This window comes from Brienomyrus brachyistius, chromosome 18 (assembly GCF_023856365.1).
Source record: "Brienomyrus brachyistius isolate T26 chromosome 18, BBRACH_0.4, whole genome shotgun sequence".
In the NCBI taxonomy this organism is placed as follows: Eukaryota; Metazoa; Chordata; class Actinopteri; order Osteoglossiformes; family Mormyridae; genus Brienomyrus; species Brienomyrus brachyistius.
The window spans coordinates 13,606,681-13,671,785 of NC_064550.1; the positions used below are offsets into that span (position 1 = coordinate 13,606,681).

A 65,105-nucleotide genomic window follows, 5' to 3' on the forward strand; every position below is an offset into this window, starting at 1 on the left:
ATCCTGCATCAGCAGATCCAGATTCCATTTCCGCTGATGGGCAGACCGACCTGCTGAGGTGAGGTCTGGGGTCTAGGACACCCCCCGCCCCAAAGAGCCAATTTGAATCCCCATAGAGATATGGGGTGGCTGGGGAGCAGAAACTAAATATGATGCCCCCCCTCCCCACCCACACCCCTCATGGGAGCGTTATGTCTGCAGTACATTTATACCCCAGAAAAAAACTAGCCTGGAAGTATAATCATCAGCTCACAGCTTCTTGAAGGAACAATCTGATTCTGTGCTTGTGACATCACCTATCTAACGAGGATCCCACCATCCTGAAAAGGTCAAGCAAATGTTTTTATTCATGTCAAAAGACTGGGAACGTGGATCATATTCCCCTGAAGCACTGAGCACAGGGGTGAGTTGGGACTTTAGTCTGGTCCACTCTAGTTACTTAACATACATAAGTACCTAACACAGAGACAGTTATCCAATGGACATTCACCCAGCTCAACACACACCAAAATATCTATAGGACATAAAATACTTTTTATGTTGAAGAGCTGAACTCACTGTGTTTCTCTGATAACCACATAATGGGGATATTAACACATTTAACACAATGGGGCTATTGAGCGGACCCTGGTGATATTACTCTTAGAAGACTCTGAGAAGATCCTTAGGGCTTTTGAGATGGTCATGAGTCCCTTTCAGATGGTCCCTTAGGGCTTTTGAGATGGTTATGAGCCTATCTGAGATGGCCATGAGCCTGTTTGAGATGGTAATAAGCCTGTCTAAGATAGTCATGAGCCTGTTTGAGATGGTCATGAGCCTATCTGAGATGGTCATGAGCCTGTCTGAGATCAGATGAATCTAAATTCCTATGGACGATCATTACTTCTGGCTTACAACTGAGAAATCTTGTTTTGTGGAACACCCTTGTTGAGGTGCTTAGCGACATAGATTACACAGAGTATCAATCAGGGCCAGCTGGCTCTTACATTCCTTTCACAACCCTGTTCTCTCATTTGCCATTCCTTAGCACATCGGTTGCTGACGTCTGGTCCGATTCTTTATATACTGATCTAAATCACCTGGGGCCAGATACCCGGAATCTTAATTACATCCTCATGGTTAATGTCTCTAATCCTCCACTGAGGGGCAGCTTCAATGTCTCTTCTACTAAGTAATCATAGATTTGCAAACTTTAAAACCAAAACGGTAATAATGTTGTTCTGCCACCCAGCGGTCAGATAACATCCATCATTTTCCTCTGAAAAACATTTTACAAGATCCAACACAAATATGTACACAAGACAGGACCTGAACAATGTCCTTTTGAAGACCCAAACATAAAATTGAAGTCAAGGAGAGTAAGGAAACAAAGACAAATTAATAAATACATAAAACCAATCGTCAGCTTGTGAATTTTTACCCTATAATGTCTTTTTCAGTTCCGTGTTCCTTCAAGCCATGAGAATGACAAAAGGGGCCAAACATCCGCATTATCAAAGTTATTACGGTTGAAATGAAGAAATAGGTGAAGCATAAAAGTCATATAGTTCAGGAACAGAGAGGCTGGGGGATTATGGGGTAACACAGGAGGTGGTGTATTCAGCTAGATTACGCCCATAAGCATGTCAGGATGGTACAATTGATAGGGCTCAGTTCAGGAATGGAAAATGAAGATGGTGATCTCCTGGGGCGAGGGGGGGGGGCTGGTGGTGTACTATGTACTAACCATCTTTTATGCCTGGCTAATAGAACTCCTGCTTTTATTTCCACGAGGCACTGCATGTTGATACTGTGTGCTGCCTCGCCCCTGTTTAACCCCCCATGATAACCACTCTTCGGTGTTTGCCATTAATACCCAGCGTTTTCTTTTTCTTTTTTTTTTTGGCGGGTGGGGTCGGCAACAGCCATAAAGCAGCAGACAGATCCAACAACAAATACAGAAAAAAAAAATTCACGGGTGTCACAGGAAGGTAATGATAAGATGAATCGCCTGAAGGGTACCCAACACCAGTACCCAACACCAGTACCGGGGAGCACTGGGTCTGATCTTATCTCCAAACCTAAGACGTAGGTTTACACGAACAAACAACATTCCGTCGCGCGACAACGATCGCAGCTTTGAAATTCAGATGCACCGATTTAGTGAGATCTCATAAGTTAAAGCACGATCACCTTAGAGTTTCTTAACCCCCACTCTAGATGTTGCATATTTGTATTCACATATAAATATTTAGCATTTATTTTATAGGGACCGCTGCTAGGATATGTTTGACTGGCAATTCGACTGGCGAATTTTAGACCAATATTAAAGTTGTACGCTTCGTTTGCAAAGATCGTTATGCATGCTATATGTTCTCGATCCGCACTTAGATGTTCGGATTTATCGCAGGATGTACTTGGTATAATGAGAATTTTGTTCACATGAACACAGTATGAGAGGACGCAGCAGACTCAGACAATAACGACCGGAACCGGACGGGAAGAGGAACTGTATTGGAGACAAAAAAATATTAATGAATAACACAGGAACTGTATCACAAAGAAGCAGGTGGCAGTGAAAGTGGAGGCGATTAGCAGTGAGTGCAAACGATCAGCGGATAAAACTACAGCGTCCTTGTATCTATAATGAACAGAAACAGGACAGAAAAAAATGTGTGTGTGTGTGTGTGTGTGTGGGGGGGGGGGGGGGGGGGGTTCGAGTACCGATGTTTCAGTGCCGTCCACCAGGAGGGAACAGGGTGAAAGGGGGGCTGTTAAAATCCTTGGGGATGTTTCTGGAGCAGGGCGTGGTGTAAATATCCTGAGGTAAAGACAGAAGTAACCACCTTGAGAAGTCTACACCGAAGGAACGGAAGTGACGAATGAGCTTTTAAACGCTCATAAATCTCTATTTGATAAGTGATTGGAAGACGTTTAGTCCGATACGCCTAAATGAAGTACAAGGCAACGATCCGATACCCGCTACAATAAACACAAAACTGCTCGGATGCACTTTACAGTCTGACCTCATTCACATGTACTTTCACCATGTTCCAGTAAAAGTTGTACTAATCTTTCTATAGTGTATTTTTTCTATACGTATCGTAATATTCACCCACCTATTTACTAAAATGTCCGTTATATCTGTTTTAAAATATTTGCTACCATGTATTGTCTCCTTTTGTCGTCTAGTGCGGTTGTGTACTGTACAGGCTTATTTTGCAATTTCCTCCGAGATAGTTTTGATTCTCTTCGTAATGCAACAATGAACCCATGATTATTCCGTGAACCAGAATAATAGCTCTGAGGTCATGAGTATTAATTTAATTTCTACTTGGGAGCTGTGTGCTCGGGTCACTGGTGCCTGTCATCGGAAGGTTGCCAGTTCTAATCCCAGGGCTGGCAGAGTGCTTTCACTACTGAGCAAGACCCTTAACCCCACAGTTATTCCAGGGACTGTCCGACAAAAAAAAAAAAAAAAAAAAAAAAAGCTGTTCCTCGAGATTAAGCATCTGCCAAGTATCGGAATAACCCGAACCTGACAATTATTTTATTTCACATAATAGTATTTGCAGGTATGGCAGTTTGCAGGTTTGCAGCTGAAGATGCCAGGTCATATACTCAAGTTCACCATGCAGTGCATGTTTCATCTCCGGGACATCAGACTCTATAACTCACACCCAGAAACTTTTAAATGCCGTGGGACATTCCAGTTTGACTCAACAGTAGTGCATTCACGTGTATGACTGTTCACGACAGCTGGGAAATAGGCAAAAAGGATGGCAACTCGCACAAGGGCACTTGGAAATACTGATTTTATTGTTCGTAAGAAACAGACTTCGGGGGGGGGGGGGGGGGAGAGAGAGAAAGAATTAGTCCTGCAAGGAGAGAACGGCTAAGAGGAAAACATGGTCCACAGTGTACAGAAACCAGAGCAGAGTGAAGAAAAGGCCACAGGGGGATTAGGAGATAGCACCATCGCGAGGGTCTGCTCCAAACGGGAGCTCAGCTCATCATTATGAACTGTCAGCAATGTTTCTCTCTCCTCAAAAGCACCGCAGTCTTTTTTCTTTGGGGGGGGGGGGGGGGGGGGGGGGGGGGGGAGGACACAAACATGAACTGCAAAGATCCATACACCCTTCCCCAAGACACAATTAGGCAGTGATCACACTGGCAGGAAAGAGAACCAGCTAAAAGAAGCTGAAATATACAAGACACATCACATGTTTGAAGACGAGAAAAACAGCATACAGGAAACGCTCTCCTACCAGGACAGAGGAGGTATAAACAAATAGGAAGTGACCAGGCCAGGAAGTTTTGGGGGGGGGGGGGGGGTCTGGTAATAAATACAATAAAACGTTACCAATTAGGATGGGGGGGCGGGGGAAACCCCATGTAGTATAGACCTCACAAATTCATGAAACACACCCAACGAAAAGTATCATAGCGTTAGAACACTTAAGACAGGGTTAAGGACTTTTTCCAGCATGCTGTAATCGGCAGGGACAAAGCATTCCAAGAATATTTATTATTCTGCCAAAGAAAAATAAAATACCACCATCAAGCATTGACTTCAGAGAGAATTACAACTGGGCTTCTGTCTTTATAAACCAACAGCGGTATCTGTGCCTGCCATTTTCAAAAATTAATCTTCATGACTGTCTTGGGCCGACCGTGCAGGTGACAGGATTTGCACAGGTCTGAAGCATTAGTGAAAACTGGAAGATAGAGTAATGGTTTGTGTCATGCCTGGTTCTCTAAACATATTTATTTCAGAGCAGCGCAGATTTGCTCAGTCACAACACTATTTTAAGCATACTACCAAAGAACAAACCAGTCCAGCCACATTTTATAGGTTATGGAATTTTACAAGGATTAGGCTCAATTTAAAAAAAAAAAAGGTAATGAATTAACATAAAATAATCTAATCCCTGGAATGAAAATTATCCCCCCCAACTAAGAGGAACTTTAATTTGCTGCTGGATACAGATCTGCCATCTTAAAACCATCCACAAGCCAACAGAAAACAAGCTCCAAAAGACTGAGCTGAACAGGGAATGACGCTTAAATGTGTCTAATATACCAGGAACGTCTTAAAAGCAGCCAGAATGATCTCCACTTGTGTGTATCAAAGGGAGCTGCTCCGAGAATGGGACCGCTCAAAACCCCAGACTAGGAGGTTAGGACGACAGGTTTGAGACGTCAGAAACAAAGGCATTCGGTGTACACAAATTCAGACAACCAATGGAAATGGATCTGACTAGAGGTTCAGACAAAGGTATTAAATTCTGGCTATTTAGAATGAACGTTAGACAGACAAAGTAGTAAAAATGACTTCCAAATTGCAATTAACGTGCCTTTTTTCCTGGGGAAAAAAAACACTTCAAAAGGACTGTTTACGCCTAAACACTACACAGTCCTGATGAGGAAGAGGAGAAATGTGGTAAACTGAGGAAGAGGCCTATTCTGTCTCCACAGTATGTCTATAAACAGTCAAATACTAAATTCCAATAGTAAAAATGACCATAAGCAGTTAATTACAATCTTTAAAAAAAAAACACACACAACATTGGGGGCATTTATAAATCCACAACAACCAGGTTTTTCATCCAATACAAAAAAAAAAGTGAAACTGTGACATTTAAAAAAAATTTTATAATAAAACAAAAAGTGTACAGGTGCCAATAATCTCACTCTGCTTCGGAGGGGAGAGGAGACCAGGGGGAAGGCGAACACCTCTGATGGGTCGCTACGGCAACTCACCCCACCCAACTCCCTCCCTCCCAACCAATCAGAGCGCAGCATGACAGGTCCCCAAGAAGGGGGTACATTTTTTTGCAGCCAGATACATCTGAAATAATTAAAGTTCATTCAGAACCAAATACTTAACATGATCTGGTGGGGGGAGGGGGTGTGGGTGTGTTTTGGTGTGGCGGGGTGAAGACGATGACAAGGTGCAAGGTCATTAGAACTCCTCTTGGTCCTCTGACTCAGCATCCGGTATGACAAACCCCTCCTGAGGGAACAGGGCGGCTCAGATGAGGCGTCATACAAGACATACAGGCATCGCCTTCAAAATAAGAGTCTGCTCCACTAGCCATCATTTACTTCAAAATTATTTCTATTTATTACTGATATCCATGTACACTGTCCATTTTGTATTTACATTGACCTATTGCTGCATTTATGCTTTTTTCTGTGCCACTACTATCGCTGTACTTTCACGCAGATTAGAAATGCACAGTATTTCCTATGAAAATACACCGAATGGTGAATTTTAAATGAAAATCTTGACATAATTCCTCACCTTTTCCCTCCATCAAGTTCCCTGTGAGACTCTAAATGGTTTGATCTTATGTCGTGAAATTCTGGGACTCGGTGCAACGTCACAACAGAAAATCGTGTGCTGCTTACAGCCAGGAAGGAATGCGATTGATCTCTATTAAAAATTTCCCAATTTTAATACAGATATAAATGGGAATGTGTCGTCCTAAATCTCATTTTGGAAATATTTCTGATGTACTATAAACGTTCAAAACATCACCCAGCCCAAGCCAATGGACAAAGAAATGTCTCCCATTGGGATCAATAAAGTTCTCTTATCTATGCATCAGAACCCAAAGACAGCACTGGAAATGGCTTCCACAGTGATGTTTAGGAACAGCAACTGCTGTGTCTGGATGAAACTGAACCATGTAGAGCGGAGCATTTATCCGCTGTTATACTTACATCTGTGGCATAAAGAATGTCCACGATCCTCTGCAGGGTTGGGTCACACTCGCCCTCCTTCTCCTGGCATATCAATTCAATATTCCTTAGCTTGCCAAAGTAAAAGTCTCTCTCCTTCTCCATGTCCTGAATGGTGGACTTGAGAATATTTATCTGGAGGACAGAATACCTTGTTAAAGGGACATGCCGCTTCTCTGACACTTTCCAATATTATAGTGGCGTTAAAGGGGCGGCCTGGGCAGGACCATACCTCCTGGATGAGCTCGGCCCTTTCATCATCGCCGCCTCCCATCCCTGGCCTCCGTGCCGAAGTGGGGGCCATCTTGGGAGTGGTCTTGGGAACAGCCGCCGATCGCTGGGGAGCTGGACAGCAGCCAGAGGGGTTGGGGGGAGGGGGACACAGGGCAAGTAAGACAATGTGGGCCAGGACTGCAGAACAAAGTGGGGGGGGGAGGGGCACCTAACCGCAGCTCCTCAGAGAGCATGAGGTCCTGCCTTCCACCAGATTCGTCCTTCATTAAACCCCTGAAGCTCTGTGCTGCTACCCAAGGTAACTGCCACAGCGGGCATTTTTTTACAGAGCTATCTTGGTCAACTAGCGTAGTGTTTCTCAACTCGGGCCTCTGGCATCCCCAGACGGCTCACATTTTTGCTCCCTGCCAGACAGTCCAAGTTTTTTGGCTCTGGGAGTCTGAGAAACACTGAAGTAGCATTCTGGGACCTGAACAGCAGGGGGCGCTACCACTCACCTCAAAACAGGCACCATTTCTAGGCAGGGTCTAAGCACTAGTACAAGGAAAAGTGTGCTGTCCCCTTTAGACACAGTTCCTCTGGGAACCACCACTGCCCAACGTGTCTTCAAAACAAATAAAAATACCACCCCTATAAGTGGGACATGCCAACTCCCCCCACACAAACTAACAAGTGTGAGAGCCCAAAAACGCCATGGATAAAAATGGGAAACCCACAGTGACCCCAGTGCAGGGAAACTCCCCAGCGAGGAGCTACGGACTGACTGTACCAATCATTGCAGCGGGCTTGGGCACCTTTCGAGGAGAGAGTCGGACCTCTGCAATACATTAAGAGGTAGCAGTAAGTCCATCACTCAGCTTTTGGAAACGGCTCAGGATGCCAGCTGGGAACCGGCTGTCATTCGCTCAAAGTTTAGTTTACTCAGCGAATCGGGTTACAAAAAAGCAGACAAGTGACAAGGGCTCCTCTACTAGGCTGATCTGTCTTTATGATGCATGAATGTTCTTATGTTACCCTTCTGGTCCTTCAACAGTCTTATTGGGCTCTCGCTTTGTCTGAAGCTGTTTTTTAGCTCCTGCTCCTATACTGCTCACACACACACCTGGGCACTCACTGGAATCTCAGCTTAGCTCACGGGTGTCAAACTCCAGTCCTCGGGGGCCGGAGCCCTGCACATTTTTGGGTGTCCCCTCATTTAACACACCTGATTCAACTCCTTGTGCTAATTACCACACAGCTCTTGAGCTGAATCATTTATGATGGAACAGGGAAAAAAACTAAGCTACGCAGGACTCCGGTCCTTCAGGACTGGGGTTCGACATCCCAGGTTTAGCTGAACTCATGACTAGCGGACTCATGAAAAGTTGTTCATTTATAATGTGCTATTTGTCAGACTTGTACATCACTTTGGACAAAAGGCCTCTGCTAAAAATATGCAAAATGGGAACTAGGGACCCTGAAACACATTTTCTAGCAGGACGCGCAGCAATAACAGTGACCTTTGTCCACCAAGTAACTCAGAAAGCAAGCAGACTGGTTTGAGACAGACACGTGACACAGGCTCATTTTAAAAACCGGCGCCGAACCGAACTCCTGTTCAAACATTGACCGCATGCAGCTTGGCTTTTTTCTGACGCTGCATGCCCGAACAGGCACGTACCCGAGGAAAACCACACAGCGGTGCCGAAGTCGGGCAGGGCACTAACCGGTGTTGAGCACCTTCTTCGGCTTGTTCAGGGCAGGCACTGCGGAGTTGGGCACGGGCACTGTCTCTTGACCCTGGCGAGCTTCTACTGGGTCATACTCCTTCCCGTCATAGTTGGCATCGAAAAATTTCTTGAACCACTGGACAAACTCAAAGTTATCCTGGAATTTCCCCTTCACCAACTTGTCAACGGGGATAATCTGGAGAGAGAGAGAAAGTATGGAAGGTAATAATGACCAGAGTTCCCATTTGTCATGTGACCTACCTCTAAATATTAATAAAAAAATATAAAAATAAAGATGAAGTATTCAGGAGGCAGATCAAAAACAGCATGTCAAAGAAACTAAACAACACGGCAACAGGCTGTAAAGCAAAGTGAGATTCATATATGGATGGACAATCAGAAAAACGACGTGATCAGCAGCAAATGCGGATGACAGGCTGCTCCACGTGTCGTGACTGAAATTAAACACCCCCAAAACCGAAGACACCCCTAAGCATGAGGAACAAACCACCTGCATATTTCAAAGACACCACCCCCGCCGATAATGAGACAATATTCCACACAGATAACGGCCGCTTCATAAAAAGTTTGGGATCAAAAGTCCAACAGCAATAACCAGGTAACTGGGGAAAAGAAGCCTATGTAAAGCCGGACTCACAAAAAGCCACAGTCTGCGTGCGCAAGAGGATATAAAAATCGATGATTACTGACCTTATCTACACCCATCTTCTTGAACCCGGCTTGCAATATTTTAAAGTTGTGGATAAACTCGTGTTCCAGTTTGGCCTGAAATTTGACTTTTTTCAAAGGCACACAGCCGGGAAACAGCATATCCATAAACTGGCAGTATGCAGCACCTAAACAAACAAGCAGGCAGACAGACATCCACAACCGTTAGCAGGTTCTCTGGTGGGAAACGGGACATGTTGATGAATAGTCTGTCTATTTAGCAGGCTTTGCTATCCAAATTAAAATTAAGACAGAATTTTTTTGGGAGCAACTGGAGGTTGAGGCCCTTGCTCTGGGGCCCAACAGTAAAACAACTCTGCCAGTTCTTGCATTTTAACCAGTGATCTTCTGATCACAGGCACAGTGGCCCAATTTGCCAAACCACAGACATGACTAGCAGTTAGAAACTGTGTCTAGTATACCACAGGCATAATTTACATCTATGCGGAGGGTTCGAGTTACACAGAGGAACTCGCTTTAAGACTCCCCACCTGAACACAGCAGCTCGATCTTGGTGAGGTTCAGCTGTAAGGACTCATTGATCCACGCCAGCATGTCATGGCGACTCAAGTTGTCACTGGTGACCGAAGTGGAATAGACATTCACAGCCATCCTGCATCAGCTGCAACAAAGGGTGAGGGACGGTGGTTACGCTGGCGGCGTTCTACGGGACTTCAGCCTTGGATACAGCACAGAGAATCCAGCACATCTGTAGAGGAAAACAGAAATTCAGGTGGGATCCAACAACACCTGCTGAACTATGGGAAATACAGGCATTTAATAACGTGTCAAACAATAGTTAATGTATATCACGAATGCATACCACAATGAACTCATCTGAACTAGATAACTAATAAGCAGCCAAAAAGTGATTGTTCATAGAATACAGGAGGGGTTTTAGTCCTTGACCAGAATTAACCGGGCAGACGGAAACACCGTCGCAATGACAGCTGCGTCACCCACCCCGGAAGTGACGCCCCCCCCCCGGCCCTGTGCGACCCGTGTGTCGCGCCCTGCTGTGAAACCACGTATAACACCGGGCATCCCCCCTTCCTCCCTCCGTATCGGCCGCTGACAGTTCCCTTAGCCAGGCCACCCGGAGATCCCGGACACGGGACTGACGCCCGGATACAGCGCGAGGCGGGGGCGCGCTGACCGGCTAACAAAAAGGCACCGAGGGCTGGGCAGGCGGGAAATAACACAGCCTCCCCACTAAGACACGCATTATGCGGTGGCCCCAGCAGGCTGCCCGTCACACCCCAGGCCCGGCCGAGGGACCACAGGCGAGTAGGAAACACCGGCGCAGGCGGAACGGCCTGCAGTGACAGTGGAGTTTTTAATGACAAAAAAAACTAACGGAAGGAAGAGTAGAGAACGAAAAAATATAATTAAAATGAGCACATGATGAGAAATACCGTATACAAGGTATTGTATAGACAGGAAAATCCCGAGTAGCCCGGTTCTCGCCTCGGCCGCTTAGCACCGGCTTCCCCACCGAAGCGAAGAAGGCTCCCCGAAACAGGGAGGGGTGTCTGGGGCTATCTGACTGAAGTCCACTATACGGCCACCGCGGCGTTAAAGCCGCAGACGTCGTCCCGATCCCACGCAGCAAAGGGCCGCCAGCCAACGTCTCCGCGACACCGCGGTCGCTGTGAACTGGTCGGCTTTAGCACTTCCATATTGGCCGTCTGCCCCCCACCCCCCTCCGGCTAGCCGCGGCGGTTAGCTCCGGCAACCAGCTTTCGCACCCAGTACTCCCCTGCGTCCGCCATTCAATCACTCTATCTCTCCCTTCCGCTTATGTTCCCACCCCCAACAGAAAACTAAGAACGGAAACAAAAAAGCTGCCCGCCTTACCCGCTAACTGAGCCGAGTAGCTGCGGACGTTGACTATACGTGAGGCGCGGTTTAAAACGTCCTTCTGCAGAGAGGCTGAACAGTCTGCCGCCGGTGAGCTCCCTTGCTGCGTGCTGCGTCGCTCCGGGCGTTCGCCTACGTCAGTGCGTAACGGCACGGCGCCGTGTGCGGTGCGCCCTTCCGAACTACCACTGACGTCAGCACGTAACGGCGCCGTGGGGCGAGGCGTTAGTTTAACCACTCGGCGGCTGGACAATAGCGTCTATCATTTACAACCATTATTAAATAAAACAAAGCAGTACTATGGTGACGTTATTTCTTTCTTTCTCGGTCTTTCTTTTCTCTTTTTCTTTCTTGCACGACTAAAATAACGCTGTAATTCTTTCATCTTAAATCAAATCTAACTTCTGTAGTTAATTTTCTTAAATTGTCATTTCTTTTGCACACTGTAGTGCAATATATAATATCGTGCAGTTACACGTTTTTGAGGTTGCATTGCATGTTCTCCTGGTTTTGCGCAGTCCAAAAACACACAATTCAGGTGCATTGTGTCCATAGTGTGCGTGCATGTTTGTGTGTCCCCTGCAATGACTTGGCATATTCCATCCTGCCCTGCATTTCCTAGGATATGTTTCAATCTGTGACCCCGATAAGCAGTTATGGAAATTAGAGGAATATGATATGTTTGCATTTTAATTGCTTTGGTGGCATTTTTCTCCGCAGTGACTGTTTCTGGAGAGATTTAGGTTAGTTTAAGTTCCCGATACTCCTGGTTATAAGCTCTTGCCCCTAACCACTATCCTGCCTGCTACCTACATACATGCACAACTATGTATTCAAGAATGCATTCTTAATTTCTTATCTGTAATTTTCCCCTAAGAAGTGTCGTCATTAACACGCATAGTCATACCAATATGTAATTACTTGAAGACAATCTGTTCCAGGCACATGCCCACACACACCCCAGAAATGTGTTTTTACGAATGTCTGCCAAATCAGCACTAGTGCCAGGGAACGGATCCGTAACATTGTGAGTTGCACAAACCTCATTTTCCATGGGTTTCGGCAAAGACGGATTTTGTCATTATGACCATCCCAGATGGTCTAGTTTATACGCCAAAGGAGCTGTATTTAAACAGCCCAGATAAACAAAGGTGTGTAAGAGGGCAAGAACTTCAATGAATTAACCTTCCAATATGATACCTTTAAAAATAAGCGGCTTATCTTACTGTGAATACCATTACGTGCATTTCGGAGCGAGGACAGAATGCGGCACTGAAGCTGCACAGGTTTGTGTGATCTGCTCTGCTCTCCCTACACAGTCACCCAAACATTAAACCCAGGTGAGATGACGGGACTTTAGCATCACAGAAATGAGTGTGTAAACAAGCGGGAGGTGGTGTCCTGGTGCAGTCATGACGACCTCCGTTGCCCACAGAGATGATTTTATACATTAGGTGGCTTTCTCAGCCCTAACCACACACACCCCCCACCACCACGTCCCATTACCACCTACTAATACAGCAGCTAATACTGTCAAGTCCTTTACGTTCCTGGGAACATCAGGCTCCCAATACCTTCGGTGGGAGAACTATACTGACCAGATTATTAAGAAAGCACCGCAAACGATGTACCTCCTGTGGCCACAGCAGAGGTCCGTCCTCCCTCAGACCATGATGCTCCAGGTTTACAGTCCCATTGCACTCTTATTGGCATTCTGCTCTCTGGTTGTTATATGTCACTGTAGACTGAGACGTGTTTCTTGTGAATGTGAACTTGCATGGCCAGTGAACATCATTATGATTTTGAAATACATGAAAAAAATGCAAATTTTTCAGTGTAGGTACCACAATGTCACCTAATATTCGGGCAGCAATTTCATCTTGATTTTTTACTTAAACTTGCCAAGACTTATGAAAAACCTTGGCAATTATTGCTAATGGATATATTGTACAATGTTTTTACAAAACGGTGCGGATGGCACAGACTTGTGCCACCAGGTCGCCATGGCAACAGTGCTGTCACTGTTCCCTGTGAATCACATGACGCCTTAGCTCGCTAACTCTAATGCTGCATTCCTTTTGAAGTGGGAAGTTGGAACTTCTGAGTTCCTAGTCAGAAATTTCAACTGGAACACCCTCTGGAGTCTGATTTTAGACTTGGACAGTAGGAGGAACTTCTACAACTCCAGCCTCCTAATTCAAGATGGCTGCGTCCTTCATCCGTGGTGAAAAGCTGCAGTAAATAGCTGTGCATACTGCACTTCTGTCTTGTTTGTGGCTCATTCAGTCGGTCGTACACACAGTACTGCCCAGCCTATATCCCTGGCGCATGTTGCTACAGTATTTTTATGGGCAAAATACTGCGTATTGCATTGTTATCAACTAGCATTGCTAACAGTAGCTAACGGTGAATCTGGCAAAAACTGACGCTGCTAAAGGCTAACCTGGCTAGTTGTATCGGAATGCCATTAACTCGGGTGTGATGTCATTCCCAGCTCCGACCTCTGAGGTAAATGGAGCTCAGAAATACTGCCGATCCTGTCCAAACTGTGGCCCAGATGTTAAGCACCCAATTAGCATCTTGTAAAAAAGCAGTCAGTTTGAAATGCAGGATACAGTACAAGTGTTTCTGAGGTTAAGTCATGTGCAGTTCTGTGCACACAAAAGGCAGAAATACATTACAAAATTAGTTTAACTTCAACTTGGTTCTGAACTTGTGTGTGTTTGGTGGGGGGGGGGGTGCATTGTGTCAGGAGGCTGTTTTTGTTAATTTTTCCTGCCAGCTTGTTGTTCTGCTTTTCTGTTTGAACACGTGTTGCGTTTGTTTTTCTTTTCATGAACCATGAACCATGTTTGTGTCATCCTCTAACACCTGCAGCATGACTCGTTTTCCTTCTCTGGTCCATGCTGGATCGCCCTTTCATATTTTTGAGGATTTCCCAGCCTCTGAGCAAAGCACTTGGCCCAGATATGTGGCTGTAGAAACATATTTCTAAGGTTTAAAATTCTCTTTGGGGAAACATTTTTCACAAGATAATTGTAGTAATTGTACTGTGTGAAAGTTTGGGCTACAAAAATACACGTTCTATTGATTTTTGTAAGCAAAACAAAACTAACACATGCTCTGCACTGAAACACATAATATATTCCTGCTAATTTTAACACATAGTCTTTTTTTATTCTCAGAATTTTAACAAAAACTAAAAACACTAAATGTGGCATGTGCAACGGTTTGGGCGCCCGGTCAGTCAGCACTCAGTATCACCTCCTTTGGCAGGAATCAAATCACAGCCTCCAATCATCATCAATTCTTGAAAGCAGCTAATAGTCTTTCAATTCCTTCTTTCTTCCTTGCGAACATTTCAAGTTCAAAACCATTCTTAGGTCGTCTTGTATTTGCTGCGTGTTCGAGATCTGCCCACAAATTGTCAATAACATTCGCGTGCAGGGACTGCGGGGGCTATACCCTAGTTCATTTTGCCGTATTTTTTGAATCAGTGTCTTGTTGGTATCTCCAGCCTTATTTCAGCTTCAGGTTCTACACAGGCTAATGGACATCAAGTCTGTTGATACTTTGCAAAATCCATTCTGCAGAATCCATTTCCTGGAGTTTAATAGGTAAAAAGGTGTTTTTATTTTTGAAATGCTTTTTTCTCCAGACATACCTTCAGTGACTGAAGCCCGGTGGTCATCAACCCTGATCTTGATCTGTGTCAGGTACGTTAAATCAGGGCTGCCACTTAGCTCTGCAGGGTGGAAGAGCTCCAGGAGCAGGGCAGGTGACCATTGCTATAGCCAAAGTGTTCAGTTTTAGCTTCATCAGGCCACAGCACTTGGTTCCAAAAAGTACTAGGTTCAGACAGCAGACCGATGCAGCACTACTCCCAGCTAAATTTTCCAGAATGTTCTTTGCAGTGATATGGGGCTTTTGCTTGGGCTTCCTGACCGGTCTCAGAGCTGATCTGACAGAGCATTTCTTGGTCTTCCAGATTTTGCCGTAGTCTTTAACAGTTCCTCTCGATTTCCATTTCTTAAGATATTTCGGACGAAGGAAATTGCAAACTGGAAAATGATTTTCACCAGGGGTGGTTGTGAAAACGAAATTTATGGATAAGCGCCATTTCAAAACCACGCGCAAGATATAAAAAATACACAAAAATACATTAATACTCTATAAATTAAGTATGCAAGTGGCAGTGTTAGCTAGTTGTCAGTCAGAAAATAGTTTGCTAGTTGTGTTCAAAATACGTGACAGGGAGATGCAAAGGGCTGTGTTCTGTTGGTGTTTGCAGCTAGCTTGCAAAGAGGACGGTGTAATTTGTACGGGCAAAACTACAAATTGAGCTGGTCTGGCATCGACCTTGCTGTTACGTTAGCTAGCTAACGTTTGTCTATAACGCGGCTTCACATCATGTCTGTGCTGTCACATTGAGTGCATAGACACCCAAGCAGACATGTGTGCGATATATTTTGACAGTTTTAGGCTAAAGCAGCATATATCAGTGAGACCACAACACAGAAACAATTCGGCTGCCTTCCTATACTTGCAGTAGCACATTCACTTGGCTAGCGATTGTAAAGAGCTAAAGATAGCTCTGGCCGTTGTCGGTTCCAGTCTCTTGGTTGACAGCACAGGGCCCTTCAGCAAGGTCCTTAACCTCAGCTGCTCCTGGGCCACCAGGCTGAGCCTGTGCTCTGACCCCAAGCTCTACTCTCACCTGTTCATGGCTGTGTGTGTCAGTCATAGGAGAACAAGCAAAGACTGAAATTGCACTGCATTCGCTCCCTGTACAATGGCAATAATGGCATTCTCAGCAGTGTAAGCAAATATCAGCAGTGAAAGCAAATATAAGCAGTGAAAGCAAATATAAGCAGTGAAAGCAAACATCAGCAGTGAAAGCAAATATGCAATCATGTAATAAAATTAAAACGGGATATTTATTTATGATAAAACAAAGTGCAACATTACCATAAATAAAAATGTGGTCATCTATTGATCTACATTTACATTTCTTAGAAACAGCACGCAAATTAAACTAAATTAAGCAAGCTGTTCTGTAATCTCCTGACGCATGAAAAACACACGTCCATTTAAAGTTCTGCTCCGCTTATCGATGAGGCAATAAAATCAAATCAAAAATGAGCTTGTATGAAATGCGCATTCACCCGTTCTGTGCGAACGACAGAGACAGAGGCTGCCTTTGCTGTCTCCTTCCCCTCCCCCATAGCAGTCTGACTCTGTTGCCAAGCAACGTATCCAAATGGGGGGGGGGGTGAGGGGGTAGCTATTCACAGATGAAGTAGTGTTTGAGGAGTAGAGATAAATGCCTGATCCCAGCCTTAACAGGCAGACCTGGACAGGGGAAATTGCGCAGTTACACAGACCCAGTTTGCTTTATCGTTCCTGTTATTACGGTTCCTCTTCGTTCCCTCTGAGCATAACTAGCAAAGCGGTTTGTGGCTTATGGTCTCGAACGAAGCATGTATATGATAGATGTACACTGCAATCTTATCACTGTGATTTGTCAGTATGCATGTTTAACACAAGGCAGTCACTCCAGCCTATCAGAATGCATGCATGCTAGACGGCCATCAGTCTGGCCTATCAGAATGCACGCTTAGAGGAAGGCTACCACTCCAGCCTATCAGAATCCACACGAACTGGAGGACCATCACTCCGGCCTACCAAAATGCATGTTCACTGCAAAGCCATCACTCCAGCTGAAATCAATTTAAAATCTATTTTTAAAATTATTAATTACATATATGATATACATTTCTATATAACTACAGCATAAATAACCAAAACATTATTACAGGTGGGAATAGTAAAACTAGCACATTAATAGAATTTTAAGATACATTACAAGTATAGCCTTGCAGCAGGTGCTGAAAACATCCCAGTCCATCAGTGGCTACTCACTGTCAGCTCTGTGGAAGGTCCAGCCCAGCCCAGCCCGGCCATCCGCAAACAGTACCAGAGCACTCGGCCCAGAGGCTCCAGGAAGTGTGCCACTTTCTGTAGCTTAATAAGTAGAGTGTTGTGCTACCACTGGTTATGAGTTCAGATTGTAATTTGTGATTTACTTTGGATAAATATCAGTTACTGGACAAAAATCCCCTCTCTGGAGTACAAAATGGATAGCTATGAGCTACTGAACACAGAACTTCACCTGGCTGTCTTTGTCATTGTATAGAACTACATTTCCCAGTCAGACCTCTAATTCTAGTGCAGCCAAAACAACTCCCTCAATTTTTCTTCTGTGCACTCATATTCTTAATACTGCTGTGCATATTATATGAAATAATGTGATATGAAGCAATATATTTTTCATAACTATTTTACGGATTTTGTTTATTGTTCACAATGCTAGTTGTTTTTCTGTAATCCAATTCAATTACAAAAGGTGAAATGACAGACTTCCATCCATCCATTTTCCAAACCGCTTATCCTACTGGGTTGTGGTGGGTCCGGAGCCTATCCCGGAAGCAATGGGCACGAGGCAGGGAACAACCCAGGATGGGGGGCCAGCCCATCGCAGGGCACACTCACACATCAGTCATGCACACATGCACTCCTATGGGCAATTTAGTAACTCCAATTAGCCTCAGCATATTTTTGGACTGTGGGGGGAAACCAGAGTACCCGGAGGAAACCCCACGACGACATGGGGAGAACATGCAAACTCCACACACATGTGACCCAGGCGGAGACTCGAACCCGGGTCCCAGAGGTGTGAGGCAACAGTGCTAACCACTGCACCACCATGCCGCCCCATGACAGACTTTAACACAGTAAAAATTTTCTATAAAAACATTACAAGATGGGGGCAGCCTACATTGAAACACAATGCAAAGGGGTCAGCATACAGTGAAACTCACTACAAAGGGGTTAGCGTAGAGTCAAACACAGCGCAAAGGGGTCAGCGTACAGTGAAACACAATGCAAAGGAGGCAGCGTACAGTGGAACACAATGTGAAGGAGTTTTGACACATAAGGTAGTTTAGCCACAAACCTTTTTTTTAAGCTGTGCACTGTAGTGCATCGTTTTGTCACACTTTAATTTTGAGACAGTGCTGAAAAATGCCAAAGCCGCACTTTTCAAATGAAAGCCTGTGCTGCCATCTACAGGTTTAATGCGGACATTGATCATTTTTGTCACACTCCAGGCCTCTGTAGGCCTCTAGAAGAAACATTTGTGTTGCCTCTATATAATACTTTAATATAATATACTTTAATAATGAATGCACTGTAATTTAGGGCTTTAGCAAAAGGTCCATTACATTTTGTAAATGCCATCGTGGGCAGCATTCAGCAAAACATGGAATCTCGTTCTATCTGCACGTGGAGTTTTCATGTTCAGCTTGTAGAGCTTCCATGTTCTGTGACAACCTGTGTGTTTGCATGCATGTGTGTGTGTGTGTGTGTGTAGATTTAACCTGGACCGGTAATCCGGGCATAAGCAGAGCATAGCACAGGAAGTAGAACCAAATGCTTTAGGGTTGTGGGTGTTTCTCCTGCTGCTGACTTTAAACTGTCTCTTGGGTTCATCACGGGTGACCAAACTGCAGGGAAGCAAACAGCATGTCCAGCGGAGTGCAGAGGGAGACACAGCGCTGAATAAGAGTCATCCCACAACACCCCATCATCAGTCGTTTGGCGGCCTGGCTGCCGCTGTTTGGCGGCCTGGCTGCCGCTGTTTGGCGGCCTGGCTCCCGCTGTTTGGCGGCCTGGCTGCCGCTGTTTGGCGGCCTCGCTGCCGCTGTTTGCCGGCCTGGCTGCCGCTGTTTGGCGGCCTCGCTGCCGCTGTTTGCCGGCCTGGCTGCCGCTGTTTGGCGGCCTCGCTGCCGCTGTTTGGCGGCCTCGCTGCCGCTGTTTGCCGGCCTCGCTGCCGCTGTTTGGCGGCCTGGCTCCCGCTGTTTGGCGGCCTCGCTGCCGCTGTTTGCCGGCCTGGCTGCCGCTGTTTGGCGGCCTCGCTGCCGCTGTTTGCCGGCCTGGCTGCCGCTGTTTGGCGGTCTCGCTGCCGCTGTTTGGCGGCCTGGCTGCCGCTGTTTGGCGGCCTCGCTGCCGCTGTTTGCCGGCCTGGCTCCCGCTGTTTGGCGGCCTGGCTGCCGCTGTTTGACGGCCTCGCTGCCGCTGTTTGCCGGCCTGGCTGCCGCTGTTTGCCGGCCTCGCTGCCGCTGTTTGGCGGCCTGGCTGCCGCTGTTTGGCGGCCTGGCTGCCGCTGTTTGGCGGCCTCGCTGCCGCTGTTTGCCGGCCTGGCTGCCGCTGTTTGGCGGCCTCGCTGCCGCTGTTTGCCGGCCTGGCTGCCGCTGTTTGGCGGCCTCGCTGCCGCTGTTTGGCGGTCTCGCTGCCGCTGTTTGGCGGTCTCGCTGCCGCTGTTTGCCGGCCTGGCTGCCGCTGTTTGCCGGCCTGGCTGCCGCTGTTTGGCGGTCTCGCTGCCGCTGTTTGCCGGCCTGGCTGCCGCTGTTTGGCGGTCTCGCTGCCGCTGTTTGGCGGCCTGGCTGCCGCTGTTTGGCGGCCTCGCTGCCGCTGTTTGCCGGCCTGGCTCCCGCTGTTTGGCGGCCTGGCTGCCGCTGTTTGACGGCCTCGCTGCCGCTGTTTGCCGGCCTGGCTGCCGCTGTTTGCCGGCCTCGCTGCCGCTGTTTGGCGGCCTGGCTCCCGCTGTTTGGCGGCCTGGCTGCCGCTGTTTGGCGGTCTCGCTGCCGCTGTTTGCCGGCCTGGCTGCCGCTGTTTGGCGGCCTGGCTGCCGCTGTTTGCCGGTCTCGCTGCCGCTGTTTGCCGGCCTGGCTGCCGCTGTTTGGCGGCCTGGCTGCCGCTGTTTGCCGGCCTGGCTCCCGCTGTTTGGCGGTCTCGCTGCCGCTGTTTGCCGGCCTGGCTCCCGCTGTTTGGCGGCCTGGCTGCCGCTGTTTGGCGGTCTCGCTGCCGCTGTTTGGCGGTCTCGCTGCCGCTGTTTGCCGGCCTGGCTGCCGCTGTTTGCCGGCCTGGCTGCCGCTGTTTGGCAGTCTCGCTGCCGCTGTTTGCCGGCCTGGCTGCCGCTGTTTGCCGGCTTCGCTGCCGCTGTTTGGCGGCCTGGCTGCCGCTGTTTGGCGGTCTCGCTGCCGCTGTTTGGCGGTCTCGCTGCCGCTGTTTGCCGGCCTGGCTGCCGCTGTTTGGCGGTCTCGCTGCCGCTGTTTGGCGGCCTCGCTCCCGCTGTTTGGCGGCCTCGTTGCCGCTGTTTGGTGGTCTGGCTGTTGTATGACCCCCAGCTAAACTGACTAAATGTGTATAGTGCCGGAAATAACCCCCATTAGAGGATGTTGTTTGTTTCTTATCACCGGCAGAATCTCCAAACCGTATTTATATATCTCCTGTAGTCCACCCCCCCCATATCAGGTCTTCTGAGCCTGATTTTGTCTAGGTGGGGGAACCAGTTAGTTCAGCTGAATGAAGAATATAATAAGTAATATGCCTTGAGGAATTGCACTGTTCCCTCACACTTCCATGGCTGAAGGTTTGAATCCACTTCCCCAGAGTTTACATGTTCACTTTTCTGCAGACTAAATACACACAATTAGGTTAATCAGCATCTCTAAATTGCCCATGGTGTGTGTGTGTGTGTGTGTGTGTGTGCCCTGTGATCCTGCCCAGAGTATCTCCAGCTCTGTGCTACCTGGGTTTGGTTTCAGAACAGTCATTAAAGTTATATTTATATTCAATACACTAAACATTGCTGTTTACTGAGTCATTATAGAGGGAAAAGCATAATTTCTGTTACTGAAAAACTTTGCTCTAACAGTGCTCTCCAGATCAATCCAGGCTGAGATTTAACAAGCTGTAAAGAGACTGTCCTCTACCAAACTGTTATAGTATAAAAATATGTCCTTTGCTCAAATTTCTGTGAAAACAACAACCCCGCCCATACTTTATGTTTGTTATGAAATTCCTGAAATACTTTATTAACATCCGACTCCATTGCGTAAACTGAAAGGCGCCTGGACTTGTCAGGTCATACGAGTCGGGAGCAAAGACTCTACAGACAACAGAAAAATGGAGTCATATGATCTTTATTGAGGATGTGCATCGTGAGAAGAGTCAAGTCACTTCTTCTCCAAAGAGATAACAGAATAAAACCACACTGTCAAATTATCAGCACAGGAGCCATTAATCCCGGGTGAATTAATCCCGGGTAAATTCACCTGCTAATTTTACCCGTGATTCATTCTTAGAATAAGAACTGTTATATATGCATGTTTGGTCCATGGTTATACAAAAACATTCTAAGAAAACGAAATAGTACGACAAAACTGGAAAATATATATATGCATGTGTATGCACTATACATACAGCTATATGTAGCTTTCACGATTGGTCCTAGAGTCCTGAAATAGTTACAAAATATAACGTGTAACACGGTGGCGACATATAAAACCAGACATTGTTAAAGTCTACAGTGAAAGTGAGAATAAGAGAAGTTTCAATAATAATCCTCAATCTACAAACACTAAAATCAACTTACATGCCTATATTCCAAAATGGTTTTTGCAGGAACTGAGAGAGTACGAAAACGTAGCACCTAGCAGTGTAAATAACACCAAAGAAACAGTGGATTCCTTATTCCTCAGAGGCAGGTTTTACTCACGTGGCAAACGTCTTGGAAGCGGAACGATTTTAACAGACACACATTGCTGTCACAGACATCCTTCTTTCTGATACGACCATCGCTGGGACATTTGCGTTTTTTCTTATTAATATTTCAAAAAGTTATAAGTATTCTCCTGCATAGAGATCTGAGACGCATGAACAAACGAATGTTACAGTGTATAAAAAGGTTTAAAAAACATACAGTACTTCGTTGCAGCTTAAAAATATAGGCTAAGAGCTTAAAAAAAAAGTACAATTTTACATTCAGTTCAGAGGTGGCATTTTCAGGTCCAGAAAGTAAAAATCCAGACCATGATTTACTTTCAACCAACCAGTTGAGCATAAAGAGTCACAGTCACAGAGTGCTCATCTAGTTGGTTGAAAGTAAATCATGGTCTGGATTTTTACTTTCTGGACCTGAAATTGCCACCTCTGATTCCATTTGTATAGAAAATATAAAAACAGTTCATAATATGTTAATAAGTTGATGTATTTTAATATGCCCAAATATTCCTTGATACTGTAAACATGTTTTTTAGACAAACAACAAATATGTGATTCTAAAAATACATTAACTAGTGATCTTTTTTCATTATAAAACTGATGTAAGCACAAACGTGGGCTTTTATTGGCCAGTAAACAATACAGCTCATTAACTTCCGTATGTTTTCATCTTTAAATCATTTGTTCACACGAATCACTCCAACCATAAGTTCAAATGTTATGGCCAAAAGTAATGTGGTGTTTTTACTTTGCGCACTTCAAAAAAGTTTTCTGAACAAAAAAAGAAACAATGAAAACTGGGAGTTTAAAACATCATTTCTGGAATAACATTAATAAACTATAAGTTTTGTGTTATGCTTAAATAAATCTATGAATTATACTGTTTTCTTTGTTATTAAAACAATCAATGCAAAATTTTTATGACAAATTCACCTTTTAGTCAAGTATTTTTATACCATCTCCGGAACATCTGTTAAACCATTTATAACTTTTGCATCATGTATTTTAAGGAAATTATTTTTTCTTTTATATTAGAACCACAAATATGAAATTTTGACCAGAAATTCACCTTTTTAAAAAAAGTATTTTAAATATTAAAAAACTGTTGCAGGGTGTGATGCTGAGGTACTTGTCAGAGCATGGAGTCCAGCCCATACAGGTAAAGTGTGTGTACAGTAAACAACAGTTGGGAACAACTCTGCATCCTGGCGTTCCAAGCGGAACGTCGAGATCATAAACGACTGGCGGAATATGACCCTGTAACTGGCTGCAGGAGGACAGCACCGGCGTGGTACGGATCGCTTTCGCAGAAGGAGGCTGCCTTGCTCCGGGTGGGGGCTCAGCCCCTATTCGCAGGCAAAGTAGTCCTTGAGAGGGGCGAACAGGTGCCTGATGACCGGGACGCTCCAGGAGCGGCCCAGCAGTTTCTGCCTGGCCCCGCGGCCCATGTTGGACACGTCAGTGTAGTGCACAGGAAACCCGAATATTCTGCAGGGGGAGCACATGAGCGTCTCAGTTACGAGGGGGCGGAGGGGGGTGGGGATGTGGAGGAGGAGAAGAAGGTCATGGGAGATGTAGCATCTTGACATTCGCTGTCAGTCCTGGACTCTGACGATAACTCATTCAGTTGTGGAGAAATTAATATCCCTACATTAATTAATTTGTTTTAAATTAATTTAAAATTTGTTCATTAACTAGTGGTCCTGCACTCTGGGGTTTCCCCAAACAGTTCCCCTAGTATTTCCTGTGCCACTTTCCCAGTCACTGCTTCAAACTCCTCCCCTTATCTCTCTTTTTACCACCATTCCGTCTAATCAGGAAGTCCCTGTGAAACCGAGGCCTGTCCACTGCCCAATCCCTAGCCTAACCCCCCCCCCCCCCCCCCCAACAGTCTCTGTAACGAGGCGGTCACCTTTCCAACTCCGTGCACCACAAGATGTCCTCCTTCCCGTTCATGATGACGGGGAAATGTTGGTCTTTTCCCTGCTTAATGGAGTTGGAGCGGGTGGTGATGGTTCGCACCTTTCCAAACTGCAAAGAATTATGTGAAGATGGTATGTCATGTGACCCCGACACACCCTGGCAGAAAGTCATATCACTGAGGCAACGGCTAATTTGCACGGACCTTTGCCACGCGACCGTGTTCCAGACAGTCCTGAAGTTCCAGTTTGTCCATCCCTGATGCACAAAGTGGTCTGGAAAGAAGAAGGGGATCCAAGATTGGCCACATGGCGACATTGCAAAACAACCAACGTTTAAGGACAAGTGCAAATGGAGAACCTCTGGAGAACCCTCCTCTGTACCTCTGACTCTTGAGCTCCACGCACCTGTTCATCCCTGGAAGATTCCCCCAGAAGTAGCGGGCGCGGTGGGCTGCGGACACCTCGATGGCGTCGATCATCACTGGATTGCACTGGAAAATGACACGTCATGGTGGTCTGCCAATCAACATCAGGATCGCAATCCTTTGTCGTTGCATGATTAAGCATGCAATGAAAAAGTGTTTGAGCTCACTCCTAAATGCAGCGTCAGTGAACAACCACAAATACACAGACCGAAGGACGGTTACAGAAATGGCAAGTAACACAAGAATAGGAGCTACGTCCTCCTCACATTGTTAGCGCCTCCAAGCCCCCAGAGTCCACCTACCCCCAACAGTCCCGCCCCGCCCGTAATGGCCGGCTGACGGCTCTGACCTCAAGGAAGCGTGAGATGTCCCTCTTGTCGTTCACCCCCATGGCCACCACATTCTCGAACATCCAGAAGAAGGGCCGATCCTCTCCCTCCTTCGGCTTGGCCTCGCTCAGCAGCCGGTAGAATTCGAAGAAGAGCCGTCCGGTGCCTTCTGCCGGGGAACCAGGAAGCACACGCATGGAGGGAGGGTCTGCAGGAATGCGGCTGCTCCGTCCAACAGCCTATCATTCCTCCACGCATTTCCACCCAGACCCACCCACCCCTCATCACATCATCAACAGGCAAGTCATTTATATGACTGACTCTGTTTACATTCCCAATGGACTGTTGAATAATAATATATGATTAATATACATATAGAATTTTTTTGAGTCTATATGATAAAACGTTTAAGAAGTGCAGACGGCACCCCCTTACCATACAGGCCCTTCCTGGCAGGGTTGACGATGGAGAGATCGTTACAGGGGCTGCCGCCGATTACCAGGTCAAAGGGTCCCCACTCTGCGATCTGCATGGGACAGTAGTGTGGACACACGCCAGTTACCGGCTGGGTCATGAACATCACCCACAAGAACGCCCGACACCCCCCAAAGCCCTAACCCTAACCTCAGAAAGTCAATTGACACAACAAAGAAGCTCAACGTCTCACTTAATGTTTGCCGGATCTGGTAACAACATTTCCGACATCAAAAAACGCAGCCAATTTCACTACAAAAAAAAAAAAAAAACGTACGTGCTTTTTGAACAGTCGTGGCAAATATATATGTATAAAAAATATATAAACAAAATATACAAAGAAAAACTTTAAAAGTAACCAGAATGCACTATTTCAAATTGGTGCACAGAGTGAGTAAGCATGGAGTGAGCACAGTGTGTCTCAGCGCGCTGCCTATTCCAGCATCCAGTGGCACACATCCTAACTCTACCTAGCACTGGTTTTGGTGGAGCCGGACTCACTATTTGTGAACCGATCTATATCATTCACTAATAGGCGTATGTGCACAGTGAATAGGCAGATCTGGAGTATCGCAGTGTGTTGTACAACCAATTGACCGTGTAAGATGCAGGAGCATTGCACACGCAGAGAGAGTACCAAGTAAAGCGAGTACTGCAACGCAGCAAACTAGACATGCATGCGGTGCAATGTTAATGTGGACACCGCATGTTATGCACGTGCAAGTCTTACATCATATGGGCGGTGACAGTGATCTGGGTTCAGATCATAAGGAGGTTTGAAAACATCTTTACTCTGTCGCAGGAAACAAACCTTCTCAAGCTCTGTAATTTTAATTACGGTCTCATCCCAAGATTCCTTTTCAGTTGCTTTTCTAGATTGTGTTTAGACAAATAGTCTAGAGTTTACCTCGGTTGATTCTGCACAAGCTCGGCGTGTGTCTCTCAGTCATTCACAGTCACTTTCGCCCTTGCTGTTAGACTCATAGACAGAGTGGCAGATTCGCGAGAAATTTAACAAAAAATCAGCGTGAAGGAGAAAAACGAGCAAGAACCGTTCACGACAAGACATTAGCCTTCTGCGGTACGGAAATGTTTCGGATGTCATAGAAACTGAGTGTGGTGTGGTTGTAAACATACCCTATTCCAGACCTGCTGGAGCTGGATATTTCAGAAGACCCTTGTGATCTTACTGCGATTCTGGTCTTTGTTGTAAATCACACCCCCTTTTCCCCACCCAGCGTCAGAGGCACTCGCAGGGTAACCCTGAGGGCAGAGTTTTGGTTCCCAGGCAGGGCGAGACGCCTCCAGCCAGATAAGGGCTTCAGCCCCCGACAGGTGAAAGGTGCACTTTTTCACAAGCGGGTTTTTCAGCCAGAACAATGTGGCGGTTGTTTGTTTTGAGGTCAGGGGTAAAGACATACAGGTGCAGCTGGTGAAAGATTGTCTAGACAGATCAGGCATGGGTGCAAGAATATGGATGGGAGTCAAATATTTGCACAGACGTGTGTCTCAAAGCCCAATTAAATGAAGACTTCAGCTGCTACAACCGTTCCATGCTCCCTGAAAGCCCTGAATGTCGCACTTCATGCTGATCTGAGTAGCTTAGTTTCATTGGGCTCTTGCTTTGTTTGGTAGATGCTGTGTAGCTCCTGCTCCACCGCTGCTTGCACACATATCCCGGCACTCGCTGGAAGCTCAGCCTAGCTGCACTTACGCCTGGTCGACTCCGTCACAGCTGCCCGTTTGTATTGTGCTACACTAATGTGCGTCTATCAAACCCTCACCCCTGCGTATTTTTAGGCTTCACCCAGTGGCTCCCAGCAGTGGCTGACACAGGCTACTCGAGGTGCTGACTCACATCCTTCCTGGTGATGTTCCTCACGTCGTGCACGTACTGGATCTTCCCTTCATGCCGCACCACCCCCACCGAGATGGAGTCCTCGCACACCTCTGATGCCACGTACTGGCCCACCTTGAAGCCCAGGTCCCGCAGCACCAGGTACCCTGCAAGGGGCCACGGTGTTGGACGTTACAGGGACCCCCGCCGCCCGCCCTGGAGCGCCGGCCCACCTGTGTCAGACGGGAGCTCACCCGTGGCGATTCCGTCGAACAGCGAGAGAACCCGGATGGGGCGCCTCTGATCCGCTGGTACTGCCGGGTAGATCTTGGGGTTTTCCTGGAGAGGAAGTGAATTCCGAATCCGGGTGAATCACACTAGGGCCAACATTTATTATTACATAAAATACTACAGGAAAAATGACACAAACTGCCTCACTGTACACACAGTGTACTCACTGTACACACACTGTACTTACTGTCGCATACACAGTAACCTATATACAATCTCTGTCTCTTAAGCTATAATGTTAGTATGCTTGGGGGGGGGGGGCAGCCAGTTGCCCTTGGACCCCCAGAGGTTTTTTTTTCTCCCTTCTTGGGAATTTTTGGTTCCTCTCCTCCACTGTCTTTCTTTCTTTCTTTCTTTCTTCTCTTTGTCTTTCCTTTTTCTAGTTTTTTTGCATTATCCTCTCTTAATGATGTTGTCACAACACACCCATGTAGCACGCCTTGGGGCAACTCTGTGGTGAAAGGCGCTATTTAAAGATAAACTGAATGGAACTGAATTAATCCCACGCAGTTGCACACAGTGAGACATTCTCTAACATAATCTCCAATAGAATCTCTTACTTGTCTCTTTTAAACAGTCACACACGAAGCCCAGAAAGAGCCGCCCTCCCACAAATTGTCAACATTTCCCTTTTATAAACTGTCAACACCAATTCACTTGTATAATTCCTTTCCGGCTCCAGTATAATGTAAAGCACACTAATTATGTGGCAGCCAGCAGGGGGCGACACTCACAAACTCCTGCCCGTTGTCATTCACAAAAAACTCCTGGAGCTTGATGTTCCAGTCATGGCGTCGCTTGAGGATGCCGTAGCGCGCTGGGGGCTGGCACATGTAGCAGCACCAGGGGTCCAGCGCGCGGGCGCTCTCTGATGCCCCCGCACCCACCAGGATGTCCAGGCAGTCGACGCAGAAACACCTGCAGGGGGCAGTATGCAGAGGATGCATTTCCGCTTGCCATATTATCCCAACATCAGGCAGCTATGAGGTTACTGCCTTGAAAAAAAAACAATTAACCAATTAGTATGTAGCCCAAGTAATTCAGACACCCAGGAGAGGAAAAATCTCGTTAATCTTGGGCGCTTAAGGGCGACTCTGCTAATTACCTTTAAGTGTACTTCAAGTGTTTAAGTTTGACGTTAAGTCGGGGGGGCGTCGGGGGGGGGGGGGGGTTCCTTTTTCAATAGCAAATATTTAAGTTAGCTTGGGGGGGTCCTTTCTCTGCAGAAAAATTCAAGAATTTAAGGGAGGTGAGGGGGTGTGGCCAGAGAAGTGGGGAGGGTGTGTCCTTAGTCGACAGTGAAAATTGAAACGAACAGATCGGGCGTGTCCTTTGTCAGCGCTAAATGTTTAAGTGGGCCAGGGGGCGTGTCCATTAAGCCAGGGGGCGTGTCCATTAAGCCAGGGGGCGTGTCCTCTATCCATGCTGCACATTAAAGTGAGCCAGAGGGGGTGTTCATTGAGCCAAGGGGGCGCGTATGCTCCGTCAATGTCAGGGGGGGGTCTTCACCTGCAGCAGTTGGCATTCCCGCACAGCAGCACCTCCCTGCCCCCGCAGCACACGGTGCAGTAGGACTGGTATCCGTCATCATCATACATGTAGCACATCTCCAGGTAGACATCCTGGCCACATGCACACACATCGAAGGAGAGTGGAGACGCATGTTACTATCACAACTGCAAATGCCCCCCCCAGCATAGAATCTAGGGCTCTGTGCTCATTGAAGCCATACACCTCCCCGCCCCACACACACATATATATATACATACACACACAAATGTACAAACACACATACATGCATGACTATAGTGAGGATGTCCATGTATGAGACCACTGGTTATTTGCATTAAAACAAATGCACACACACACACACGCAAACATATACCCACACGTACACACACACACGTACACACACAGATTTGTAATTATATCATTGTGGGGACTCTCCATTAATTTCTATGGGGAACACGCTAATGCTAACATGACGACCTTAATCCTTACCCAGCCCTAACATTAACCACACAAGAGGTATGGAGCTTGCACTGATTACACAACAAACCACCTAAGGGAGAAGATCTTGAGTGCAGGCATGCAGTGGGTGATACCTCAGCACCACACTCGTCCAAATGGACCAAAATACGAGGCTTTTGGCATTATAACTTCTTTGAATGCATTCACAGATCTTTGCGTGGACCTTAAAGAAGATCCCCACAGCATAAAAAAAGAGGTTTTTATTACATTATGGGGGACACATAAAGAGGGGCGGCATTGTGGTGCAGTGGTTAGCACTGGGGGCGGCATTGTGGTGCAGTGGTTAGCACTGGGGGCGGCATGGTGGTGCAGTGGTTAGCACTGGGGGCGGCATTGTGGTGCAGTGGTTAGCACTGGGGGCGGCATGGTGGTGCAGTGGTTAGCACTGGGGGCGGCATTGTGGTGCAGTGGTTAGCACTGGGGGCGGTATGGTGGTGCTGTGGTTAGCACTGGGGGCGGCATGGTGGTGCAGTGGTTAGCACTGGGGGCGGCATTGTGGTGCAGTGGTTAGCACTGGGGGCGGTATGGTGGTGCTGTGGTTAGCACTGGGGGCGGCATGGTGGTGCAGTGGTTAGCACTGGGGGCGGCATGGTGGTGCAGTGGTTAGCACGGTTGCCTCACACCTCTGGGAACCGGGTTCAAGTCTCCGCCTGGGTCACATGTGTGTGGAGTTTGCATGTTCTCCCCATGTCGTCGTGGGGTCCAGGCATTCCGGTTTCCCCCCACAGTCTATGCTGAGACTAATTGGAGTTGCTAAATTGCCCGTAGGAGTGCATGTGTGAGTGAATGGTGTGTCAGTGTGCCCTGCGATGGGCTGGCCCCCCATCCTGGGTTGTTCCCTGCCTCATGAACATCACTTCCGGGATAGGCTCCAGACCCCCGCGACCCAGTAGGATAAGCGGTTTGGAAAATGGATGGATGGATGGATGGGACACGTAAAGCAGTGGTGAGGATGTTGATCCATGAAACCACTGACTGTGCATTCTAAAATGTTTCGTAAAGAAAACACAGACGTGTGCACACATGTACGTGAGATCAGCACATCCCGACAAGCCAAACGTAAACCACTATCAGCCAATCACAATCCAGGACCGAAAACCAGCCACGCAGTGATGTGACGTCCATAATGACCCCACCATGACCTCCACCACAGGGGCCTCCCACTCTGAGGTGCAGGGGCGCCGTCTGAGCGACGCCATGTGTTTCGGATCGGCGCTCGATTAGCTGAACCATGTTGAACGGATCCGTCATCGGGATCCAACCTGCTCTCTTACCCGGACGCTGCCAACAAACGCCATGCATTTTTGAAATTTAATGGGGGGGAAACCAAAGGTCCGTGACGCTGTGGAGTTATGAAGAGCCAGAAAACATGACAGGAATCCCTGGTGCAGCGACGGCCCTCGTCTGACTGCTGGGAGCTCTGGGAATTACACCACGTGGGGCGGGGGGGGAGGGGGTGACAGTAAAGGAATCTGCTTGCGATGGGATAGGTGGGAATTGCCAAATGCTCTGGATCAGCACATGATTACAGACATGCTCCTTAGGGACTGACCCATCAGCCACCACCGAACACGGTGGCGGGTCTGGAACGTAACTCGCACAATAGGGGGATCACTGTGATTCTTAAAATAATCATAATTAGTTTGTCTCTAAAAAGCTACCGCTGGTTTTGAACCAATCTAGAATGATTCACACCCCCAGGGCCATAAATGGAGACCATCCCAATCCCTTTAGACCTTGACATAAACACGCAGCTGCTTCTGGAAGCGACACCCCCACACTAAGCGCCACCTGCAGGCCGTACCCTGAAAACACCAACCTCTCAACAAACAACAACAAACAAATAAATTTTTTGTATAGCGCATTATCACAACATTACATCGTCTCAAAGCGCTTTACAGTATCCTCACCCAAAGCCCCCAGTGAGTAAGCCAGAGGCGACAGTGGCAAGGAAAAACTCCCTAGAAGGAAGAAACCTTGGGAGGGACCTAGACTCAAAGGGGGAGCCCATCCTCCAGGGGCCGGCAAGGAGAGTCAAACCTCGTTTTTTTGGCGTTAGTACCTTGCATGTTTGGCACAGGCCTCCTTCAAATAGCGGATGAAACGTTGCTACCCTTGTCTTCCCACATGAGAGACAAAATTCTGGCAAAAAAGAAAGCGAGTGAAACAGTGCAATTCGATAAAATGAATCGTAAAATACATAAGGGGTGGGGGTGGGGCATGTAGGCTAAGGGGTGGAGCAAAGTCAGGGGAGGAGCCTAATCAAATGCTCAGCTTCTGTCTTGTTCCATTGTTATATATATATTTTCTGTAATAATTTTGAAATAACATTTTCCATTGTCTTGCCCCATTACCCTGGTCTACACCTTGTCTCTTCTAATTTTTTCCTTATACTTTCCTTGTACTACGCCATACAGCTCTAGCTCCTCCCTTCTGGTTCACTTGACCCAGCCCCCATCCCCAAATAAGGTCTGCATTCCTTTCTCCCATCCCCATTTCACGTGATTCTATTTCCCATCCTACCCCTGGCCATGCCCACACACACAAGCACGCGCCCACACGATGGCAGAATATTCACCTTCGATACTTCTGTGATTCTTTAAAACTTCATGAAACATTTGTTCTGAAATTAAAACAACAGCAGAATGTCAGCCATATTTATTTCTGTGTAATTATACAAGAGAACCACAGGGGGCGCTGTCGATACCGGCACGACCTCTGACCTCGGCTGTACACGTCCTCCGTGCCCTGCTTGGCTTTGCACAGGCCCAGTCTCGGCCTCTTGGCTGCCGGGAAGCACTCAGTCAGAGCAACATCCAAGACCTGCTGGTTCAGCGAGCCGCTGTCTGAAGATGGAGAAAGCAGACAGATCTTTGGAAGGGGGGGTAGGGGCGTCCGCCATCATCACAGACGCTGAGTGGGGAGGGGAAAACGGCTGGCTAAAATAACCTCGTTGCTACATGGGAAGAGAGGCAGGAAACCCCCCCCCCCCCCAGAGCAGCCGGCGGATTGCATGTAATAGCCCAAATGGGCTATTCGAGGACCCAATTCAGGTGACAGCTAGTGTACTTTTCCCAAGGGGCAATCCCGGGAATACCTCAGCATTCCACAGAAGCATCAGTTGCACGGAGCACACACACAGGACCCCCCCGGTGTCCCGCTCCACCTGGGCGGGCCTGACAGAGTGTTTTCACAGCCCCTTCACCCCGCCCTCCCGGCAGACAGCTTTCTGTCACACTGCCAGCCCTGACAGCTCACATCAACACAACCCAAACTTAAGCATGTACCTGCCTATGCTTTAATACCCCTGGACATCTTACTCATTCTGTGCAGGTTTCAATTTTAATCTGCACATGTATTTTTTCATGCTCCTACATTTTCCTTTTTATGTTACTGTTATATTGTTTCTTTACCTTTATTCTGTACATTTTTTTCATATAATTCATTGTACCTGTCTCTCATCGTCTCATTTTTAACTCGTATATTTAATTTTTCATTAATTGATCATTTTAATTTTTTGTTTTGCGCCTTCAATTACATATATAATACAGACGCTTCCAGACTTTACGATTGGTAAATGTTTTTCTTTTTCAGCACATTATTCAATATATTACATAAGATATTCAACACTTGTTATACAGAACAGGCTTTATGTTAATGATTTTGCCAAATTGTAGGCTAATGCAGGTTTAATGTAGGCTGGGCTAGGCTATGATGTTTGTTAGGTTAGATGTATGTGTATTAAAATGCGTTTTCACCTTATGAACATAATCCCATCGTAAACTGGGGAGAGTCTTTTTTTGACTCTACGAGACCCTAATACCCTCTGGGGATCCATGAAGCATCACCTCGGTGCTTAACCAGCAATCAGTGCCACTTACCGGAGTTCTCCATGGGCTTCAGACCCTCTGAGCCTTTGGGCAGAAAGCCCCCATAAGCCCAGTCCAGCATAGGTTTGATCTGATCTTCGGGGCTCTCCGCGTCACACAGGGGGAAGGTCTTCTCCGCCCGGAGACTGGCCATCTGCCGCGTGGACATTACATCAGATTTACTTAGCAGACATTTTCATCCAAAGTGACGTAAGATTGAGAAAGTAGAGTCAGACAGTCCCTGGGTTGAGGGCCTTGTTCAAGTGGCCGGTGAGGAAATCACCGTGCCGACTCTGGGGTTTGAAACTACAACCTACTGATGATTGGCACGGCATCCTAACCCACTGAGCCGGACAACGCGACCACATCACGCAGGATAGAGGCCTATACATTTAGGCCAGAGAATTACAACCTGTACACAAGCAGAGCGTGGGATGGGCAGGGTTTCCGATACCCTATCTCAGGAGATGAAGGGGGTCCGAGGCTAGTGGAACTCGCTGCCTGATTACGCTGCACAGCGATCCTGTGATTTCCTTTCACTTGAGAACTCCAGTGTCTGATTAGCATTCGTCGCTAATCGCAAAGCTAATCACAGCCTTGCCTTCACTAGCCCTCGCCCAATCCCCCTCCCCACACTCACCTCCAGCGCCTGGAAGATGGCCCGCCTGTAGGAGGCCAGCTTCACGTAGGAGGCCTGGTTGAAGAATTTGGGGAAGGCCACGAACGACTCCAGCTTGTCGGCAGACACCTTGGGGGTAAAGGAGGCAGGGGAGGCGATTGAGAGGGACTTCAAGGCCACAGACTTTTAACATAGCAGGGGGACTGGCTTTCACTCCCACCTCTGAGAACTTGCCGTCACCGAACCACTGGAGCCATCGCATGCCCAGGGACGCCTGCCTCTTGCCAGTGGCATGCCAGCTCACCACAATGCCTGGCCACCAGGAGAAGCCCTTGATCTTTCCCCAAACCAGCTCCCCGACGTGGAAGCCTTTGCTGTCCTGCAGGGAGAAGGAGGAGTCAGAGTGGCTAAGGAATAGCGGACGTGGCTTGCTGGATTGAGCCTGTTGTATTGGTTTCAGCCTGTTATATTGAGGCCAGAGCCTGTCCAGAAAACAGTGTATAACACAATCATGGGAGTTTTACTTACACAAAAACGTTCTGAGGGCAGAACAAAAAAATTATTGGTTCAGAGAGAGAACCAATCAGATCTTTGTCAGATGTCGATCCAACCAATCATATGTCTTGATCCAGCCTCCTCTAGTTGCTTGGACCCATCTCTGCTACAATCTGATTGGTTATCTCTCATTCGCTCTCAGAATCAATGCTTAACAGGCATCTGTTACCAGAAGCATCTCAAATCAAACTGAATCGCTTAATTTGTCAACTTGCTCGACACTTGGTACAGCGCAGGTGTTGGTACCTCTGATCAGGAAGAAGTCTAAGGTTTGGTAGCTAGCAGAGAGTTTCAGAAGATCAGCCCTAAATGGGACTAGAACCTTCACCATCCAGGTAGCAGTCAGATTACGGTACCTTGTACTCTGGCTGGATTAGGGTCTCCGAAGAGGAAAGCGACACCCAGGAACTGCTCTGGGTGGAATCCTTGGAGTCGGGCTCCAGGAGATCAGGGAGGGGTCCTCTGACACATGGGAGGCCAGCTGACAGGGACTCCGCCTGCTCGGGGTCTAGGTGACAGACGGGAGACAGCGGCAACACGGTGAGCGAGACCCATGCGATGACCTAACGCTCTGCGCGGTCGTCACTGCAATGTGGCCTGCATCATAACTGCACTTCCCGCCAAATCCAGACACACGTGGGCAGTCTGACAGGGGCGGCTTCTCTAAACATCGGACATAATTAAGACGCCGACCACTGGATCGAGAAAGAGAGGGAGAATGAGAAGAGGGGTGAGTCTCCCACAGACAGACAGCAGCTCCCTGACACACGCAAATGACATGCAGTGTCCCGGAAATCTGTGATTCCGCTATTCATCGGCAGTAAAATGAGCTGGCAGAAGTTTTACCAGCAGAACCTCAGTCAGCACTGCGCTCTAATTTTTTAATACTATCATACCATCTAGACACAATACTTGATGTACAGGATTTTGACTGTAAATCAAAAAGCATCATTATTCCGCCATTTCCCGTTAAAATGTCCCATATAATAGTAATATAATACTACTCAAGAGCGTCCCCCCCCCCATTTGTCTCTCAAATCTCTCTATCTATCTATTGATAATCCTTCTCGAGTCTCAAACCTACAACCCACTGTGCATCCATCCATCCATCTATCTATCTATCTATCTATTGATATTTCTTGAGTCTTAAACCCACAACCCACTGTGCATCATCTATCCATCTATCTATCTATCTATCTATTGATAATCCTTCTCGAGTCTCAAACCTACAACCCACTGTGCATCCATCCATCCATCTATCTATCTATTGATAATCCTTCTTGAGTCTCAAACCTACAACCCACTGTGCATCCATCCATCCATCCATCTATCTATCTATTGATAATATTTCTTAAACGCACAACCCACTGTGCATCCATCTATCTATCTATCTATCTATCCATCCATCTATCTATCCTCCCACTGAATTTCACACTGCTGCTGGACTGCTGAGCCACTTTCCTGGGCAGGAAGCCCCCTGTGGCCACACGCTGCACTGCGCCCCGCCCCTCGGGCTCCTCACCTGGCCATTGTGGGTCTCCTGCTTGCGCTGCCGGCCCCTGTCGCAGCCCCGCGGCTTGCGGCGCGATGTCAGGCCTGCCTGGAAGATGACACGGGGCGGGGGCCTCTGCCTCAGGCCGGCCTCATACTCGGCCAGCGTGTGGGCGTCGCCCTCCTGTGGACAGAGCAGGTGGGACGCATTCAGACAGGGACACGCCGCCTCGGAGCGGCGTCTCCCACGACAGACGGGATCCCGGCTGCTTCTCGCCGACTCTCAGATCCAGCCGCTCTGCTCCTAGGCTTCAGGGCATTTTCAGCTCTGACATACTAATCTGCCTGCAATCCCCCCTAATCCCACACAAGATCTCCTTCTTCCCAAACCCACCACCTTGCTCCGCCCTCCTTTGCCCCCCCACCCACTGCCTGCTGTTCCTCTCTGTCTTTCAAACTCATCCATCCATCCATCCATCCATTCATCTATCCACTTCATTTTACTACCCCCATTCTACCCCCCATTTTTTCCATGCCTTATTTTACCAGATGCAATAAAAATTAGAGCAGTTGAGTGTTAAGGGTCATGCTCATGGACCCAACAATGAAATGGTTCTGCTGACCCTGGGATATGAACCAACACCCTTCTGATCACACATACAGAGTCCTAACATACCAAGACACACAGCCTCCCCCCCCCCCCGGCATCTCCCACAGCTCCCCCCATCTGCATGTCTTCATGGTACTCTCTGTTCAGGAGACTAAATTTGGCGTTCATTCACACCATGGATTGTGTTTCACGGTTACATTCGCTCACACCACACCCCCGTCCTGTGACCGGCTCTCCCAACCCCTCACAGACCCCCTCCTGTGCAACCCCCATGTGGCCCCTACCCTGCTGTAATGGCACTGCCAGACTCTCTCCTCATCCGTCTCTGAGCGATTCCTTGTCCTTTTTCTGCCCAGGGAGAGCAGGTTTGTGTTGGTGTCTGCAGAGAAAAAGAGAGAGAAAAAGTTGAGTGTGTGTGTGGGCCATAGGAATGTAAGTGTCAGCCATCATACACACACTGGCACTGTGCCTCTCCAGATGTCCCCTGCGCCTGACAGACGCCCCGGTCACGACCCCGGTGGCCCGATCTCGACCACACAAACACCTGTGAAAACCTCGCACGCCTCCAAAGCTCCTGCAGGGACTGGTAAATCCGCCAAACCCGACCCGCAGGTTCCCTGCCCCGTATGTGTCTGGACTGTTTCTCAGACGTGCCTCTCGCTCCCATGTGACACACCTAGAACACCCAGGAAACAGGATACGCAGACGAGGTGGGGGGGGGGACGGCTGGGAGGGCGTGTTCAGGTTTAGGAGACTCTCACCTGGGGTGGACGCGGCTTCTCCACTCTCTTTGGGGCTGAACGGTGAGGGGGGCTCAGCGGCAGGCAGGGGGCTGCTCTCGCTGGCGCCCTCTGGCTCGCTGTCACCCTGGGACAGGTTCTCCAGCGCCCGCGAGTCCCCGTTCACGACAGCCTGGTCAAAAACAAATGCTCAGCACCTTTCCCGTCATCCACGCGGCACATACTCAAACCACGCAAACAGCCATTACACTAAACATTAAATATACACCTTCTTTACTTAGGAGATGCTGAAGCACCATGTTCTGCAAACCCACCATGATTACCATCTTCCAGCTCCACTCACTAGCTATTCATTTTGTTTTTGAAATATCTTGAGGGGGGGGGGGACCTTTTGAGTGGGGCCCCCAGGACCAACAAACCAGTTCCTAACCAAAGCCCAAGCCTCCGCGTGCCCAGACGATCACATGACTGCAATCTCCAAGCCTCCGTTCTGCTTCCATGGGTCTCATGGCACTTCCCAAAATTCCGGACTGTCACGGGATACTCAGGAACCTGTGCGACTGGGTGGCCTGAGGACACGTCTGCCGTGCTGCGTTGATTCCGGACTGTTTAAGCGTGAGGGGCACTGCATAGGACTAGTGCCCAAGCACTCCTGTCATATTCTCATTGATATCACCGACCTCGAGCAAAAGACATGCAGGGAGCGAAAAATGATAAAGTGAATCCGGCAGAGCGGTACCACAAAGCCCCCCCCCCCCCCCCCCCCCCACGAAACTCTATAGAGGTTTGCATCTGTTACATGATGTGCTGACAACAGTGCCCCCTTGCAGGCGAGCATCTCACAGAAAGCGACCCTCCCCCCCACCCCCAACCCCCAGCAGCACGGGAAGATATTTTCTTTACACCAACACCCCCAGCTTACTGAGCGAGACGTGAGTCGGGCTCAGATTTCACTGTCGTTTTATCTCCCCCATTTATCATGGGCGGAAAAGCACGAAATCGTCATGGGGAGCAAATGAGAGAGAGAGAGAGAGAGAGAGGGGGGGGGAGATAGAGAGCAAGAAAGGGAGCAAAAGAGAGAGAGAGAAGGGGAAGGAGAGAGAGAGAGTCCTGCCAGAATTGGTGCTGTTGTAACTTGAACAAGAGATTACAAAAAAATGTGGATCCTGCCCTGAAAGATTACTTCACCCCCCCCCCCCCACAATGTGAAACAAGTCACTCGAAGGATCTGATGGACTCAAGGAAGGCCCTACGTAAGGAAGGCTCTACACTAGGAAGGCTCTACGCAAGGAAGGCCTACGTAAGGAAGTCTCTACGTAAGGAAGGCTCTACGTAAGGAAGGCTCTACATAAGGAAGGCTCTACACTAGGAAGGCTCTACGCAAGGAAGGCTCTACACTAGGAAGGCTCTACGCAAGGAAGGCCCTACGTAAGGAAGGCTCTACACTAGGAAGGCTCTACGCAAGGAAGGCGCTACGTAAGGAAGTCTCTACGTAAGGAAGTCTCTACGTAAGGAAGGCTCTACATAAGGAAGGCTCTACACTAGGAAGGCTCTACGCAAGGAAGGCTCTACACTAGGAAGGCTCTACGCAAGGAAGGCTCTATGCAAGGAAGGCGCTACGCAAGGAAGGCGCTACGCAAGGAAGGCTCTACGTAATGAAGGCTCTACACTAGGAAGGCTCTACGTAAGGAAGGCTCTACACTAGGAAGGCTCTACGCAAGGAAGGCTCTACACTAGGAAGGCTCTATGCAAGGAAGGCTCTACGCAAGGAAGGCTCTACGTAAGGAAGTCTCTACGTAAGGAAGGCTCTACGTAAGGAAGGCTCTACGTAAGGAAGGCTCTACACTAGGAAGGCTCTACGCAAGGAAGGCCCTACGTAAGGAAGGCTCTACGTAAGGAAGGCTCTACACTAGGAAGGCTCTACGCAAGGAAGGCGCTACGTAAGGAAGTCTCTACGTAAGGAAGTCTCTACGTAAGGAAGGCTCTACATAAGGAAGGCTCTACACTAGGAAGGCTCTACGCAAGGAAGGCTCTACACTAGGAAGGCTCTACGCAAGGAAGGCTCTATGCAAGGAAGGCGCTACGCAAGGAAGGCGCTACGCAAGGAAGGCTCTACGTAAGGAAGGCTCTACATAAGGAAGGCTCTACACTAGGAAGGCTCTACGTAAGGAAGGCTCTACACTAGGAAGGCTCTACGCAAGGAAGGCTCTACACTAGGAAGGCTCTATGCAAGGAAGGCTCTACGCAAGGAAGGCTCTACGTAAGGAAGTCTCTACGTAAGGAAGGCTCTACGTAAGGAAGGCTCTACGTAAGGAAGGCTCTACACTAGGAAGGCTCTACGCAAGGAAGGCTCTACACTAGGAAGGCTCTATGCAAGGAAGGCTCTATGCAAGGAAGGCTCTACGCAAGGAAGGCTCTACATAAGGAAGGCTCTACGCAAGGAAGGCTCTACGCAAGGAAGGCTCTACGCAAGGAAGGCTCTATGCAAGGAAGGCGCTACGCAAGGAAGGCCTGCCGTTTGTCCTGGTCTACTAGCCGGACTTCATGTGGTTTGTCAGCCAGCAGATGAACAGGTTTCCATGTTAATAAACATGTCATAGGCCCTGTGTCACATAAAGTGTATGTTAAAATGAACCTTACAAAACACAGCAATTACACTGAAAAACCCTTTTACCCAAAGGAACTGATATTGTTGCGCGGCTGGGCATTAAAACGGCCTTGCCCAGAGTCGGCAGAGACCAACAGCCTTCCATCGTAAGAAGGCGGCGCCAACCTACCAAGCTATAAATACACTGCCCACAAAAACAATGCAAAATTAGAACAAAAATAAAATACCAAACCCTGATAATTATCTTAAAGCACCTTGTTACATAAACAAAAAACATGATGTGGAAGTGACATAAATTTACATTTAAATTTGCGATACTCTCTTCTGCGAGAGTTCCTGATGGGGGAACATCGCAGTACTACATTCAGGTAGTAGGGGGAGGGTCGGTATTGGTTACAGTTTGTCTACTGTGGGGGGGGGGGGGCTTTCCACATAGGGTGGCACGGTGCTGTAGCGGTTAGCACTGGCCCCTCACACCCCGGGTCCAGGATCTGAGTCTCCGCCCCTAGGTCAGTATATGTACAGTTTGCATTTTTTCCCCCCTTGTGTCATTGTTGAGGTTCTTCCATTCTCCCCCCACAGGCTAATTTGGAGTTGTCAAATTGTCCATAAGTATGAATGGGGCGTGTCTATCTATCTAATCCAGTGTTTCCCAATTTGGTCCTCGGGGACCCACATTTGGTGCATATTTCTGCTCCCTCCAGGCTCCCTGCCAGACATTCCACATTTTTGCATCTGGTAGGGAACTGGGAGAGAGCAAAAAGGTGGATTGTCCTTGGGTTCCTGAGGACCGGATTGGGAAACACTGATCTAATCTAACTTGTTCTGTTTTTAATGCTAATAAGATGAGCTGATGTGTAGATAATATCTAGCTCCCAGAAGCTATCTCACCAACTACTTGCGGCACCAAAGACTTGCAGGAGATGTCTGAAAGGAGCATGGGGGCGGGGGGTTGGGGTGGGTGGGGGGGAAGCGATACCTTTCAGCAAGAACAGGCCGCACACGCTGACAGACTGACAAACGGGCCAGCTTAGCACTGGGATCAGAGAGCGTGTTTGCAGGGGATTTTCTTGGAAAATACAGTGTGAGGTCTGTGCTCCAGCTATCTGAGGGGTGATTTATTAAAAGTGGGATTACGCAAGAAGTCTGAGATGAGGCTAGCAGTGCTACTAATTTACCGTTATAATTATTCTTATCAATCTTATTAGCCATCCCTCCACCTTCCAATTTCTGATCCAGTTCAGGGTTGTGACTGGTGTCTACTGCTATCATTATGATTATTATTATAATTATTATTGTTGTTGCGACTGTTGTTGCATTTCCTTCACCATTACTGTTCCACCCCCCCCCCCCCCAAGATATCTTTCCAGCCACAAATTTCTTTATGCCCTAAATAGGTGTCAGGTTTCAGTACAAGCACTTTTGAGAGCCCACCATGCACCAAGCGAGGGGGCGGGGCTTGCTCGTTCCAGCCAATCAGAATCGCGCAGTGCGGTGCCCATTACAGCAGGTGTGGGAGCCTGAGAAAAAAGTGGCATGAGGTGATTTGGAGGGTAATTCTTTCTTTTTGCCTTTTGTGCTGGATCTGTGGGGCCTCCCTCCTTTCCCAAATCCCCCCCCGTGCCCCCCCCCCATACAAAGGGGCCTAGATGGGACTCTAACGTACCAGGCTTTTGTAAACTTAAAAAAAAAAAGTCAAAGTCCTGAGGCCAGCCTGTAGCCCAGGTGGTTGCGCGGTCCATTTAGCGCCATCCAATGGGATCACAGGCTGTCTGCTTTGATCACATTCTGAAAATGGGGGGGAGGCAGGGGGGTGGGGAGACCACCTCCACATTAGGCCCGCAGGAAACTGAGGCTCGGAGACCTTTGGACAGCGAGGTGGAGGAGTACAGAATTAAGTACGGCATCAGAATTCACAATTACATTATATAAATATTCGGTGGAATTCTGAACAAGGAAACTCTTGTGTGCGTCGTTTGCAGGGGAATTCCGGAAACGTCGGGAATTACTCTCGACATGCCGCATTGCGAACGTTAGAGGAAATTCTCACATGGCGTCTCGACGGTGCACGCACAGCCGCGTACCGATATCGCTTTCCGTCGAGGACACAGAAGCGGCCTGATGAAAATTTGCCAGTAAGAGCTCAGGAGATCCTAACCCCAAGGGTCTGGACAGGAATCAGCGTGAGCAATGGCTTGGCAGAAAGACACTTCCATTTCTCCGTAATTAACAGGCAATGGAAAAACAGGATTAGCCATGTGGTACATGCTCATGGGAACAGATTCAGAAAATAACTCATCATTGTTGACGTTTTAGAGGTGATACCGTGGCCATCAGGTTTTCATGTCTGCAGAGTGCAGCAAAACGTGTAGATCGGCCGCGATTTCTCCCACGCTGGCTACCGTTTGGGTTCTGAGAGCGTCACTCGGTGACCAAAAGGAAAAGCTACACATCCTGTTACAGAAGCATCTCCCTACATGAACTGGTATCTCCACCAGAACATCTTTCTTATCATCACTGAAGCTAATCTGGATATCTCCGACACAGTGGCATGTACCGACAGCGAGCAGGAAGCCCTCATGCTTCCCAAAGTCTTCCCAAAACTCTCTGATTGCACCTTGAATCCTGCCTTCATGCCTCGGTCACTGAGGCCAACAGGCTGATCAGTAATGGAGGTTCTCTACACTCTATATTCTGCTTTTCCTGAAGTTCAATTCCTACCAGACAACGGCTGAGAACCAAATTTCATCTGTCTATCTGTCTATATGGCCAGAGTGGTGGATCTGAGGCTAGGGATGCGTGCCAGCAATTAAAAGGTTGTTGGTTTGAATCCCATGAATGCTAGGAGTGATTCTACTCCATCAGGCCCTTGAACGAGGCCCTTAAGCTCCGATTGCTTCATCCAGGGCATGACGTTAATCTACGTACAGCCCTAAAAAGCAGGTGCTTGGACTTTCACGGAAAGTTTGGAGGTTAGTGGCAGAAAAAACTTCACACTATTCCATTCAGACTAGTGTGGTGCTGAGGTATCATCATGGTTCTCATCCCTGAGGTGATTTGTCATGTGGTGGGTGCGGCAACGTCCTGTACCAGCATGCGCTCGTTATCTATTTATAATTACTATCCCATTTGTCCAGGACAACCTCCAATTTACACGTCTACACATCTGACTACTGTGGCAGCTCAGGCTGGGTGATTTAGGGTTAGGACTCTGCGTTTATTCACCTGTAGAAGAGGAGACTCTTTCCTGGGTCTTGAACCAACAACCATGCCACGTCCTTAAGCACAATGCTACATCCAGTGCAATTGGCCCCCAACAGCAGCTGAAACAGTAGCGGCAGGTACCCTGCGGCATGCTCTCTGCATTACAGCTTGACATGAAATATACAGAATCTGACTATCCCCTACATGCATCTTGCACATATAGGAACTCCACACTACTGAGGTAATACAGCAAGTTACTCATGTAAATACTTGTTTTGCCAAAGTACGCTAATTGAAAGCTAATGTACTTTTTTGTGCCTCAAGGTTTATGTACATGGGTCTGAACTAAAGGCTTTGGGAAGGGAAAAAGTAGTAAAAATGCTTGGATTGCATCTATCCCTACACAACTGCCATTAGAGAATCTAATGGTGACTTGGAATTATTCGCACAATTCAAGGTTTCTAGATGAATGAATAATATAATTGGATAGTATTGAACAATACCAAGAGTAATTTTGCAAGTTACCGTGGTAGAACCCAGCAACCGAACGTCTCACACACACAGGAACACCCAAAGAGGAGTACCGGAAACACGATGAGAAATACAGCAAGGAAACAGCCGTTTCATGGGTGAGATGCAGAAGCGTAGCCAGACCCAACCCTGCACCTTCGAATCTCTGACGTCTCACGGCTGGATACAGATAATCCCAACAGACCTCCAGGAAAGGAAAATCCAGACACTGGTTTTAAATGTCTTTTGATTCGATTAAAAAAAAAAGAACTCTTAACGTCTTTAAACTGGGAATACCATACCCTGAGGTGAAAGGCAGATTTTACGTGCTGTGATGGAACGATACCGCGTTTTCATTTTGAAATTGCTACTATGCTTGAATTAATATGCCATCATAAAATGAATTTTATTATACAAACAAAAGGTGTAAATTTCAGATCACAGACAACTACAGTCGTTTTTCGTCAATTAATATAGTCGCCTGTCATGGGATTTAAGAACTACACGGTAATAAATACTGCTTAACTTTAAAAAATAATAATAATAAAAACGTATCAAAGAGACGGTGTGCAATCACCTATAGGTCTTAAAGCTGTCGCAGACTGAGAAGGGTGTAGCCTTATTAAATTCTTAAAGTTTAACCATTACGTCGATTTATGAAAACGGCAAAAAAAAATCTGGATCATATTTTAATAGAAGTATAATTATCTTCTTTGTGCTACAATAACACTTAAAAGGCTGAGGGCTACATTTTCTTAAGCCAGGAATACAAAATTGGAAATTCAGTCACACTTTCCATAGTCATCATTTTTGCGTAAATTGTGGTCACTAATCTTAATAGGCAATTTTCCTTCGTTTACGTCACCGTTTACCGTTTCATATGCCGAAAGTCCCTGCACAACCTATGGCCTGCAAATTCAGGAAGGTGTGCTGGGATTGATTTTACCAAATACGCCGATGATGACGGCAAAAAAACATCTAGGAAACATTTACAGAGTGCGTGTTAATCCCACTATGTCAAGGCAAAACAGCTCTCTAAAACTGAAACCAAGTCTCTGTCTTCAAGGTTGCACGAAAAATGGTTTAATGCAAGCAATTTAACGTCAGCACGGGTTTCATTTCCCCCAATTTAAAAGTAATTAAAATTTTACTCGCAGTATAAAAATATTCAGAGAAAGTCAGGGCGCTTTAGTATCCAAGTGCGAGTCTTCGTCGTGTTCTGACGTGTCCTTTTACAGAAACGTCAACGCTTAATTAAAGCGGGGCACTTTTTATAAGCTTCTCACTTCCAGGTTAAATTTGCTTTAGAGGGTAAAAGGGTGCTTCGGGGAGACTGCGAATGTCTACATTTCACAGGGAAACTACACAGTTAGCCTAAAGGTTAGCGGGATTTGTAATATTTATGAACATGTTACACGTGTGAGATCGTATGGTAAGAGCATATTTCCACATTTCCAACCATCTTCCGACCGCTAAGTCAATACTGGGGGAGCCTGTCCCGGGACGCAGCGCCAGATCGCTGGGCACAAACGTTGGAGACAATTTAGTAGCACCGAAATTAATGTCCCTGGACCAAGGTTCAACTCCATGGCGAATTCAGATACATTCTTATAAATATGCATTGACGTGGTATTTAAAAACGGTATTTAATTTTTTTCTCAATCAAAACGTTTTGCCACGGACACAGTATGAGTCTTACCACGGACAGGTTTGCCCGTGTACGGACACGTTAATGATCCCTACCCTGGACTGTGGCAGGTAAACTGAGAACCAGGAGGAAACCCACGCAATTCTAGGAAAACATTCAAACTGCGTACACACACAGAGCAGGTGGGATTCGAAGTAAAAACCCCGGAGGTGAGAACCAACACTGCTGCCTCGCTAATGAATGCGCGGACACATTTACTTGCAAGTGTCAGTGAATTCACGCGAACGAACGGAAATTCCCTGGAAAGACAGGCTACTGCTGCGCATGTGCGGCCGTGGGTGCTGGCCGGTACACGCGGGCACTGCGTCCCGATTCGTCGGACGGCATGCGAACTGAGCGAAAAAGGGGCTCGCATTTAAACCCAAACCGGTGCGCGATCACGACAAGTCGAGTCTGTGGCTGCGGCATAATGGACCCTTTGTGGGGGCGTCAGCTTAGCTGTCCAGTCGCATCGCGAGCCGAGACCGGCTGCGTGGTTTTCCTATCGGAGGTAAATCATTAGACTGTGTAAAAAGAGGAAGGGAGGTGGGGGTGGGGGGGGGGGGGGGGTAGTTTCTGAAGGGCAGCCGTGTTAATGGGAGAGGTAGAGCTGGCCTGGAAATGCAAGGGGGGGGACAAAGGGTGACTGAATAATAAATGCTCATCGTGGGAAAGGGGTTAAAAACCTACTATAGAGCATAAGTTTGTCTTTGTATTAAAGCACACCGAACGTGATCTGCATGCAGTCAGGTATGAATTCCCACCAGGGGCACAAAGAGCAGCAATGTGGCAGGCAGTACTTTCCAGATTCGGGTGCAGGGTGCATACATTCCAGCACCCTGAAGAGCAGCCCCCAAAGAGGCCCTGAGCTTGGCCTTACCGTTGCTGTAAGCTTGTCACTCTCCACCATGATAGCAGAAGAGTATATGTTCGATGGCATCAAAGTTCAATCACTTCCTTGTAACCTGTAGATATAATAGGGCAGAGTCAGGCACTGAGCACGTAATCGGAGCTGCGGTGTTTGTCGCCGCTCAAACCATCCGTTTTGTTGGGGCCCCATAAATCTGGGAGCCCCATTTTGACCACAAACAGTCACTACACCAAGGGGCCCCTCAAGTGACTTAACCGGGGCCCCTGGGTAAAAGCTCTGTCGGTTTGCACCTTGCTTAACTTTGCCCTGACCAATACCGCAACACAAATAAAAAAACAAGCACATGCAAAGCCGCATTAGTCATCTGCACATGTATGGGAGAACTTTGAACCAAAACAAGTTACGTTACAGAAACTATGAGGTAGATGTTTATAGAAATGTTGTCCGTGGACAAGCCGACACCAGACCAAAAAACGCAAGTGGATTACAGTTAAGGTGACATCTGTCCTGACAGGAATATGCAACAATTACTTCACACATCAAAGCAGTTGACTATTAGATTACAAACCGTGCTGCCAATTCAGATAAAACATCTGAATAATCACGGAACATATAAACCCAGACAGCTGTTGGTATAACACTCAAATTAATTGCACTAAATCATATAACTTGGCAATCTGAGTGGTTCTTATGAATGCGGTTACTAACATAATCCAGAAAAAAAACTGATAAACACACAATGCAAAAAGCTGGATAATGACTAAGAAAACTACGTCTAGTTTAGACTTTGGAAGAGACTAGAGACAGGGGGGGGAAATGGTGCAGATGCAAGGCTTTTTTGGGGGCAAACCAAAGGAACAATAAGGCAGATAACAAGTAGTCTGGGGGAGGGGGGACAATTAGAATTGGTTCCCCGGGACAGCAGAACACGACAATATACTTCTCTGAGCAAGACTGGACTAGTCAAAGGCAGTTAAGGGCAGAGCAAAGAGGCTTCATGTGTAGAAAAGAGCCTACATGAAATAAGAGCTTCTTAACAAAGGGCAAAACTAAAGTAATTGCTTGAAGGGGAATGCTCAATGCACCTGAAAACAGATGAGAGAAGCCAAGCTTTTCATAGAGAAAAAGGGTAAACATTGTCTGGGTACTAAGCACATGTTCGGCCCTGGTGGGGTGGAGTTACCAGGTGTCTTACGCATTATGGATCTCAATCCCCACATGGCGCATGGACACGCACACGCACTTTCTCGCCGCGGTGTGGCACCACCGCGTCCAGGCTGCTTGGCGGCCCACCGCAGGGAGCCGCATGCGAACCCCACCCGCGGAGGGGGTGGAGGCGGTCAGAGACGCCCTTTTGTTGAAGCCGTTCCTACTGTTTTCCTACCTGATTACCCTCACCGCAAGGCAAAGAAATCACAAAACAGACAGCTTCAGATTGAAATTTCATACATAGTTAGACATGACTGAACATAAAAGTCCACGGCTTTAGGTATTATTTAATATTCTCGCATATTCCCGGACACACCTACACCTCCACTTGGATGATGGCCTAGAGTGTGTAAAGTTTCTTAAGCTTTGGGACAAAGTTTTATTTTCTATACTATTTAAGGGACAGTATTGTATTTAAAGCCCCAGTTCATATCCCCCCACAGATTGTAGCTCAGATCTCACTGCAGAATTTCGCAGCTTTGTTGCTGTTGTTCCCTCATTAGCAATTCCGGCATCTTGTACTTTCAGTGTCTCTACTGCAGAGTTTCAACTAAATAAATCAAAGGCAAAGAAAAAGTCAAGACCTATGGGGGGAGGTTTTACCACTATATGAAACCAGGCAGCCAGATCCCGCGGATTACACTCTCAATGTATTTGAAGGTCTGAATACAAGACATAGCGGAGTCATGAGAGGCCGGTTAGGTCTGTGGTCTGCGGCATTCCCACCGGAATCACACGCACATGTACAATTAGCGTTAGTATTGCGCCAGTTTGTAAATAACTGCGAAACCTCAGGAATGCAGACAGGTGGAGAGATTCTGTAGTAATTTTAAAATCTGCCATTTATTGCTTTTTTTTTTCTTTTTACGATTCACGTTACTTGCTAATGTGCGAGTAGAACAAGCGACGGAGAATTCCTCCATCCATTTCGGCTCCGTATAATGTGCCTAGGTGCCGCCTATTATTATTACAATGCTTTGTTTTGGTATACTTTGCGTGATAATGACGGATCGTAGACTCGCGTGTGTTAATAATGTTATGTTAATGGTTTCGTCTAATAATCATGTTAATGAGTGCGTGCGTTGGGCTACTTGTCAGCGCGGTATTCAACTGGCAGCGTTTACTTGCGTGTTGAACAAGCAAAGAGACGGCGTCGCTTTGGCGAAGGGACTGAAGTACATGGAGAAAACACGTGTTTAACTACTGGGGACAGTATAAGCCGAGCGTGTGCAAGTGAGTAAAACTGCTTTTCGGGATACAGTAATCGAAAAGGAAATACGTTATGCAGTATAAAATACTTTGTCGAAATTTCCACACGCAACAAAAATAATCACAAATCATAAGGTATTTTCCCCATTTGTAGTTAAAGCCTATGTAGGCTACTTCAGAAGACACGTTGCCTTTTTTTCTCACTCCTGCTTCAAGTCTCTTTACATATAAAAAGTATGGATAATGCATGCCCTACTTGTTAAATAGTATTTTACTAAATAATACTTAGTGAAAAGTTAATAAAAATGCAAAGTGCATCGAAAAAACCGCTGCATTAATCAAACGGACTATAATCTATCGTTTCGTTGCGTATATTACCGTGAAGATGGAAACATCGCTCGCCAGCTATAAAAGAGTGGATAAACTATAGCACTGATCGGGTCTTGCCGTAGCATGCTGGAAGCGTGTGATCGCAAGTATCGTCCATTGAATGTGAAAGTGGAAAAGATAGAAAAGGTACCTGTTGCGGGAGCCGCAGTAAGGGGTCGCGGAGTGCAGGGGTCGATCGCTCCCTTCGGAGTTTTCGCTAGCCGGAGTGTCACGGCGTTTCTGGACCGACCCCGCATATACAGCGCATTTGAGCCGATATGTAAATATAGGCTAGTCCAGTTTTTCCTCCCACCCCCCCACCCCCCCCGATTTCCTCCCACCGCTGTGGCTGGCTCGCTTTCACACAGCACTCAGGCGTGACTTTTCCCAGGTCTCGAATCTCACTGTAAATACACTATATTTACTTATTTTCCTTCAGAGCGCATTTATTACTCTCCTTAATTAACCACTTATAATACTTTCAGCTGCCACCTCGGGGTTTTCAACGCTATGAAGTTTTTTGTTAACAGTCCAGAGCTGATAAACATACAATGCATAACGTTTTACTCGCAAGTTAAAATAATACCTTAAACATTAAATAATAATTTATAGCGTGGAACAAAAAGAACAAAAATTCCAGAGGATAAATCTTCCGTACAGATATCGATGTTCTAACCACTTGATTTTCTATTAAAAGTTTTTTTATGTCGCCGTTTAACGTACTGTGTATATTTAATTTGGCCTTTTCTGCACGTGCAAGAAACAGGCCTATTTTCTAGCGGGAAAAAATATTACCGCAGTACAGGGCGGGGGGAATCGGAACACCTGGGTTTGTATATTCAGGATCTGTGTGAAGCAGGTGTAGCACAAGACTCCCCCCAAAGCCTCTGCTTCTATTAGACCCCCGGCCCCCTTCCTGTTTGCTTTGGCGCTTGACTGCTGTCTGTGCTATTTGCTGATAATATTACACGCGCAAAGTATGCTGAGGACATTGAACCCCAATTAAGCTGGTCCACAAAATACTAAACAGCCTTCCCCAAATTCATCATCCACTGGTATCGTTAGATCTTGAAGTAAGCCCAATGATATATTTATTTGACATGTTTGCAAAAAGGGAGGCGGCATGGTGGTGCAGTGGCTAGCACTGTTGCCTCATACCTCTGGGACCCAGGTTCGATTGTGTTCGCCTGGGTCACATGTGTGCGGAGTTTGCATGTTCTCCCCATGTCGTCGTGGGGTTTCCTCCGGGTCCACAGTCCAAAAAGAGGCTAATTGGGTTGTTCCCTGCCTCGTGCCCATTCATTCCGGGATAAGCTCCGGACCCTCCGCAACCCAGTAGGATAAGCGGTTTGGAAAATGGATGGATGGATGGATGTTTGCAAAAGGGGTGTCAAACTGCAGATATTAACTGGATAAGTGTTAAAATCTTTTTATGCCTACTTTCCGGTATATTATTCTTGGTATGACCACACTTGAATAAATAGGCTACATGGAAGATTCACATTATAAAGGCCTAATATCTTGTTAATTTTAACAGTGAACTTAAAATTAATAGATAGTCATGTGTAACCTATAATTACAAATTAAAAGCCGTAGAGGAAAAACCTTTTTTATAATTTGAAAACGTCTGTGGAAATACAAATAGCAAAATCGGGCGCTATTAGCATTGCATTAATTCTGTTTATCCAAATATTAAAGTGCATAGTTGCATAAACTTTGTGATTTCACGGGTTTATGATTTTTCAATTAGTTTAATATCAGTAAACGAAAGAAATTTTTTAAAGCCGGGAAATTATCGAAAGTGCTGCTGCGGACTCGAAGTCGCGGTCGCACCGGCGAAACGCGGAAGCGGCTCCTGCTGCCGCCGCTTCGCTTCCCGAAGCTGAAGGCGTATTCTCGGCCGGCAGAGGGACCATGTTACCGCTGCGTTTCATCGCAGATGCGTTGCCCGACTCCGTGGCCTCTGATTTCCAGAATCTAAATAAATTCAGTGAACAGGTAAGTCCCAATTATATATAAAAAGTAAAAATCAGCAGCCATGTAACCAGCGTCTATACATAAAAGGTCTACCGCGACCAGGGTTTGCGTGCGTTTTTATGGCCGAAAGTCTAGTTTCTTATTAACTTCATGTGTAAGGATTGCAGTGAAAAGCTTGTGTCACATTAACCATACTGACAAGCCCAATGCTTTCGCGGAAAGCGGACTGAGGCCACGTGATTATGCGCTCGTGTGTGTGTGTGTGTGTATGTGTGTGTGTGTGTGTGTGTGTGTGTGTGTGTGTGTGTGTGTGTGTGTGTGTGTGTGTGTGTGTGTGTCTACAAGGCTGTTTTACCGGCTGATTACCTATAAACGGTCTAATAACAGGACACCTCGGCATTCGCTCTTACCAAAGAAACGGGGGAGGCGTGTTTCTGATAAATCATTCTGCACCAAAAGGCACGATCGAGCTGAAAGTTAAGCAGAAATCCTACAAGTAATGCCAAATATTAATGCCAAACTATTGTTTCCATTTGATTTCCGCAGCAATTTGTAAGCCTGACTGACATTCTCTTCCGCTTCCTTGTGGAACCCAAGGAGGTAAGGTCAACTTTTGGCAACTCAGTGCAAATTAGATATACATGGTCCAGTGCCTTTGTTTTTATATTACCTCTTATTGTGGGAGTTTTTCTTACACAAAAATGTTCTGAGGGCAGAAGGAAAAATGATTGGTTCAGAGAGATAACCATCAGATTACAGAGAAGGTGGATCAAAGCAACTAGAGGAGGTGGAACCAATCAGTCAGACATCTTGGTCCCACCTCTATAGTCTGATTGGTTATCCGTCTGAATCAATCATTTTCCTTCTGCCCTCAGAACATTTTTTGTGTAAGTAAAACCAGCTTCTGGTACTGTACTGATGGAGCCACAATCAAGTCTCACGACGGAATGTGCTGTTGTACCGTTGAGAAGTGTACCTAACTGAAGTCAATCAATTAAAATAGCAGTCATATGATTTGAATGCTACTTGGGTAGAAAAGTCAGAGATGAGAATCGGTGCTTATTTGCTCTCACTTAGTGAATTAGTTGGAGACAGTAATTATTTCTGAAGGCAGATGAAGTTGCACACAAGCTGTGTTAATACGTTTGTAGTTGCCATGCTGCTTAAGCCAGTGTGCTTATTTATAAGAGGGATCACAGACAAACAGGACATGGCACACAGGCAGCGGCCCCCAATACTGTTGTTGGTTTAGGGGTGGCAAGGCCTAACTCCCACCTCTGAGGTCTTCCTGCCTCTTCCTCTCTGCCCCCCCCAGGCCGAGCGGTTTTTGCTGCATCTGAGTGAGTTTGCGGCTGAAAATGGGATGAGCGCGGGTCCTCTGCGAAACCTGGTGAAGAACCTACTGCTTGTGCCCCAAGGTAAGCGTGCCCCCTCCCCCTGCTATCCTCCGCCTCCCTCCCTCCGTGCGCCCCCACAATTCTCAGAGTCAAAGTTTAGTAAACTCGCCCAGTGTTTCCCAATCCGGTCCTCGGGGACCCAGAGAGAGTCCATGTAGACTGTCTGGCAGGGAGCTCGGAGGGAGCAAAAACATGGACCGGTCCCGAGGACCGGACTGGGAAACACTGAACTTTGCCTATTTCGGTCCAACACAACGTATTTTGCCTTGAGGGGAAACACTTCTGTCTTCTTTGTCTTCTGTAAGGTGCTCTGAAGAGGAATGTCTCCGCTGAACAGCTGAAGGAAGAGCTCGTGTCTCTGGGTAAGACGTCCCTTGGTACCTTACCAGGACGGTAACTGTGATAGGTCCAGTCCAGTGTGGCTGGGCTTCTGCTGCCTCCTACGTTTATAGGCTGGCGCCCAGCAGTCTTTCTCATGGAACGTAGATGGCTTATACCAGAGAACTCAAAATCAGAGAAATCAAAAGTATAATTTACGACGGTTTCTCATCAACGGTAGTAAAAATGTCCACCTATGAGGCAGATAATGTAGAAGCTATGGGGGAGAATGAATATATGCTAATCTTTCAGAGTACATGATTCATTCTTCACTTTATATTTAAAATTAGATCTTGAGGTAGTGTTTAGCTCAGTGGTTTAAGGCGCTGTTTCTGTGTCCAGATGGTTGTGGGTTCTAGTCCTGTGGCCTGATGTATAATCTTATCCCTGTTGGGCCCTTAGTCGGGGCACTGAACTCCAAACTCTTCCGGTGTGTTGCATGTTCTTTGGCGCCGAGTTTTCTTTACCTCCATGTCGCTTTGAACAAAAGCATCTGCTACGTGAATAAAAATGTCTTACAGAGGGGAGTGGTGCGTATTAGGAGTAAAGTATATATTGTGTCATACACAGTGGACTTGCAGTGAAGCGGAACAAATTGTAGACCACAGTGTGTTGTATAGTACACTGCTTCTGTGAATTACCCATCCGGTATCACTCACTGCCAACCATCCACTCTGACCAAAGCAGTGCAGACCTGGGGCTGAGGGCAAGGATGTATTTGCGCTATTTATTACCCACTTAATTTACCTGGGCTGCAAAATTGCAGTGCAATAAACCAGCCACACGCTGGATCCATCGTGGACCAGCGATTTTCCAGAGGTTATTATGTAAATGACACCATTCACAAAAGGCATGTAAGATAGGAATCTGTTAAAAAGGCATCATTGGTGTGTGGTGTTAACTGTATGACCCCTGCGTCACGCTGCAGGACGTTAATCTGAATTTAACAGGCCTTCTCTAAATGATCGCTGGTACTGAAATGAGAGGGTTAAGACTATGTGTACCATTCTTGTTTTTTTAACACAATAAACAGTACAGCCTCCTCGGTCCTCCAGGAAGTGGGTGTGCTGAATTCTGTAAACTTTCTTATCAAATGAGGCATCAGTCATCTGGGGTGGCTGCCATCTAGGTTATCTGGAGATTCTTGAGTGTATGATATAGCCCAGACCTCAGGCCGCAGGTCAGAGGTGTTCTGGGTGTCGGGGGAGGTGGAGTGCTTTCATACCAGTCTCTGGGTCATCTGATTATGATGTCATAATACAGAATACAGTGTCATGTTGTCATGGAGATGACAATGGAATCTGACAACAGCCTACCAGCTGTTATGATATTTATGATATTCTTGCCATAAAGTAGACTGCGTCTGATTACATATTTAAATACTTTAATTCCAAAACCATTCTCAGTGCATTTAAGGGCCATATTAATAATTTTGATAAGATGTAACAGATACCTAGAGATTAATGGAAAATCTTCATAGGGTGTGAGGTTTAAGCCAGTGGCTGTATACATTGAGGTGCACGCATGAACAAACAGAAGTCTCAACTCGATTTCAGTAAGGTCTTTGTGACCGCCCTCTCCCCCCCCCCCCCCCCCCCCGTTTGTTTACTGAATCATGAACTACAGCGCTGTCAGGGCAACAGAAAGCCAAAAGACTTCATTTGATGAGGAAAAGTACATAGATCGGAGGATCCCTTTTTCAATTCCGGTCAGCATGAAGGCCTGGCTGCTGCAGTAATGTGGCTTAGAGGAGACCCAGAGCAGAGAAACATCACAGCACGACTCAGCAGGTCTCGCTTATAGTGCAAAGTACCGTTTGAAAATCAGCCGGCGACGGTGAAGATATTAGCTGGTAAACAGATTTTTTTTTTTCCCCTGCATAGCTGATCGGGTTGCAAAGGGGCAGTGAACTTCTGGAAATGTTCCAGAAACTTTCCATTCCGTGGGAAGTTAAGCTGGGGAATTTTGGAAATATTCCAAGTCACCATGGCAATTCCTCAGAATATATGGGAATTAATGGAGAATTTTGCACCCCTTATAGCTGATGATTTAGACCAGGTTCCGTGGGTTAGCTCGTGCTGAATGGTCAGTGTATCCAGCTTAACCGTGTTAACTAGGCTCGTGTGACGTGTAATCAGCCCCTGAGGGTACGGCAAGGGCACGTCTGCACCGCCTGCTGACCGGAGTGGAGACTCGACCAGCCTGAAGGAGTTAGTCAGCGATTCATTAAACACTGACACGTATGCTTCTGTTATTCACTCGCTAGCCTCTCCTGCATTGTACTTTCAGCGTCGATTTTTTACCTGTCGGCAATCTTCCATAAACGTATGACAAGTGGTGCATTCCAAATCAGCCTGAAAAAGTCGCCGGGGGGGGTTCTGATCCAGTAAACTTTGACCAGTTCGCCTGATGTGTAAATCATCTCGATAAATATCCAGCTGCCTTCTGGATGGGCAGTCTTACCCTGAAAGGGCCGGTGTGTGTGGGGGTTTTCGCACCAGCTACCTAATTATATTACTAATTAGAGGACTGACTGGCCCTTTACGGGTAAGATTGGACACCCCTCTCCTGGATACACAGTGTTCATTCACCTGTTCTGTCAAGATTGTCTGTGTTCTCCAGGGATGTTCCCAATGTCGCACGTTCTTCTGAGTTCTCGCTGGCCCTGCACGTTTTTAAGGCGTAGACCAGACCAGCTGTCCTGCTCGCACTAATTCCAACACTGGTCTCCAGTCTCTGATGTCCCTTGTGTGTTTTTTTCCGTTTTAGGACTGAATGAAGACAAGGCCATTCATTTTTCCAACCAGGTACAGTGTTTCCTTGGATATGAATACTTCAGTATAAGTATATGAATATATATTCATACCTGCAACCTCGACCAGGATAAGTGGGTAGGGGATGGACATTTTATCTCCGCACAAGTATAGATTTTGTATACAGTAGCTATTCAGTAATTTGGTCTAACAGGATTATAGTGAGGTGTGTAAATGTGAATTTGCTATACAGGCTTTTGAACAGGTTATTTGGAGAGATTTTCTGGTTTTCAGTCCAAACAAAACAGTGATCAGTCTGTTTACACCATCAATGTGCATTATGCCGGTTGTGAAATACATAAGAACGTGGAGGTTTGGGTGTCTTATACAAACGCTGTGTTTTTGCTTTGCTTCTTGCCTCCCCAGTGGAAGGTCCACTACGCCGTGCTTTCCAGGCTTGCCGTCGGCCAGACGCTGATGGTGAACCAACTGGTCGACATGGAATGGAAATTCGGGGGTAAACACATCGGCAGTGGCAACGAACCAGAATACCACACTGGTCATGTGTGAACGCATCGCTCCGGGAATGTCGCAGTCTTCCCCAGTAACCGCCCCGAGTTTTGATGCCGATAATCCGTCACAAAATCCAGGGCTGTTTCTTGCCAATGGTTTCTGCTTTTCCCGTGTAATATTAATGAGCAGAGTCCCTTGTTCATTTATAAAGACCCACTTGTAACAGTGACATGGAAATCGGCAGCTTTCAGAAGACATTCCAATGTTTCTAACAGTCAGCACTGGCCTACGCCGATCGTTCGCGTAATTAGGGTTTCGTCAGGAAGCCTGAGCATCCCCTTTGTAAGTAATGTCTTTCTCGAAAGTGGAGAGCTTTCTCCCGGCATCCTAACGACAGCTCTCTCCGCAGTCACCGTGGGAACCAGCGAGCTGGAGAAGGCGGGGAACATCTTTCTGCAGGTAAGTCTGGCTCGTCAATAATCAGTGACCCTGTTCGTAATAGCTGCAGAAATGTGGACCTCTGATTAATAATATATGTTTGATAAATGCGTTTTATCGGCTTTTCCCGTTGACGGCAGATTGTCGCAAGTTACAAAAAGCCTCCCTTCGATTCCTCGTCTGTAAAAATCCCACTGAGTACTGGCAGACCTCTTTTGGTCCAGCCTAAATATGAACCTACAGAGAATTAGCAAATATGATGCCCGTGAATATAGACGCAGCTCCAGTCACACTCCTGCTCTTATTCGGTGATGGGTCCGCTGTTCCGTTTGCTCCCAAAGACGAATGTGGGTACTGTCTTGTTTCTCAGCTGAAGCTGGTTATCCGAAAGGGGAACTCGACGGAGAACGTCTACATGGGTGAGATCTGATTTTCTGGGCTGTCTGCTGCCCCCAATTTAATGCCTTCTTGACTGTTGGCGTGCTGCTGACTTTAAACGGCCCCGTAAACACCCCCCCCGATTCCCCTCCCCCCGCCTTTCCCCAGAGCTGACACTCCCCCAGTTTTACAACTTCCTGCATGAGATGGAGCGGGCCAAAGCCAGCATAGACTGTTTCAGCTGAGCGACTTTGGGAGCCTTTACCACCCCCTCCCCCGAGTGAGGCGAGGCAGCTGCTAGATCGGTGAGGCACGGACTATGGCAGGCCCGGCAAAACCTTTGGGGGGGGGGCACCTTAAATGCTATTCCAGGTCCTCCGGATCCAGCCTGGGCCCAGCGAATCCAGGGTGATCATCACCCGTGTCCCACCACCCCCCCCAAGTCTCCTTTTTTGTTTCTCTTTATAAATCATTCTGAATTGTACAATAAAAAATAAAATTTAAACTATTGTATGTGTGTGTGTCATATTGACTTGTGATGGGTTGGAGCCCCATCTTCCTGATCCTCAGGATAAGCGGTTACAGAAGATGGAAGGATGGATGTGTGTGTTTTTGATAAGAGGGCTGGAGCATAAAAAGATTAGATACTTCTTGAATTTTTTGAAGCTGTAGGTGTGAAATTTGTAAGTGTTCTTTGGCGTGAAAGGAGGTAGCTGAGCACACGTCCATCCCGGAGAGATGTTCCGGAAGAACCTCTATTCCCCTTTGATACCCTAGGCCAGATGCCATGACAGACCTAACCCTAACCCTAACCCTAACCCTAACCCTAACCCTAACCCTAACCCCCCCCCCACTCTGACAATCATCCTGTGGAGGTGGGGTCTGAGGCCGGGAAGCAGAGAGGAGTCGGCGCCTGTCACTCCGTCTGTTGTTCCTGCCTCTGGTCGCCATTGTACTGCAGAAAGGGCTTAAGGGCCTTTCTTGCGGCCCATCAGACTCGTTTACGAACCGATGCAAAGTTGTCTGTGATCAGGAGGTTGCCGGTTTGAATCCCAGTGGAAAATTAATACACTCCAAATCCCGTTTTGTGACTTGTAGCGCTATTCCACTGTCACGAAGACCTGAGCTGTACGGCAAACTGATTTTTTTTTTGTAAATCATGTGAGCCGTACCCATGCTGACGTGGGTGACTAAACCATGACCATTGCGTCACCATCACCTGATTGGTCGAAATGCACGGAGATGCTGTTGATCTGCGTCGATATGCATAAAGTAGCTGAAGCAAAAAAGGGCATCTTCTATATATTATTCATTATTAATAGTATCGCACATTGCGGTGTATTCATGTATTCCCAGAACTTGAACATTTCCAACTGCCTATTTAAAAAAAGTACTGCAGGATAGCTGAACAAAATGCTAATTTCACAATGCTAATTTATGCAAGCGAATGCTAATTCCGATAGTATTTGACGCTAAGCGGCTAAGGCGGTTCACAGGCCTGCTAGCAGAAATTAGCACGCAGTAAATCATGATGTACGCTGTGTGAACAGTAAATAGGCGTCTCTTTGGTTTTCTGCTCTCCAAACCCGGCAACACCTTTACCGAGCCGACCCAGCCGGCAGGGATCCGCCGTAACTGGTGTCTCTTAGCCGCACGGCTCAGTTCCTGTATACCGGTGGAAAAACGCCGTTATCTTATTTCAGGTCTGTTCCAGCCCGCGGTCTCTCCTGGGAATCAGGGGTGGCGTGTCTATGTCCGCTCGCCCTGCCACACAAAGGGCCGCATCCCACCCTCTGCCGAGTCATCGTGAGGCTCCGAGACCCTAATGGGCAGCCGTTAGCGTCTGCAGCCAGCTATTCCCTTGTATTGCTGCAGTGAGAAAAAGGGATGCATGTGGTAAACTATTATACATCAGATACATTCAAAGGCTGGTTAGGGAAAGGATTCTTACTGCGACTGAGCAGATCTCAAAGCAGCAGATCCTGAAATGGTTCTGAGGCCCAAATGGACAAGCACTTCCTGAAAGGGATGGATGGATGGATGGATGGATGGATGGATGGATGGACAGACAGACTTTAACAGAATTTCAGTCACCCCACCTTCACAAGACGACTGAATTTTCCGTTAGAAAAGGACCTTTTTTTTTTTTTTGTGCGAGTCACTTTCGAGTTCCGGTGTGCTTCGAGAATAATCGGGGCCATTCTGAGGGCGTCCCTGTCGGCCTGTGTGTAGTTCCAGGGCTGGAGGAACAGCGTAAGGATGCTGGGTTTAGAAAGTGACCTTTCGTTCTTGGAGCTCCTTCCCCGCCATGGATGGGGCGAGATCATCCTCAAAGCAGTCACCGGTATCTGCCTGAGCCAAAGTGCCCCCCCCCCCCCCCGATAACTGTCTCCTTCACCTTCAGCTGCTCCTGTGTTCCCACTGCCCTCCTCGATTAGCCAGGCGCGTTAAATCGCATGCAGTTACCGAGATCCATCTCCTGTCTCCACATCTGTTCCATCTCCAGTTAGCGAGAGCAGTAACCAAAAAAGACGAAAGCGAAACATTCCAAGGACCAAACGTACCGGCAGGCAGCTGTCAGTGGGATACTCTTTGCTCCTATGTGGAATGCAGACATCATTCTCTGACCCCCCTCCCATTTAATATGCTGCGCATGCAGTCTGTCAATGGCTCAGAGGCTGTGGCGTAACCTGCCCCCCGTCCAGCGTGTTGGGACACAGCGGGGGCCCCAGAGGGAAGCAGGACCAGCTGCCGGACAGCCAGACTGACAAGGTGGATCCCAGCACAAAGAAATCGCCACGTGTGATATTTCTCTGGGCCATCAGGTGACTGGGTCCAACCCTACTGGGAGGCGTTTTGAGAAATCAGAATGTAGAGATGTAATAACCCGACCTTGAGGGATCTTACAATAAATAAATGAAGACCCCCCCCCCCAGATGTTTCAGAAATTAAATAGCTAGTGACTATGGTTAGAACATGGTAGCTAACTAGCTGATTAGCAGAACATGCTGCTTCAGGATCTCCTCAATAAGGAAGGAGTTTTAGTGTAGTGAGAGTGGTCAACAGGGGGCGACAAACTTCAGGGGCCCCGTGCAAATGCTGACCAGTGACACCACCCAGGTAGCGGCATCTCAAACCTCCCCCATCTTCTTCGGAGGGATGGACACAAATGCCCCCTGCTGGTCACATGAAGCAATGATCTTGAATTTTTCTCCGTCGTTTAAAACAAAGTCATTTACATACACGGGTCAGGTATCTGGGCTGAAAGGCAATTAATATGTGTGAAAATATTTAGCAGTCAATGTGAAACATGATTCCTGCTGTCTATTTGATAAATGATAAATCCTTTATTTGCCTTTTGCACAAGTTTGAGTACAGAAAATTAGCAGTTTTTTTAAGATTGGGATTATAGTGGTGAATAAAGAGCTGGAAAATAGGTATCCCAGGAGCAGTGCCACTGCGTGTGTGAGGGCAGGGAGGCAGGTCCTTTGTGTGACTGAAATGATTCACACCGAAGAGGAACCTGAAAAGGCACTAGGCAGGTGGGGGGGGGGGCTGTCACCTCCCCCCTCTAACGTACCTCTGCTGTGGCCCCTGCTCTCTTTCGTATGGGGATTATGAGCAGGTTTCCGGTGAAAGAGGCAGGCCGGCCCGAACCAGCTGGGGTCTGTCGCCACAGCACAGCGGTGAGGCCGAGACGGGGGGGGGGGTCAGCTTCCTGTCATAGATCAGCCCCCTCAGCCTCAGCCTGGAGCTAATCTGACCCGGGCAGGTGGGTCCTGACGGGAAAGGGGCTCCTCTGCGGGGGGGGTGGGGTGCCACACCGGCCAGTTAAGACCTCTGTGGTTAAGGGCACGCAGGTGCGCATGGCCAAGTTTACAGGGGGGGGGGGGTCAAGAGAGGCATTAAGGAGGAACCCAAAGCAACCCCAGGTCTGTCCGCAGATCACATGGACACACGTGTAATTTTGTTTAACACCGATGTCAAACCAGCACACACACACACTTACACACACAGAAAGATACACACATACATTTGTATTCTTATCTTTGTGGGGACTCTCCATTCATTTCTATGGGGATCACCATCTATGTCAACCTTAACCCCTACCCAGCCCTAACCTTAACTACAAGTAACCAAACAAAATAAAAGACTTGGCATTTTCAGTTTACATCATGGCGACCTGAAAAAGCTCCCCGCAAGCTAAATAGTAACAGATTTTACCACATTGTGGGGACGTACACGCACACACACACTGACACGCACGCGTGCACACTGTGCCCAGGTGACGCTGTCCTCCATCAATCCACCGGAACATTCTCGGATGCAAACAATATTCTTTCTTCTGATAATTAGCTCAATCTGCAGATATGACTCTGAACTTCATCTGTTGTTTATCCCCACTGCTTGGTTACCGGTTGCTATGGTTTCCCGGGGGCTGATCGCGTTTCCTTGGCAACCAGGCCCATCCCATTGTTTCCGACTGCATGGTGGCCTCCAGGATCGGTCATGCCGTCGGCCTCCCCCTCCTCCTCCTGCATCTCCTCCTCATAGGGCCCTATCCCCTCACTCTCATCAGGGGGAGCCGGTGAGAACCCACAGCATCCCAGTCCAGACCTAAACCAGCATGTACTGAATTCCAGAAACTTCTTTTTCTTTTGTATGACACAGACAAGGTGAAATATACTCAAAACACAGATGTTTGACACACCATCTGTCACTTTCCAGACATCTGCACTGCTGCTGGTGCCTTTTTCGAAAACATATTAAGCGAAAAATAACAGCCTCTGATTATTCTCACCAGAGTGCATGTAAGAAACTGCACCCTGTCGCCAGAGATACCGAAGGCCCTGCTGACGTGGTGCAGTTGCGCAAACAAAACACCAGGGGGCAGCTGCGGGCAAAATTCCAGCACCAACCTGGACGACAACAGGAGCTTGATGTTTAGGGCTCCCTTGTTTCGGACTAAAGATGGAGTTGCAGCGCTCACGGGGGCCTTGTTAACCACAGTTACAAGCATTTAAGTGTAGTAACATTAGCGAAACAGGTGGCTTGTTTCGGAATGTGATTCTGCTCAAACATACTTTGAGGAGTGTTTCCCCGAATCAATCAGCCGCTGATGCTGCCCGTGGTCGCATTTGCAGTTACGTTTTATTTATTTAGCGGACACTTTTACCCAAAGTTACGTACATTTTTTTGAGAAAGCAGGATCAGCCAGCTCCTTGAACAAGTGGGGTTAAGGGCCACACTCAAGAACCCGACAGCAAAACCACTCTAGCAACTCTGGGATTTGAACCAGCAACCTTCTGATGATACATGATGATGTGGCACTAGAAGCCATTTAGACTTGTGAGGATTATTTTTAAAAGTGCCACCAGATGTACATTTACGCGTGCAACCGTTAGTGTGTGTTGATCTGACTGCGTGTGCTGGTCCTAGTGGAGGGGGGGGGATGCCGGACAGTTGCGGGTCACCTGCACACACTTTCCGGGCACTGTGTGCCAAAGGGAAGCCCCCTGGGAGGTGAGATCCACACCCCTTTTCATACCTGGAAATCATTTCAGACCCAGTCTTTTTGACTGAGTGAGAGTGGGGAGGGGGTCAGTTCACTCTTTTGGATTTCACTGGAGCCTAAATGCAGCTGCCTCTCTTCAAGGTGTCGGTGTCTGTTAGTGAGTGTTTTTAAGCGGGGTGGGGGGGGCGCACACTGAGGACACATCAGCCTTTTCAAGTTGCGGGGGCAGGAAATGCCAGCCTGGAGGTTACATTGGAGGTGGGGGGGCAGCAGAAGGAGCTTGGGGGACTGAGTGAGAGAGAGGGAGAGAGAGTGAGAGAGAGAGAGGGAGAGAGAGTGAGAGAGAGTGAGAGAGGGAGAGAGAGTGAGAGAGGGAGAGAGAGTGAGAGAGAGTGAGAGAGAGGGAGAGAGAGTGAGAGAGAGTGAGAGAGGGAGAGTGAGAGAGAGAGGGAGAGAGAGAGTGAGAGAGAGAGAGGGAGAGAGAGTGAGAGAGGGAGAGAGAGTGAGAGAGAGTGAGAGAGAGAGAGTGAGAGAGAGAGAGGGAGAGGGAGTTTTCCTTATTGCTCTCCTGGCCTCACATGCTCATACCCACAATGCACCTGTGTAACAGTCCTGTTACATTGTACACATGCCGGGGAGGCAGTTAGACTGTGTGTCGCCATCGGCGGAGCGTCTGGCCGGTCACCCCGCCGACAAAGCCTCCCCCATCATGCCTCACTCCCTGCGCCCTGACACCATGTGACCTCCTTTGGAGTCCCTCAGCGCCTCCATGGCAATGACACTGAGAGGATGTTAAATGGCACCCCTGCCATCCCCAGGTAGGTCCCTTCCAAATACGTGGCACTGAGGCTCCATTTTTAGGTCACAGAGGGTTCGGTCTGGGAGGAACCAGGTTATCTGACCTTTAAAACAACTAAACCTGAACATTTTACCCTTTATCTCAAGATTCCTTGCTTCTGAGGCTTGACCTAAGCACTATACCCCACCGAGTCCTTGTCCCATAGCTTTAAAGCTCCGAAATACATTCCTCTGAAACCCCCCCCCCTAAGGATGGGTGCCCCCAGCCCTCATATTTAGCTGAGGTTGAACTGGATATACGGTCGTTAAATAGCCATTATGCTCTGTGCTTGACGCCACCGTAATAATTAGATACGGTATTCTGGATCGTGTGCCGCCTGCTGATAGCGGCAGTCAGTACAGCACGCCCGGTTTTTACCGGTTCAAGCGGGTGTGAAGGCTCCGGGTGAGCGGGTCAGGATTTCAGATAAGTGGGCGGGACTCTTAACAGTTAGCAAGTTCCTCTAAGTGTGACTGCATCGCCGTGGAGACATGACATGATTCCTGACCTCAGCGAAATGCGACGCGCCTCTGGATGCACTGACAGGCCAATCCAGTAAACATTCAGAGAATTTAAGAACCCCCCCCCCCCCCACTCTGGACACAGATCCCCATGAAATATCAAAGGATTTATATCGTCCAGAAAAACCTCCCTTCAATTTTCTTTCCTGTGTTTGTCTGAGCGAGATTTCATGGCCAGGGGGCCGCAGCCTACACCGACACCCCAAATGAGGCAGGGGGCGCTGTACATGGGAATCAGCAGCATAGGCCCCTGTGTGTGTGTGTGTGTGTGTGTATGCGTGTGACAGGCGTGTGTGCAGCGTGTGAACAGCGGCCGTGCGGTTTCTTCTCACTTACGTTTTCCCTCACGCCGCGCGTCTTGGTCCCGGACGGCAGGGATTAGCATCCGCCCACCCAGGAGCGCCGCAGCCAGCCGCCGTCATGGCAACGGATCCGCGCGGCGTTCCCGGTGCGGCTCCTCACTGCAGAGCGTGGATCCGAACTCTGTGCCTGAGGGGTGGGGGGGGGGGGGACAGACAAATAATAAAAGGAAAATGTTGCTCCACTGAACCTGCAAAGCCAGCAGAAAGGACCCCCCCCCCCCCCCCGGGTGGCCAGTATTGCATCAAGCCTTGATGATGGCAGTCTGGCCTGAGATGGGACAGGAGGTTGGAGACACAGACCATCCAGTTCAGGGGGGGGTTCCGGATTCCCACATGGGTCACAAGACGGAAATCGGCCATCGGACGGCGAGTGAAGAGTGCGGCGCGTGTCACTGTGTGACGTTTCAGACAGCGGTTGAGATTTCGACAGAAGGGTGACAAACATTTCTCAGAAGAATGATAAGAAGGTAAAACCGCAGATGACTGACCACTTTTCTGCTGAACAGCAGGTCACAGTGGCTCCGTCCAGGGGCTCCAGGATCGGAAAAAGGGAGAAGAGGCTCCCTTTGAGACAAACACATTTTGTAATGCACTTTCACTTCCCATAATGCTGTTATTTTAATAGACGCCCCCCTGCCGCGCGCCTGTGCCTTTACCCAGGGTGTTGGGGGAGTGTTTTTGAAAAAGCATTATGGAAAATAAAGGTCAGGCGGGCAACAGGCTGGACAGTAGGAATTTTATGGGGACGTCCGCAAACCTGGCATCGCTGTGAATGCTGTGTTTGCTCTGCGTCTCCTGAGCGTCAAGCCCAAGTCCAGGAGATCCTGATAGGCACAAGGGGGCCTAGACGAAGTCAAGAAAAATTATATGAAATATGTTCCTATATATAATTTCTAAATTATGGTAATTACACAATTTTTTATATGATAAAAATAAATCCCATCTATCCATTTTGTGTAATCGCTTTTCCTCTTCAGGGTCATGAGGATACAGGGCCTATTCCAGAGGCTACGGGTGCAAAGCAAAAATAAAACCATATACATCAAATTAAAATGTTTATGTGCAGGCAGAAACACGGCCCACTTCAGCTAAAGGCAGAATAGGCAGCTGCCTAGGGCCCCTGAATTACGTGAAATGATCATCAGTTTTCTTGGTAGGGGGGGGGCACCCCCAAGTAAAATTTTCCTATGGTCGCTGAACATGCAGATCTGGCTGTGGTGAGTGTACATTACTTGAGGGGGATGAGTATTTTTATCAGGACGCTGTGAATCCACCTGATTGGGAGTTCCCA

General features: G+C 47.6%; 3 protein-coding genes across 5 annotated transcripts; 1 reads left to right on the forward strand and 2 right to left on the reverse strand.

The window, feature by feature from the left end:
• Positions 1-4,070: 4,070 nt before the first annotated feature.
• On the reverse strand, positions 4,071-11,413 carry LOC125713178 (microtubule-associated protein RP/EB family member 1-like). 3 transcript variants are annotated; one of them, XM_048984133.1, is made up of 8 exons: positions 11,256-11,413; positions 9,890-10,107; positions 9,381-9,526; positions 8,667-8,865; positions 7,730-7,777; positions 6,959-7,071; positions 6,709-6,861; positions 4,071-5,995 (listed from the first exon to the last, which is right to left on the reverse strand). In XM_048984133.1, exons 2-8 carry the CDS (start codon positions 10,008-10,010, stop codon positions 5,945-5,947), a joined length of 831 nt encoding a protein of 276 aa, XP_048840090.1. In that variant the 5' UTR covers positions 10,011-10,107; positions 11,256-11,413; the 3' UTR covers positions 4,071-5,944. The 3 variants fall into 3 exon arrangements, with proteins under 3 accessions (XP_048840090.1, XP_048840091.1, XP_048840093.1); XM_048984134.1 differs by lacking the exon at positions 11,256-11,413 and adding an exon at positions 11,147-11,187; XM_048984136.1 differs by lacking the exon at positions 7,730-7,777.
• Positions 11,414-21,288: 9,875 nt separating this feature from the next.
• On the reverse strand, positions 21,289-49,036 carry dnmt3bb.1 (DNA (cytosine-5-)-methyltransferase 3 beta, duplicate b.1). The gene is made up of 22 exons (XM_048983265.1): positions 48,896-49,036; positions 45,967-46,051; positions 37,099-37,249; positions 36,622-36,716; positions 35,743-35,911; positions 34,593-34,696; positions 33,902-34,060; positions 33,703-33,810; positions 33,075-33,216; positions 31,917-32,039; positions 31,772-31,816; positions 31,256-31,335; positions 28,672-28,784; positions 27,897-28,080; positions 27,126-27,210; positions 26,893-27,038; positions 24,996-25,086; positions 24,581-24,729; positions 24,212-24,297; positions 24,010-24,079; positions 23,797-23,915; positions 21,289-23,372 (listed from the first exon to the last, which is right to left on the reverse strand). Exons 2-22 carry the CDS (start codon positions 46,024-46,026, stop codon positions 23,231-23,233), a joined length of 2,421 nt encoding a protein of 806 aa, XP_048839222.1. The 5' UTR covers positions 46,027-46,051; positions 48,896-49,036; the 3' UTR covers positions 21,289-23,230.
• A 1,522-nt stretch (positions 49,037-50,558) lies between these two features.
• On the forward strand, positions 50,559-57,086 carry commd7 (COMM domain containing 7). The gene is made up of 9 exons (XM_048983264.1): positions 50,559-50,742; positions 51,268-51,321; positions 52,037-52,139; positions 52,424-52,480; positions 55,266-55,303; positions 55,676-55,766; positions 56,172-56,221; positions 56,571-56,619; positions 56,747-57,086. The coding sequence occupies exons 1-9, from the start codon at positions 50,659-50,661 to the stop codon at positions 56,821-56,823; spliced, it is 603 nt and encodes a 200-aa protein (XP_048839221.1). The 5' UTR covers positions 50,559-50,658; the 3' UTR covers positions 56,824-57,086.
• Positions 57,087-65,105: the final 8,019 nt, after the last annotated feature.

Coding starts and splice junctions, on each gene's coding strand:
- LOC125713178 (XM_048984133.1), bottom strand. CDS start 10,010: ATGGCTGTGAATGTCTATTCCACTTCGGTCACCAGTGACAACTTGAGT. Junction 6,862..6,958: donor GGGCCGAGCTCATCCAGGAG/GTATGGTCCTGC, acceptor TCTGTCCTCCAG/ATAAATATTCTCAAGTCCAC. Junction 5,996..6,708: donor ACATTCTTTATGCCACAGAT/GTAAGTATAACA, acceptor CTGTTCCCTCAG/GAGGGGTTTGTCATACCGGA.
- dnmt3bb.1 (XM_048983265.1), bottom strand. CDS start 46,026: ATGCCATCGAACATATACTCTTCTGCTATCATGGTGGAGAGTGACAAG. Junction 37,250..45,966: donor GTGACAAGCTTACAGCAACG/GTAAGGCCAAGC, acceptor GTTTTTGACCAG/GCTGTCGTGAACGGGGACTC. Junction 31,336..31,771: donor GAATCACAGAAGTATCGAAG/GTGAATATTCTG, acceptor CTTTTTTGCCAG/AATTTTGTCTCTCATGTGGG.
- commd7 (XM_048983264.1), top strand. CDS start 50,659: ATGTTACCGCTGCGTTTCATCGCAGATGCGTTGCCCGACTCCGTGGCC. Junction 55,304..55,675: donor CCATTCATTTTTCCAACCAG/GTACAGTGTTTC, acceptor TTGCCTCCCCAG/TGGAAGGTCCACTACGCCGT. Junction 56,620..56,746: donor GACGGAGAACGTCTACATGG/GTGAGATCTGAT, acceptor GCCTTTCCCCAG/AGCTGACACTCCCCCAGTTT.